Raw genomic sequence first — 64367 nt, forward strand, 5'->3', positions numbered from 1 at the left:
CCCACGAGATTCCAATCCTTCTTACTATACAAATCCTTGCAATGGTGCAAAGAAGTTCATCAAAAGTTATAAACAATAACACAAACACATATGACAAGATGAGATGAAAATATGAAATAAAATAAAATAAACAGTAAAGTAGCAAAGAGTGGTGAATAACCAGGAAGACTCACTTGAAAAGTTATAACCCTGATAAATTTGCACAGCTTTTTCAACTTTTTTTAATTTTTAACTGAAATAGTTTTTCAAATTTTAGAATGTTACATCTGTGCAAGAAAAAAGTATTCAGATATTGTGCTCGAAAATTTGCCAAAGAACTACACTACAAAGTGTAATGAAATTCATCACCAAATCTCGTTACAATGACATAAGTTACAATTATATCTAAGGTCAATTTTATTCCATCTATCAGTTTCGATGGGTAACTTATGGTCACCCGTTCGAAATCTACAATATGTTATTCTATCTTTATCACTTAAAATATTCAGTTATCCTCAAATTTAAAATTTTGTTTATACAATTTGTAGGCCAATCCTTTTGATGAACAGTCAATATCAGCTTTCCATTTCTGTTGAAACTTATCAAATAACATTTGTTTGAAACTAATACCCAACCATTTAGAATTAAAATTTCCTTGTGACAACCATTTATTGCTATATCAACATTTATCTAATGTATCTTTAACGTATTTCAACCAATCTGACCTTAATTGCTTGCCAGAATTCTTCAAGAACTGTTACATGTATTTGAATGTATAACATTTAAGCAATCTTGTTATCATCCCCATTTACTATTTTTGACCAGAAATTAACCATACGCAGCTGTTTATATAAAAACATTGGATAAATACAAAGTTCGCCATAAATCATCAAATTAGGTGTCGACTTCTTAAGGTTTAGTAAAAGCTTACACAATTCTAAGTCCACTTTTTTTATAATATCAGTATTACTGAAACCCCAAATCCCACACCCATACATGAGGATTGAGTTCACCATTTTATCAAATAGATCATATTGTGATTTCACTGACAAATTGTGCAACCTCCCCATTTTCAATACTTCATACATTGCTTTATTTCCTTTTCTAACTAAAATTTTCTTAGCACTCATAAAGCTACCTGTTCTTGGAAAAATTAACCCAAGGTATGTCAATTCGTTGAATACCTCCAATAGATTTCCATCATATATAAAGTTAATATTTTTGGGTAATATACCACCAGAAAAGAATATAATCTTAGTTTTACTTGTTTTAACTTTTAACTTCCAGATAGAAGATCTGTAGATCGGATGCATTATCCGAAAATAACACTGTATCATCTGCGAAAAATAACACAAACAGTTTTAAGTAGATATCAAACTCACTCTCTATTTCATCACTAATACAATTTAAACCACATACACTTTTTTCTTCATTAAACTGCCGAAGATCGTTTAAATACAATGAAAATAAAAAAGGAGACATATTTTTACCATGTCTTTCACCGATATTGCATGAAAAGTATTCTGACATTTCACCATTATACACAATACGAGATTTAATACCAGTGTACACATTAAAACATTTATACATTTTACCGTTAATATATCATTTACAAGTAATTTATGCCAGAGACCGACCCTTTCCCCAAACAGTATCAAAGGCTTTAGCAAAATCTACGAATGCACAGAGTAGTTTCTCTTTCTTATTTTTCATGATACTAATAAGGATGTAGATAAAAAATAAATTATCTGTAATAGAACAACATTCTCTGAAACCAGCTTGATTCTGACATAATAAACAAAAATCATCAGAAATTTATTCAAACGTGAATTCAAAATAGAAGCAAATAATTTCCCAAAGCAGCTTTTAACTGTTATAGGCCTAAAATTGCTAGGATCATGTTTGTTACCTTTATTCGTAAATAAAGGTATTATATTTCCAAAAACCCAAATATCAGGAATAATTCCACTGTCAAATATAATATTAAAAAGTTTCACAAACACCTGTGACATAACAAAAATGTTCAAAATTTTCCAGTATTCTTTCGGGTTAATCGATTTTAAGTTTTCTATCTTGTGTCTAATTTTCTTTCTATGTGTACGAATGCTCTTATCCATTGCTCGCTTATTTATAACACTTTTCTAGTTTCTTTGTTTCATTGACTTTGTCGTCAGTATGGTTTTCGCTTAAGTTTTCGTCTACTAGACCGAAACCATGGTTTTGATTTTTTTATATTTTGTGTACGCTTACGTCTTTTAGTAAATGTGCCGAATTTGGAATTTGCCGTATTTGTAAGGAAATGACATACATCCTCATCAACTTTATTAATAATTGAGTTTTCACTTGTATTTTCAACCATTTCCGTTAATTGAGCTAGTATTTCATTTACTTTAAGTCTATCAATATTATTAATAAAGGTGTCTTATTGTTCATTTTCCCATCTCTTAATCTTCTCCTCAGGCATGTCATCATCATGACTGACGTCGTTTTTCATAACAATTAATCTTCAACGACAACGGATTATGAATATCCGAAAATAAAACGCTAGAATTTAATACTCAGCGTAAGAAAATTTGGGGAAGCAATATTGTAATCAACTACACTGGTGTTTTTACATGTAAAACTACCCAGACCTTTGTATTCACACATTCTTCCATTTAGGATAAACATATTGTTATTCTTACAAAATTCAAGAAGCAAGTTTCCAAAATTATTTTTTTTTGTGATCCATACTTTTCCTTAATAAATTAATATTTAACTCATCTAAAGTACAAATACCCTCGTTTTCAATGTCTAACATTCCTGAAAATTCTTCACAATAATCGACGTCAAAGTATGACTCTTCTGCAGTTCGAGCATTAAAATCTCCAAAAAGACATGTAAACGATAATTCGTTAGTTTGATTAGCTAAAAACAATCGAGCGTCATTCAAAAACTAACCTGCATATCAAAATGAAATTTAACACATATTTTTTTGTGGTCTTACTAATAGCATAAAAAATGTGATAAGAAGAAATAATTTTTTCTTTTAGTAATTTGATAGGGTTGTAAAAGTGTTGATCGTGCACACATTTTTAGAAAGAAGCGCTTTAGTGCTTCATACAAAATGTGCTTCAGTCAACACTATTACACTTCAATAAAATTGAAAACAAGAATCATTCATTTCTTTGAGGGGGTATCCAACATTATACCCCAAAAAATTCCTGTCGTTTAATTTTTCTTATTTTTTTTTTCATTGATAAACTAGGCCAACTTAAACATCCTGTGAAAATTTTAAAAATCTGTAAAAGATTTGAACATTAGGTTTAAAAGATTTGGCAACTCAAATATGGCATCTTATACATACTAGTATCGGCCAAAATTGGAAGTTCTGAAATATGGGTATAGAGTTGAATTTGTAATTTTTTTTTAAAATTTAATCCTAAAATGACAATAGCATAGCTAATAATGATAGCTGAGGTGAATATTATTTAACTGATACCCCTTTCTTGCAAGTTTTTTTTATTCCTGATTAAAAATTTTGCCAGCACTTTAAAAGGGGGTATAAGAATCAGCCCTGAAAAGTGAATGCTGTGCTTCTAGTATTTGAAGAAGATTTTTTTTTTGTTTTTTAAAAATGTGTCGTCTAATTTTTTCATAAAACCAAGCATTTGGAGTGATATACTAGTCGGCTGTTCTTGCAAAAAATTTTAAAATTTAACCGTTAGATTTTTTGGTATTTAAATTTTTTGTAATTACGCCCCACCCTCAAATTCGTTCATTAAATAAGAGCAAAATCTATTCAAAAAGAACATAATGGCCATATTTATTTCGTCTTTTAAACTAGGCCTCAGCTATTTGGCATGTGGATGTAATATCACAGGGTTAAGTGTCTTGCATCATGATGACCTTTGTGTGACCTTCAAATGTGACCTCAAGGTCAACTTTATGTTGTTTTTTTCGTGAAAAATACAACCATGTAGGCCATAAATTTTTTGCCTTTTGACTTAGGCCTTACATCTTTGGCATGTGGATGTATCGTCATGAGGTGGTGTGCCTTCTTAAATTTTTTACTTTCATGTGACCTTGACCTGAAGGATGACGATTGTGTTTTTTTGGTAAGAAACACTTGTACGGGCCATGACTTTTATGTAGTTATGAATTCATATTTATTTTCAAAAAATCATATTACACAAGCTTTAATCGACCATACACCAATATATACACATTTTATGACATGTCAACCCATTCAATGCACACGGAATACATAATGGACATGTAGTCACATAAAATTGTTTGAAAAAGGAATCGTTTCTATTGAAGCGCAGTGTACGTACTTAACTACTCAACAGACAGCAAAGTGAAAACTTCATAAGTTTCAAACAGTAGGAGTTATGTCAAATAACTATATACCAATAATGGGACGGACGGAAGAACAGACGGACAGGGGTAAAACAATACCCCCACCCCCGACTTTCAGTTGCAGGGGCAAATTAAAAAAGGGATGTAAAAGAGGGACGAAAAATATCAAAGGGACAGTCAAACTCATAAATCTAAAACAAACTGACAACGCCATGGCTAAAAATAAAAAAGACAAACAAACAACAGCACACACGACACAACATAGAAAACTAAAGAATAAACAACATGTAACTGATTTTTGATTTGAGATGCGAGCTGTTGAAATTAAAAGAATGACACACCAAAAATACACATGATACACAGGGAAAAGGCGGCAGCTTTAAAGTTGGCAGATACTTTATATGATCTAGATTTTCAATTTATTGGTCTACAGATTCAAAAATATACAATTCCAAACTTAACTATAAAACCAGTGGTCATGGTGGTGCAAAGAACCACGGCTCATGAGAAATAAAATAGAGCTGACTGTGCAAAATCCTTATTCTGTGAAATCAAGTTCGTTAAACATAGCGTTTTTTTAGTATCAGTTACAAGTTTCACATTATTTTTGGGGCCCCTTATTATTATAAAGAATGATTACACTATTTAGTAATAATCTTGAATTGAGACTTGAGAAGAATTTTTTAACTTGTCACTTGCAATAACACCACACTTTCTTTTTTATATTTATTATAAAATTGCATTTTATCAAAAAATTCGGAAAGATACACAAACAGGACAAAAGCACATCAAAAAAAAATAACAAATTTTGCTATCCCTTCGAAATTTAAATTTGATAAAGCGAAAATAACATGCTCTATTTATATCATACATGTGTAGTTTCAGTTTCAACTATGATTCTAAATATAGACTTTACTTTCCCTAAAATTGTGGACGGAATAGAAGACACCCGTTAATTTTCTACACCTGTCAGGATGATACTAGAAAGATATAGTTTTTTTTATTCAGATGAATTAAGAAAGCAAAAGTATGTTTTTTGGACTGTACACTCGGACGTTTTTTTCTTCTTTGTCATTTAATTGTGTCTTTGATTTTGTTCCGTAACATGTAAATGATGCACTGGTGGTTGATTATCCCCCTCGGTATCTTCTAACTTTGTACCTGAATATAAATCATGCAATAAAATATTCAATTGGTTCTTAAAAAATATGACAGCAATTATAAAATTATAAAATTATTCGTAACCTTTTTTAGATAGCTACGTGTATTACTAAGGCCATAGTGTATTTCATTAAAAATAGTATTGTGGAGACAATTAAGTTTTGATTTAATCAATTTGATACGAAGATCTACGAAAAGAAGCAATGTGTAAATGTCCATGGATTCTTATTTATTTGGTAAAAAATTTATTGTCGGAGGTAGCTATCATTTGAGAGGGGGTAGGAGGGGTCTTGATCCCGAAATCCCGAATTTAAATAAATTTAAATCCCGAAATCCCAGAATTCGAAAAAAAGAATTATCGTATCCCTAAAGGGTCAATTCCTTAATCCTGAACTTAAAAACACCTTATCCCGGAGTCCCGATAAAGGTCCTATCCAGGATGAGTAATTTGGCATAACAAGCAGGATGACAATTTACGTAAACAATATCAGTAAACTAATGACAATTGCAGGTCCGTAAAGAATAAAAATAAAAAATGCAGGAATGCAGGACAAACTTTTAAATCCTAGCCCAACCCCCCCCCTCTAAAATCAAAAGGAAGGTTCCTTAGATTTTGAATTTTTGTACTTTATTTCATTTCATATATTAGACCTAGGCATTGCCAAGTAAAAAAGAAAACAGTTATGGTCCTTTCTCTTTCTGTTTCCCTCCTTTTCTAACGTCCTAGTTTTCTTTTGGTAAATTTATTTCACTTTGAAATTTCCCTATTATGTCTCATTGAAGATTCATTTATGGAAAATGAGTAACTTTAAATCAATTAAAAGATTAAATGAACAACAAAGGGTATACAGCTGGTCTTAGCAATAATGTAATTATTCTGATCATGATCTTTTAAAAGCTTGCATATTGCACATGATTTTAAAACGTAGCAATGAATCAGACTATGAGTAAGAGTTATGTTTTCTTAGGTGTTCTGTACCCCCTTAAACAAATAAAGTTAAATAATATCCACCATATTGTTATTTTTTATATCCATATTTTCTTTATTATTATTGCACTACTTTGTGTATATCATATTTTGAGTCGCCTTTTTATTTATCGTTTGTTTTTATTGAGGTAAAATAATTGCCTTTTGGTATCTAATTTTTTCGAAGGTTGGTGTTTTTTTTTCGGGAACCTCGGATTTTTCAACAAATAAAAACTGACCCGCCACGATGTAGCACTATAGTGCTGAAAATGGCGTTAAACACAAATCTATCAAAAAAATTGAAAAAGATTTTTTTTAAACTTTGTTTGGCATTTATTCATTACAATATGCTTACCTCCGCCTGCTTCCATATTTGCAACATATTGACGTGCTTTGTGTTTATTTTTTTTGCTAGCAGACAGTAATGTTTGCTGCCACAAATAATTGTCACCGTTGAACAGCATTATGTTGAAACGATCACCTTCGAAAAGATCTTTCAAAATGCTTTTCATAGCACTCTTTTGTTGTGCTATTTTAGTGCCCGACATAGATCCACTAACATCTAAGATGAATAAGACGTCTTTTGGTAAAGGATCCATACCTTCTGGTGCAAAGAAGTGCACAAAGTATCCGTCAACAACCTGTTAAAAAACGATTAAATGACGTGCTTGTTGTGTTGCATGTACGATGTGTTTTTAAAAAACCCATTTATCTAAAATATATGAAAATAATTTTGCAGATGTAGAAAGAAAACAAACACATAAGCAAAATCATCAAGTAAAATCAATAGATGAAACTTTACAAAACTTCCTTAAAAATTATTTAACTAAATGGTACAACAGTGTTTTTGGCAATTTGCATATACCATGTTTATTGAATCAGATGCGAAGTATATTGCAGTATTTCATGCAAGTCAATGGCTTGTTTATCAATAACTCCTATAGCGGTGGGTGCGGTTAGGCCTTTTAAAAGTAGCTCCCTTGGATTTGTAACTAGATAGTTGAAATGTTAAATATGAATATGTTAAAAACGCACGTAAATCTGATACGGTCACACTATTTTATGTTTGCTGAAAGCAACCGAGAACAAATTAGAATAATTTCCTTTACCATGACTTCACCAGCATCAAATTTTCTCTGGACATCATACTCGACAACAAACAACCCTGATATTCCCTGGTCAGACATCTGTTTCTGGTCATCGACTGTAGGGGCATAATGAATAGTGGCAGACTTTTGTGTTGGTTGCTCGATGATAGCCAAAGCGTTTTTTTCTTCTGTTAGAAATAAAACAAAAAATATATTAAAAACCTTTCTGAACAATTGAAGGTCTTTCCACCTCGATAATAAGAATGAAATTTAAAAAACATATATCTGTTGGTGCATTCGAAAAAGACCAGATTAGAGGTTGTACTATGTGAATGTTTGCCCATCAGTCTGAGCCGTATACTTAATTATGTAAAAACTTAAAAGCATCCGTTTTAGTGCCTGGCAACCGTTAACATTTTCTAAAAGTAAACCATTATACTCATTAGGTCAAATATGGTCAACAAAGAGCCTTGGCTCACACCGAACAGCAAGCGTTTAAGGACGAATAGTGATAAACCACTCAAACAGTCTAATCTATTTGAAAAACGAGAAACACTAAAAAAAAACCGACATGATTACTGACTTAGGACAGGTGCAAACAAATGCAGCGGGTTTAAACATTTAAATGTCGCCCTTATCCGTAACAATAGTGTAGTATCACAACATAATAAGACACACTATAAAACATAAATTGAAATGGCTTAACTTTATCAAAAGATATACTTACACATTAATTGAACATACACTGACCGAATAAATTTGACTCCGAATTAACTTTAGTACAATTTCATCATTAAAATTTCAATTTCTACAATTACCACTGACATGAATAATAATGTCTCTAACCAATTTTTCTATCATCCAACTGGTTACCTATAGTCCCCAAAATAATATCATTTCGCAACGGTGGCACTGAGACCTCAGTAATGTCTCTTGACTCCTGAATGTACACGTTAATCTTGAAATCCTCCACAATCTGGCCTGGGTCCACGTATATTATATGCTCATATTGTTCATAGACTCGCTCTAATAATTCTTGGTAAGTAAGATTAAAGGCAACTTTACTCTCGGCTGCTACGTTTACATCAACACTGAACCGGTTGGTGTGTCTTGGTCTGCAATGAAATGGAATGTTATTTGTAATAAAGGCTGGCGCAATGTGTCATTTACTGACATTTTTCAATGATTCTAGGCCGTTGTTCTTCTCCGAATATTACGTTAATATCTAACGTGATGGTACACAACGTTGCACTTATTTTGGTTAAATTATTCACGACAAAACTTTCCATTCTGTATTTAATTTGTAGATGTGTTTTTATTTAATTGATTGTTTCATCAATTGCTGGTGGACGTTTCGTTCCCGAGGGTATCACCAGCCCAGGAGTAAATAGTTATCAAAAGTACCAGGATTATGATTTTAAACGCCAGACGCGCGTTTCGTCTACATAAGACTCATCAGTGACGCTCAGATCAAAATAGTTAAAAAGCCAAACAAATACAAAGTTGAAGAGCATTGAGGACCCAAAATTCCAAAAAAGTTTTGCCAAATACGGCTAAGGTAATCTACTCCTGGGGTAAGAAAATCCTTAGTTTTTCGAAAAATTCAAAGTTTTATAAACAGAAAATTTATAATATGACCATATAATTGATATTCATGTCAACACCGAAGTGCTGACTACTGGGCTGGTGATACCCTCGGGGACGAAACGTCCACCAGCAGTGGCATCGACCCAGTGGTGTAAATAGTTATCAAAAGTACCAGGATTATAATTTTAAACGCCAGACGCGCGTTTCGTCTACATAAGACTCATCAGTGACGCTCAGATCAAAATAGTTAAAAAGCCAAACAAATACAAAGTTGAAGAGCATTGAGGACCCAAAATTCCAAAAAAGTTTTGCCAAATACGGCTAAGGTAATCTACTCCTGGGGTAAGAAAATCCTTAGTTTTTCGAAAAATTCAAAGTTTTATAAACAGAAAATTTATAATATGACCATATAATTGATATTCATGTCAACACCGAAGTGCTGTTGAGTAAACATTTCGGTCTTGACATGAATATCAATAATGTGGTCATACTTATAAATTTCCTGTTTACAAAACTTATAAATTTTTCGAAAAACTAAGGATTTTCTTATTCCAGGCATAATAGATTACCTAAGCCGTATTTGGAACAACCTTTTTTGAATTTTGAATCTTCAATGCTTTTCAACTTTATAATTGTTTGGCTTTATAAATATTTCGATAAGAGCGTCACTGATGAGTCTTATGTAAACGAAACGCGCCTCTGGCGTACTAAATTATAATCTGGTACCTTTGATAACTAATTAATTCTGAAAACCATATTGAATGAAAACATGGCCGATTCACAATTCTTTAACTTGATGAACGGAACCAAATTACGTTTATCCTTAAATTCTCATATCCTTAAATTAAATAACCGATATTTTGTTTTATTTCTTCAATTATCTAGAACAATTTGACAATTTATAGTCCATATTTTCTTCTATTTTAAGAAATTGATGCCAGTTACAAATTTTAATTGCTAATTTTCAAAACAAGGGTTTTTTTAGACGTCGCATATAAAAGTTTCCTTAGATTTTACTTTTGATAGTGATTATTTCTTCGTCGATATATACTGTGAACATTTGTGTATATTTTAATATATTTAGCTGATAAAAGACGATCACCCACCCACACTCATACATACAAACACGACAAAAACTGGACTTGCTTAGTCTCTAAGAAAACTTGTAAGATTTCCGCTGATATTTTTGCTAAATGGGTACAATTTTGGGTACTCGGTGCAATTTTGAAACTTTGACGTAAATTCGGTCATGCAATGTTGTGATTACCTATGATGATTGTTTGGTATGAATTAAATGATTTCATTTTTCAGCATAAAAATAACCTGCTAGCGACATAACAACTAATTAGTAACTGTTTAAAGTTTAAAAATCAGAATACCATTCTTTGAATAAATTCAATTATACCATCTAACAGGCCTTGCGGTCATAAAACTTTCGAGCACGAATTTGGTACTTCGACTCGAAAATCAACCAATTAAAAAACTGGATTTGTTGTTTCGAGCACTAATTTTGTACTCCAAGTTCTGAGTATAGTTTTATGACCGAGGACCCTGGTCTCTTTTACGTGAAACATCTAATAACTTATTGTGATCGTGTACTTACTTTTGTGCCACATGTCCTGCACTTTGACCCTTCTTCTTTGCTGTATCATATTTCTCTTTCGCTTTCACTTTCTCGTTGATTTCTCCGGGATACACCTGTCCATCAATTTCCCTGAAAAATTTACAACACCATCTATTAATATTCTAAAATAATTATAGATAATTTTAAGATGAGAAAAAAAGCAGTGTGACATTTTTTTTAAATTAATTTGATTTTTCTATTTTATTAATTAATTGTAGTTTACAAGAATTAAATATGCGCTCTTATGGATCGCTTATGCAACGTTATCATGAAACAGTTAAGGTTTTGTAGAAGATTGTTTAGTTCTACATCTATTTACTGCACCATTATATTGCTTGATTGTTTAGTTATACATCAACATCTATTTACTGCACCATTATATGCATATTTTTTTGGTCTAAAATGCAATAGAACCTAACACTTAATACTAAGTGAAAGAGCTGAAATGGGCCAAAAGTATATCAAAACTTTAAATTTTGTCTTTTGAATTTATGTCTCCCTTACTTTGTAGTAACATCAAAATTTAAAACTTACATAACAAATTCTGTAATAAATGCTGCATCTGGAAGAGTGACTTCAAAATGAGCTTCAACTGAAGCTTTTGCACTGTTAGCAACTTTGCTGGTAACTAAAGTTGTTGCAAATCGGAATTTCACATCAGAATTTATGTGCATATAATATATTCTAGGATTCTGAAAAACAAAATAATATACCATATGCATGAATATTCATTTTCCAAAGCGGTCTCTATGATTTTCGTCAACGAAACGGTCAAATGAATTAAAAGTACTGTCATACAAAACATCATACAAATAATAAGATATAGGAAGATGTGGTGTGAGTGCCAATGAGACAACTCTCCATCCAAATAACAATTTTAAAAAAGTGAACCATTATAGGTCAATGTACGGCCTTCAACACGGAGCCTTGGCTCACACCGAACAACAAGCTATAAAGGGCCCAAAAATTACTAGTGTAAAACCATTCAAACTGGAAAACCAACGGTCTAATCTGTATAAAATTTAAAAAACGAGAAACAAGAAACACGTATAAATTACATAAACAAACGACAACTACTGTATATCAGACATCAAATAAACACATAACTGAACGAAGAGAAATCAGACTTCTTATACGTTCAGGTATTTCACATCCAATTTTTATGGAAATATTCTTTATAAACACAAAGGTGTCAGTATTCACCTCAAAAACTAACAAAACCTTTGAATAGACTTATTAAGAAGGGATATAGTTACGATACTGTTGTCAGGTCATTAAAGATTGCATATTTTGACGTTAATATTGATTCACTTATAGGGTCTTTGCATCGGAACTAAACACATTTATTCAAAAACCAGTTGTTGGCATGGCACGGGTTATGTTCTTCTATGATGGTATGATACTAAACCCCTAACGGGAAGGATTGTGCCTGATGTTCATATGATGAAATCATAATATTTCAGTCAGTTTAATTGAAGTTTGGAGCTGGCATGTCAGTTAACTGCTAGTAGTCTGTTGTTATTTATGTATTATTGTCATTTTGTTTATTTTCTTTGGTTACATCTTCTGACATCAGACTCGGACTTCTCTTGGACTGAATTTTAATGTGCGTATTGTTATGCGTTTATTTTTCTACATTGGCTAGTGGTATAGGGGGAGGGTTGAGATCTCACAAACATGTTTAACCCCGCCGCATTTTTGCGCCTGTCCCAAGTCAGGAGCCTCTGGCCTTTGTTAGTCTTGTATTATTTTTAATTTTATTTTCTTGTGTACAATTTGGAAATTAGTATGGCGTTCATTATCACTGAACTAGTATATAATTGTTTAGGGGCCAGCTGAAGGACGCCTCCGGGTTCGGGAATTTCTCGCTACATTGAAGACCTGTTGGTGACCTTCTGCTGTTGTCTTTTCTATGGTCGGGTTGTTGTCTCTTTGGCACATTCCCCATTTCCATTCTCAATTTTATTGAGGTGTTTAGATTCTTTTTTTAGGAAGAGCAATTATAGTATTTATAACCTGAAGCGATCACTGTTGTCGAAGGCCAACAGACATGTCGTTATGTGCGTCCCCCTCCCCAAGTTATTTATATTGCATAGTAGTATCGAAACCAAAATGCTTTAAAATTAAAAGTTTGTACGAGATTGAATTTTGTCGGTCTGTCAGGCGAACATATAGTTCATATAATATGTCATAGCTGGTAAAGTAGAATCCGCTGAGTCCGAATATTTCATTTGATTTTATGGTTTTAAATATTGAAGAAGAAATTATCCTCGCATTCACGAAAAATGAATATAATTGATAAAATGAAAATAAACAAAAATTTGTATTTCCTACGTTGTTTACTTCAAGCATAGACTTTATTATCTATTATATCGTTAAAGACGTAACAGAAACTGCATTCCACGTCAAACCCATAAATACAAATAACTTGGAGTTATTTTCCAATGATAAAATGTTGCCGCCGAAACAGTAGCAAAAGCTTGAGAACGGACACTAGAAGGTTTAAGGACGTTGAATTTAAAACATTTGACACCTGTTTCGAGTTGTGTGTCGTACCAGTCATTGGTGATTCATTTGTAGTATCGGGGAGGAAACTATCTCTAAATGAAAAGTCACTTAATATGACATACAGCTGAAACAGAGGATAGGGAGGAGTGTTTTTTATTGAAAGGAACGAAGATAGCTTGATAGGAAAATATCGTCATACGTAACCAAGGGTAAAATATTTGGACATTTTGTTTCCAAAATGAAAGCATATGTATATGATACGTATACTTTATTGCAATACTTTACTTCTCTAAAAAGTAAAATAACACAAAAATACTGAACTCCGAGGGAAATTCAAAACGGAAAGTCTCTAATCGAATCGCGAAATGAAAAGCTCAAACACATCAAACGAACGGATAACAACTATCATTATCCTGACTTGTAGCCGGCATTTTCTTAAGGTCAAAATATTGGATTAAAGCTGGTTTTGTAACAAGCAAACCCTCTCACTAGTATGACAATCGCATAAAAATCCATTTTATTGACAACAATGTGTGAACAAAACAAAAATACATAACAGGTAAACAATGTCACAAAAAGGGGTGAAATAGTTAATACTGTGTTATACTAAATCACAATAAATACAAACAATGTCACAAAAAGGGGTGAAATAGTTAATACTGTGTTATACTAAATCACAATAAATACAAACAAATGTGTCACAAAGGAAACCCATAAAAAAATATAATCAAAACATATTTCTTTAGCAAAAATTAATGTCAAGGATTTAAAAATTTACCGTAGCACAACAACACTGAAACATTGACTTCTATAATATGTTTTTCTTGTCCTCAGATAAAATACGCATATTCCTAAGACAATTCAGACCAAGTAATGTATATTCTAGTATTAAGTTACGCAAAATATAGATTTCTAAATCAAGAAAGCATCAGCCACAATACGTATATATTTTTTTTTGCTTGACATTGATTTTTTGAAGCATGACCTTTCACCCGGACAAATAACGTTCTTACCTGTGTTTCTGAATGTGCAATTTGCGTATTCAAAAAAGAAATCACTATAAATGAATGAATAAATCATTGTCCCGTCCATCTTCAGTCACTGTTTCTTAACAAATTTATAATCACCTATAATACACGATTTATGTATCTGCAGGAAGCCAATGCCGACAACGTAATCAAAAACACAAAACACTTAATTCTCGGTTGAAATCTGAAGGACGTCTCAAAATAATATTTACCTGCAGTTTTTCCAAGTGTATTATTATCATACTTTAATCGTGTTAATAGCTCAAAGATAACCTTATATATCGAATAACGGAATTTGTTTACAAGTTACAACAAACGACAGTCAGTATTTTTAGGGTATTATACGCTTTGCGGCCAATTCGGAATATTATTGCCCAATAAAAATATTAATTATTCAATTTTTATCATGAACATAATTTTCATATGTTCTTTTTCCTGTAAAAAGGTAACTAACTTTTTACTTCCTCTTTTATAGATACTAAATAAGCGAATAACTATGAGAAAAACTTCAAATTTTAAGGTAAACATGTTTAAAAGACCAAAACTCAAAAAACAAGTGTTTGTACTTCAATTCAGTTAGAAACCTTTTTATGTGCCATAACTTCTTAGTAAGAAGAGACAGAATGCCGCTTTGTTTAGTACATTTTATTGTCGTAGTTTGAACATTTTGTTTTATATCTTTTTGTTAAAGTATCATATACAACTTATCTCAATTTGTCCGCATGTGTTTATCGAAACGAATGTACAAGTTTCAATAACATATGATTCGTGTTTGATTATCTAATGTTTCCCTAAGGTAATCCTTTGTTATTATACAACACTTAATTTGTTTGTAGTATTTACAGATTTATGTCTTTTGTTGAAGTTTATGCAGATAATAATCTACACAGAAGCTAAAGGTTACAAGAGCGCAATTATTCGTAATGCATTTTCCATAGGGTACCACTAGTGTTCCGGATTTTTTTTTTCGAAGACTACACAAACTAGGGAAAAACGGGTAGCAGTTCCTGTTACTAGAAATGCTAGTGTTGCATTACAACTAAAAAAAGGGTCATGCGGCTCAAATTGACTTAAGATGCAGTTGAAAAAGATCGTCCACTTTGTTCGCTTAATGAAAAAGGCATATTTTTAATTGGTCCGACGTACAGAAATTGACGATATTTTCTATACTTCATAAAATTTGATTATATATTATTAAATAAATGATTTTCGGCAATTTTTAAACCTAATTGGATAAGCTTTCGATTAAATGTAATTCCAATCCAGTATCAACCAATCAGAAACCGTATAGGATTCAATTATAAGTACCATCTTGGGGTAAAAAACTTGCTGGTAAAATGTAAACAAATAATTGCGCTCTTGTAACCATTACTCTTTACGTACATACATTTATTGCAATCAGGGGTGAATGCTATTTCAGCTTTTGTTAATTTTCCCCTGATACATTAAATGGAATTCCCACAACTGATTTGTAGACGAGTGCTACTTAATATTAAAGTATACTTGTACCTACGCTGAAGGTCAAACATTTCACTTTTCTGTATACGTGATGACAGTGATTCGAAATTATTGTTATTAATAAAACTTTTCTTCTAATGTAGCAGACATGCGTGTTCCCAAGTCTTTGAACAAAATAGTAAATGAAAGTTATACACTTTATGAGAAACCTTTCTTAATTATCTAACATTTATTGGAAAGTCATTTATAATGATCTCAACGTCGTCTGACGAACAGATGACACTGGTATTGGCCTTTTTGCATGCCCTTTACATCAAAGCACATGCTGAGAAATTAGAAACATTGGAAGCATTATAAATATAAAGACAGCATTTTCAACGAAAAATTAAAGGATCTGACAAGAAGATATATTAAGATATGTTAAACGATGAGCTGAATAAATAGAAAGACTGAGTGTTGGTTCGCATGGTAATTTTCATATTTTGGTATATGCCATATATATGTTCTTATTTCAGTGCATGGTTTAAAACTATTGGTGCTGCTTCAGGATTGTGAAATTTTACATGATATCCTTTAGCCAATTTAGTTAATTACTTTTCCTGCTTATTCCGTTTTTGTAATATCTATCTTGTACCAAGACAGGAATATGACAGTTGTTATCCATTTTTGTTTGATTTTGCAATTTGATTAGGGACTTTCCTTTTTTAATTTTCCTCGGAGTTCAGTATTTATTGCGATTCTACTTTTGACGTAGCTCCGTACCTATACATCCCGTCGTCGTGCTTTTGTGCTATGGTAAGTTTTTGTATTCTTGTCTTTCGGGTTTGCTTATGTGCTTTGTTTATATAATGTTAATTGCTTTTCTTTGTTAACCTATTTGTTTGATTTTATAGTGATTAAAATTATAACATAATGTTGACTGCTGTACCCCTGTGGTTTACAGTGTTACCTGTTATGTCTGTTAGTTTTGTTCACACATCGTTGTCAATATAATGGATATGTATGCGACTGTCATGCAAGTGAGAGGTTAAGCTTTCTATAAAACCTGATTTAATCTATCATTTTCTACATGTCTGTAACAAGTCATGAATAAGATATAAACATGGAAAAAGGTGTTGCAACACTTGATTTTTTAAACCTTGAAAAATCAGCCTCGTAAAATAATTTTGGATAACATATGATAAAATATTTGTAAAATAAAATTGAAACATAGTTAATGCCACATGTCGACTAATTTGTTGCTGAGGTAACCAAAACCATTCCTGATGAAGGTCATGTTTGAACTGTAGTGTCCTTTCGCGCACTTTACGCCCAATAGTGTTCCATATATGCTCGATATGGTTCAATTCCGGACTACGATCGGACCAAGGAAGATAAACCGAATTTTATTGGAACAATGGATCTTCCTCTGCGATGCTAATATCCAACTTTGACGAGCTCTGCATTACATTAGATACAGGCTATTGTATATCTGTTTATAAGCAAAGGTCGACCCCCAAATAGTCTTATCGCATGATAACCAGTAGTGATGAGTCGATATCGAACAGTTTTTGTTTAAAGTCTCCTGTATTATGGCAACCACTCTCTGTTTGTATTGTTTGCAATAGGTTTCCATCTGACCAACCTTCATTATGCTTGATTTTCCGTAGCAGATGTTATAGGGGGTCTTCTTGATCTCGGGAGGTCTTGCACATCGTTTGTTGCCTGATTTTTGTTCTCAAAACGATTTATAGTGGAATGGTGATGACCAATAATACGTACAATTGTCACAGCGACATACCTGCTTCTCTCATGCTGATAATCTGCCATCTCGCTGCAGTTAAGAGTTTTGGAGGACCCATTACAAGGTGTCAATTAAATTAACTTTATAAACTTGTTTTTTTTTTTTAAATGTTGAAAACAATGAGGATTATTAAACTCATCATAGATACCAGGACTAAATTTAGTATATACGCCAGACGCGCGTTTCGTCTACAAAAGACTCATCAGTGACGCTGGAATCCAAAAAAGTTAAAAAGGCCAAATAAAGTACGAAGTTGAAGAGCATTGAGAACCAAAATTCCTAAAAGTTTTGCCAAATACAGCTAAGGTGATCTATGCTTGAGGTAGAAAAGCCTTAGTAATTAAAAAAGTTCAAAAATTTGTAAACAGTAAATTTATAAATATAACCATATCAATGACAATTCATGTCAGCACAAAAAGTACTGACTACTTGGCTTGTGATACCCTCGGGGAAATAAATCTCCACCAGCAGTGGCATCGACCCGGTACTTCTGTTTTATTTTTTAAGGGTATAGTAGCTGCATGTGCAGATAAGAACTTATCAAGTCGATATTTATTGATTAAACTCAGGTCAGATTCAAATAATGTCTAACTAATTCTATTTTAACAATTTTTTTCACAAAAAAATAAAGACTGTTTAATTTGAATTTTAATTCGGTGTTGCAATATTTTTTTCCATGTGTATTGATGTTAATCATTCGTTTGATGTGTTTGAGCTTTAGATTTTGACATTTGATAAAACACATTCCGTATTTAATTTTCCTCGGATGTCGGTATTTTTGTTATTGTACTTTTTTCAAGAATGTTCTTTCCAGAGTCAAAAAGGAATCTGTTGATGGAGGTACTTTATTACAAGATTACGCCTATATGTGTTTTTTTTAGTGTAACTGGAGTATAAGTGATATTCCATGCTTGTCATTCTAAATATATTTGTAAATAATACATAGTTTCCGTTAAATAAAACAGCCTTTTACCGAACTCCTCTAAAGACTTTTACAAGATCTTTGAAAATCACGATTAAAGTTGCTTTTAAAATAAGAAGCGCACATCTATGGTATGTAAGACAAATACATAAAGTTATTGCGTTGATATCTATGTTCTGATGGAAATTGAATCCATGGAAGAGTCATTTTTCGGTCTTTGCGATGTTTTCATTGTCTCTCAGGGTTGCTTGATATGATGGTAAAAACGACATTTCTCGTTTATGTGGCCTTTTTAACTTTTTTGGATTCGAGCGTCACTGATGAGTATTTTGGTAGACGAAACGCGCGTCTGGCGTAAATACAAAATGTAATCTTGGCTGGTATCTATGTTGAGTTTATTTATTCACATGTTTTTTTTTAAAAAACACCATACACATATTTGTATATTTATCTTATCTATTCACAATTTTTTTCCAGCTTAACGATAGGGAACACAAAAATGAGAAGATAAAAAAAGTTGATGAATGAGAATATTAAATAGTAAAACCAGATAAAAGTCCATAGAAAATGGAGTGTAAGTACGTTAATTAATGGAGTTAGCAATAAATTTTAAAAATAAACAGCCATGGAAAAGCAAAATAAGAAAGAAATAATCCCTTGAAGGCAAACGTTTGCGACGTCAAATTGTGACATATGCCTTTTTCGACTTAATTTTATCGTACGGACTAATTCATCTTAAAACAAAGCGTAAAATGACAAAACTGCCGAACTACTTGGATAATTCTAAACGAAAAGTCCTTTAGAAAATGACAAATTCAAAAGCTCAAACACATCGAACGAATGGATAACAACTGGTATTCCTGACTTGATAACTATTTCCTCCATTTGTAGATTACGTCTTGCTGATATTTTTAGTCTATATAGGTTTCTATTTATCTGTAATAACTTTTCGGATATAAAGCAAAAACGACCAAAAAAAATCGTAAAAACTTTAGACCATATGAAACGTCAAATTAAAAAAAATGATGCATATGTTTTTTTTTATAACTGAATGGCTAGTTGTTAGTATAAAACTCAATATGTTCATATACTTTTTTCTCAATAAAATTCTATAATTTGTCCAAATTTATATGAAATGTAAACTTTTTAATTGTTTGCATACAGTAAACAATTCTCCGATATATTTTCCGTATGCAGGTGAACTCAGCGTGATCTTTCTCGTAAAAATCCGGTGATTGCAACACGCATGGATCTGTCATTTAAATAAACTATTATCGTATTGTACATGATATTGGCTAATAGTTTCTGCTATTTATTTGTGTTGTAGTCCTGTATTATTATGTTGTCATTTTAATGTTATATTTAACAATGCCATCAAAGTGCGAGGTTTGGCATGCAACAAAACCACAAAACCAGGTTCAACCCACCATTTTTTTCTTTAAAAATGTCCTGTACCAAGTCAGAAAAATGGCCATTGTTATATCATAGTTCGTTTCTGTGTGTGTAACATTTTTACGTTGTGTTTCCGTTGTGTCGTTTGTTTTCTCCTATTTTTGAGTGTGAATTCACATTACTATAAGACGTGTCACGGTACTTTTCTATCCCAAATTCATGTATTTGGTTTTGATGTTATATTGGTTATTCTCATCGGATGTTGTCTAATGCTTAGTCCGTTGCTGTGTGTGTTACATTTTAATGTTGTGTCGTTGTTCTCCTCTAATACTTAATGTGTCTCCCTCAGTTTTAGTTTGTTACCCCGATTTTGTTTTTTGTCCATAGATTTATGAGTTTTGAACAGCGGTATACTACTGTTGCCTTTATTTATACACGAGGTGAATATCCATGACTCTTTGTTGATTGTTTACTATAAATGTGACAATCTGTAACCTACGGCTTCAAAACACGAAAATTAATTAGCTGTCATATCTTTACATCATAACAGACCGAGAGAAAAAAAATACGATTATACGGAAAGATGCGTAAAAATGATAAATCGTGCACAGAAGACTAAATTGATGATATAAACATGCATTTGTTCAATAATTTGATAAACATTAACTCGTTTCATATTACTTGAATTATTTTATAAATACAAAGACTTGGTTTGCCAGTTTATTTGTAACTTTTACATTTATTGGCCAGCAAACAAAAATTGCATATCAGACTCTAGTTTGAAACAAAGATCGTCGATCTTTTGGCAAAATTCTATGTTTCAACCAGAAATATCAATAAATTTGAAGTTGTTTTACGATAAATGTCAATAAAATGTAATGTCTTACTTTAAACAAACGTAATGTTTACCTGGCCAGGCTTGTAGTAGGGTGCCCAGTATCGAAAAAGATGTCTAGTTAACGAGTTTAAGTTAACGGATAACACACGGCTACATTTATATGCAAACTATTGCAATATCATTATATTTTCCAATTATGAATGTCGTCGTAAACTCCCGTGGTCACGTTTTTCAAAATTTTGTGGTTTCTTATGGTACCCAAAGATACCTCATCGTACAGGCCATCTTCCACGAAAAATAAAATTATTGCTTTCTGTGTTACTTCTTTAATTGATACTTATCATTTAGCTTAAAAATTAAATTTATCATATAACAAAAACTGAGAAAATTTATATAATCTAAGTATAAGTATTTCATGATTTTAAAAGACTATTTTTTAGATGAAATTTACCACAATTTGAACGAATAAAGTATATTGGGTGTTACTTTCACGGGATGTCTACTCTGATTACACCAATAAGACATTGTTCATATGTGTGCCAAATATCTTACGCGTATTGTTAATTGTTGAGAAGAAAATAGCAATGTAAAACAAAAATTAAGTGATAATTCTGCCTTGATTAAAACACGCCTTTTCTTGTGCCGTTTTGTAGCCTACACTCTCAGGTTATTTACTAGGACAATTGTAACTAACTTCATTTCTCTGTTTTGCTTGTTGTATGGTCGATTTGTATGTTTTGAATAGTTCAGTTATTTTAAAGATCGTTGTTTTGTTTTAGGAAATATTTTTTTTGTTGGTTTTTATAGTTAGGTCTTTCCACTTTTCTGTGAAAAGACCTATTGTATTTGTTCTGATTATTATTATTTATTTTTTTTCCGCCAAATTTTGTCCATTGATTTACGATTTTTGAAAAGCGGTATACTACTGTTGCCTTTATTTGTTCTAGCGATAAATGTTTGTCTTAATTTTATAAGTTTTTAATGTTCCATTGGTTTCTAACGCCTTTTTGGTTTGCAATTGATTGTAAAATACATCGGTGCTGTACATAACCCTCTCCCTTGTTATATTTTTGGAATGCTTATAGCCAATTGTTGCTCATTGAGTCATTTGTATATGTAGGAGGGAAGTTTTACCAGTTTCTAATAGACGTTTCGTTTTCATTACTTTAGCCCCCTCCCCCCTTTTCTCCGTTTGCAGTATTTTTTTCTTCTGTAAAGCAAAGCTATACACAGAGCTTTATATTCACCCAAATTCGACCGTTAATTTCGAAACAAATCATTTATAAAATAATACTCTTTCACACCCAATAACAGAAATTTTATATTTACCTAGAACACCTTACTATCAAAAGACATGAAAAACACATTTTGTTTTCGACAAATGATTAAAGTTAAGATTTTAAAAACATCTTTAGATCTTACTTGTAACGAATTGAATACATAAATTTCAAATTTAGAAATTGAAATACGTCAAGGGTACTGTTGCTTAACAGATGTTTGAAAATTTCAAATGTGCACCCTATATGCAAAAAAGTCAATTTAAAGTCATTTTTGGCGATAAAAATATAAAATAAGTTCTAAATGTAGATGCAAATGATATTTTTCTATAAACTAGTTGTTTTTATTTTGCTCCAAAAGCATATATGTATGAGATACAGGCTATCTTAATGTGACTGTGCACTTTTCTTGAATTTATGCTTGACCTTTGACCCTGATTTTAAAAAAAATCGTGACCACGACAGACAACGACGACAACGGTATTTCGATGAGGCTTGTTTTCCTCTTTCTAATGATATAAAATATAGCCGTGTTTTATTCCGTTAAGGCAAATCGATCAAATTTGTTTATTGGGCACCCTACTATTGGTGCAACTGCCACAATTTTCACGAATCGAACATAAACTGAGGGTGTCGCAAGAAAATTTTTTGACAATAATTCGATATGAGGAATAAAATATTTCAAAAAAATACCATTAAAAATTCAATTTGTAACATTACTTAAAAATGTCAGAGAATTTCATGTAGTGCTAGTTTAACAAAATTTCTAATAACATGACTTATTTATACAAATAAACATTGTTTCCATTGGGGTATATGCCCATGCTTTTCTAGCATGAAAGAAATAAACACCATTTTTCAAAACTAGATTTAATACCTTACATATACAATACTGTGCTGTAATTTTATAATTTGTACATACAAAATTTAAAGAAGATACATGTAAATCATATATATATATATTATAAATTCAATATGAATTCCTGTCTTTCACGGAATGTAAATCTTGTCACCTAAGCTTCCAGATATCACCACTCTATTGAAAGAATATATGCTTTGGATCTTGATATTGGAGTAAAGCTAATTAATTATAAATCAATATTCGTTAAGACAGGACTTATACTTCGCGACGATCATTGTCACATTTATGGTTCTGAGAATTTTAACCATACTTTAAGCAACAAGATTTCACCTATTTGAAAAGATTTCACCAATTTTGATTGTTTGAATATATACAATGTATTCGCATTATTTAAAACTACCATGGTTTCAAAATTTTAACAAGTTTTCCTTTACATCTCGACAAGCAGTATCATAAAAAAAAATGGAGATTAATTGTTTTAAGGTAATAAGAAGCACACATTGATGTGTTATAAAAAAAACTTTCTATTGATTGTTCTATGGTGTATGAGGGGATAATGTAATATATGTATATTCATATCATATTTAAGATTGCTGTCTCGGTGATGTTGACTAAATCTCTCTCTGTATTCTTCTGTGTGCTTTTGAATAAAAACAAATGTTTCTCTAAATATGAGAACTTGCATTAGTAATGGCTACAAAAAGAAGTCAATACGTTGATAATAGGAACTGATGACGTAGTTCTAGCAGTCTTAACGCCATATTACATAGCATATTAATAACATTGCCATTGAACAATTCCAATACAATGAACTCATTTAACTCACTGAGATAAGGGTATTTCGAATAATAAACAATTTGATACTACATCCCTTGGATGGTGTAAACATCCCAAATAACGTGTATGGTGTAATGTTGTATGGCATATGGTGTAATGGTAGAAGGTGTGCGTTGCTATGGTGTGTGGTGTAAGGGGAATGGTGTAATGGTGTAATGGTGTAACGTGCGATCGGGAATGTGTGAATGAATAGCGTACGACGTTTGAAACTATGCAAAATATTGATAAGAACTGATTTTAATTTTATACTTAATTTACATATTGTGTTCAAATTCTTTTTCAAAAGAAAATAAATAATTTTGTAGTCGCATGCTTTTTTTAAAATTAAATTGCGTTATGGTGTAATGTGTAAGGTTTATAGTGCAAAGGTATAACGTGTATTGTGTAATGGCATATGGTGTATTACGTAATGGTGTATGATGAATGGTGTAATGGTGTATGGTGTTAATGGGAAGTTCACTCCATCCAAGGACTTATGCATAACCAATATCAGAAATGAAATAATCTTTCAAATCACCATCTAAAAGTCCTTCAGTTTTCTTGTAGACATTCCAACACCAGACCATTTTGCCAGTAATTATACCTGGCTTCTTGTGTAGAATGGCATTAAAATGAGTTTTAGTCATATTTTCAGTCTCTCTAAAGTGGCCATGCTCTCTTCCTTTTTTGTCCTGACCAATCTTAAATAGTGTTGTCTTTTTATGAACACACTGACCTGAAATATATAATACAAATGTTGATAAGCATGTCATCAACTATATTTACAATATAAAAACTAGGATGTGTCTTAGAGGAGAAGATACCTGAGTTCCAACTCAAAGATCAAAAATAACTTGACAACGCCATGACTAAAAAAGAAAAAGACAAACAGACAAACAATAGTACACGTGACACAACATAGAAAACTAAAGAATAAACAACACGAACCCCATCAAAAACTAGGGGTGATCTCAGGTGCTCCGGAAAAGTAAGCAGATACTGCTCCACATGCGGTACCCATTGTGTTTTACTGTGATTATTTTAAATGAACATGTAATAAACAAAAGTGTAATACAGTTACTGAATACATCCAGCATGTCCAGTCAAGTCAATATTTCTATATGAATACAAACCAGAAGTAACAAAAATATGGTCACTCATGCCCGTTCGACACAATATCAGTAAAATTTTGGCATGAAATCCTTGCAATACTGATAGACATTTTCACACTCACTCCATGCATGATCTATAAACTGGTATCTACTCGTTCATGAATTTGTAGGTTATCTTTTGCGTTACAGTAGAAGGTATAATGTTTTTCCACTTTGCATTCCAAATACAGTCATTTAAATCCAAAATAGACTGACTTGATTTTTTAATTCTTATGCTTATACAAATGCATCATTATATAAATAATTATATAGTTATTTTTTTTTCTTGCAATTCTGATATGGCATTCTTTAAATAGTCAATTGCAAAAGAGAAAAAAATGAATCCATGTGATTAAGTTTTAGCTATCGTAGATTAAATATACGACATGTTTGTATCCATTGCAAATACTTTAAAAATTCACGTTACCGATTTTATGACGTTGTTGATTTTATTTGCTACTATATTGTATGCCCTTAATACAAAACTGCCAAGAACTTTTTTTTTTTTTTTTTTTGGCTTTTCATTGTCCTTTTCGTACTTTTTTTTAGCTTCTTACAATACTACTTTTAAAAATAATTATTATGGCGAACCCATGCCTTTTGCAAAATAAAGCTTGGGTAGTCTTTTCCTGTGGTAAAAAATTCTATGTATTTCGAAAAATGAAATATTTTGTGAGATGTTAATCGATAAATATGATCATCTATATACTAGTAATAAAAGCAGTATGTACAAAAGTGCTGACTTCTAGATTGGTGATATCCGCAAGGTGGAAGCGGCCAGCAACCGTGGATTTGACATAGTGGTTGTAACAAAATCATTATCAAAGATACCAGGTTTATATATGTGTACGCCAGAAGCGCTCCGTCTACAAAAGACACCATCCTAGTGATGCTCAAATAAAATAATTCAAGGGCCAAGTAAAGTACAAAGTTGAAGATCATTGAGGGTATTAAGAGATTTTTTTTTTTAAATATTAATATTTGCATAATAATGCCTGTTTAGCAATGGCTTTAATTATGTCATCCTGTTTGTAGAATTGTCTTCAACAGAAAGGAAAATTCAAATCGGAAAGACTTGTATCAAATGGCAAAATCAAAATATCAAACACATCCAACAAATGGAAAATAACTGTCATATTCCTGACTAGTTACATGCATTTCCTTATGTAGAAAATTGTGACTTAAATCTCACTTGTTTGACAGGCGCATAAAATTCCATTATATTGAAAACTGTTTACAATGGGTGAACAAAACAAACGCACATAAAAGGTAAACAAAAAAGTCAAAAATAGGGGAATAACAGTCAACATTGTGTTATAGTCTTAATCATTATACAAACTTACAAATATGTCAACAAAGAAAAACAAAATGACATATAGACAAAGCACATAAGCAAAAACGAAAGACACGAATACAAAGAATGACCACAGCAGAACAACACATTGGCAGGGTGCATAGTTACCGAGCCGTGCAAAACGGATATTACACTAAACATGCTAAAGGTTAATAATTTTCAAAAACAAATAAAAGAATACTATAACACGTTTTTTAGATGATATACAAGGTCAGTACCTTGAATCTTTACTTAAAGACCATCATGTATTATTTTTGAAGTTATATGACATATTTATGAACACGGTCTTGAAACCTTCACATGAACTTTTTTTAGAAAAAGGACGAGCGTACGTTCTTTTAATCCTAGTTCATCAACTTTCTGCTCAGACACTGGTGACGTTTTATAAATTCTAAGTAGCAGCTGCAAGATCTTAAAGACCGAATGACTTAATAAACTGCCAGTCTATAAAAGGTTTGATAGACAATCAGGAAATTATCCATGTCTTCCTATGCCAATGATTTAAAATGCAATTGAATTATAGATATATGAATAGGTAACTTCTGCTTATCTGTAATTAAAATCTGATAAAATGTAACCTTACCTAAGATACCTCCGGCTATATTTGATATTCCCGTTTCTTTGTCAATGTACATGTTAAGGTGGTTAACAGCACGATCAGTCCCTTTCTTCATAAGTCGACGGATTTCAATAATGATGTCATTTCCAAAATCAATGTATACTGTTCAATCATGAAGTTCATTTCTGTTCACGTGTATTTTTATTCCTTCCATTTCAAAGACGCTTTCGTCATTCCAAGATAATGCAGCTCCATTAAATATAATGTCATCTGGTTTTATGTAAATGCGTGTTGCAGGGGCCAAGATGACAAGTTCTCCAACAAATGTTTTAAACTCTCCGTTATGTTTTTTAGCTGTTGATCCAATAATTCCAGCATTAATAGTTATACCTGTTTTAAGAAATGAATATAAAGATTATTAAAGAAACTGAAAAATATTACCTGGAAATGTCAAATTGGTATTCACGATAATTGTCAGGCTAAACTGTTAGCCTTTGTTTCGAGTTCATTGCGATTGCTGCAACGTATTTTATCAACAAACGTTGATCTTTTCAGGGAAAGGACCTCATCTTTATAGCGGTATGTTAAATTAAAGGAGTCTGCTAGATTTATTTACTTGAGAAGTTTCTGTATGAAGTCTGCCTCATATAGATATAGGCAAACATTAGCATGAAAAGAGGAACACAGAAATGCCGACTGTCAGTGGAGAATACATGAATCAAGGCATTTTATGGATCAGATATATATTCAATACAGTAAAAAAGTCATCTGATTGACACTCTCCAAAAATAGATAGATTTTCAGTTAATTTACAGCTTGATTTACACTGTTGATACAATAGTTATAGATACTTTAGAAAAATGTTTAATCTTTTATAAGTAATTTTGGGCTTTTGGGTACTTTCAAGATACTTGTAGTACAAGGTTTTTATTTCAGAATCAAATCAACAACATTTCAGTTTACGAATCTAAATATTTATGCAGATAAAAGATGCATACGTTGAAATAATTACACTGAAGAACTAGGAACACTAGAAACCCTTTTTCATGATCTAATGCGTTTCATTGCACATGTTCTAGCATCCATGTATCTATTGAATTAGCAAATGACAATGCGTACCTGCGATTGGATCTTTCAACATCCGGATGACATCTCCGTCACGTTCGTCGACATCAAAGCATATCGGGGATTCTATACCATTTATCCTCAGCATAAAATGTGGATCTCCTCCACCTGAAATAAAGAGTAAGATTAAAGAATAAAACACCAAGAATACATGGAAAATAAAAGATAAAGATTAATTTCAACATATGTTCTCAGATAAAATGTGATAGTTATCTACCAAGCGTATAGTTTAGAACGCCTGAAACTAGAGAATCATTGAGCCTCAACCGCAAATTTTATCACATTTTTAGCGTTTATATCATCCAAATTCAAACCAAATTATGATATCATAATCAATTAAACTAAGTTGAGCCAGTTAGTATTGGACCTGGATGCACTCTGCTAAGGAACGGCAATAAAATCTGAAACTTTTGTGGAAATATATAATATTTATAGATAGTTTGTTTTGTTCACGTACACGTTCCAAATACACCGTTAGATTGCGCAAATGAAAGAATTCCATATAATATTAAATTTTTGAGAAAATCAAACAAAGATTAATTTGGGAACCCCATTTTTGTCAACTTGAAAACTGTGCCTAAAATCGAAATTCTAAATACACGTTTAGAATATAAAGAATCCATAAAAATTTGATTGTTATAAAAATCCAAATCAGTTAAATTTTGTACCCTCTAAATCGCAATGTGAATAAACTTGAAAACCAGGTCCAAAAATTAAAAAAAGGTACACGGTTATAATCAGATTAAGAACGAACCAATTCAGTTTTTGTTGAAATCCAACAAAGTTTAATTTGGACCCTTTACACCTGAGTGAGGACAAATTTGAATCAGACCATTAAAATAAAAATCCAACTATACATGGTTATATTTGGCATATCAAAGAATCACCAATGTTGTTGAAATTAAACAAATATTTTTTTACACTTTGGATCTCAACGAGGATCAATTTAAAAACGGTACTCAATATCCAAAATCTAAATACACGGTTAAATTCAGCATCGAAGTACTAAAGATCACCAACAATTCCAAAATTTGAACCAAGTCTCATTATCACTGTTAAAGAAATATGACGTTACGCACGGTATTGGTGTCACTTAGCGTTACACGACGTTCCTAATAAAACGACGATTTTGACGTTGTTCCACGGAAAGTTTCAAACGTTGAGCAAAGCGCATACCACATAATCTGCTATAAAAGGTCCCGAAATGACAATATAAAACAATTCAGATGAGAAACTAACTGCCTAATTTATGTCACAAAATGAATGAAAAAGTCATTTGAAAAAGTTTTGTATATTTTTTTGGCATTTTTTATCTTCGAAATGTTTTAAAACTTTAAAACTTAGTTAGATACTATGAGTGAAACAAATGCAGGACAAATCTGAGGCTAACCTCTTTACTCTCAGACGAGCGTACTTACAACATATCACATTGGCTGTCTTTGCTTATAACCTTCGATGTCTTATTTTCTTCTCTTTTTTACTATTTGTGTATTACCAGTTTCTTCTATTTCTTAAAATTATGCAATGTTCTCTCTGCCAGAAGAAGTCTCCTATCTTTGCTAGTAAAATTGTAAATATTTCGTTTCTTGTTTCTGTCTCTTATCCCCAATTTCACGTTTATATATGTTTGTTGTAATTTGGTAAATTCGCTCCCTCAATTTACGTTAAAGTTCAAATGCTTCTTGAGTTGTCTTTGATTAAGTGAAAGATGTAGGTAGTATATCGCCAGCTATTTTCCTTTTCATTATCTTATTTTATCAACACTTTAATCCTGGGACTATTATACTAACGTTAATATAATAGTCCAAGAATTTGTTTTTTTTTTAATTTTTCTTAAACAGTGACTTATACTTACATTATAATTCATATTATTTATTTTAACGTATAAGTAAGTCAACAATCTTAACATCAATCCCGGTTTTATGGAAAATGTTAAAAATAGCATATTTTCAAAAAAGCAATTGATACATAGTATTACAAAGTATTGTGAAGGTCCTTTTTACCATACGTCTAGTGGCATCAACCCCAAAATCAATCCCACCATTCTATTTTTGGTATGAAACCTTGTGGTACAATTTCATAGATATTCATTGATTTATATTCAAGTTATAATTGTCAGTAAACGAGAAAAAAATGTTTTCAACACCCATTTCTAAACAGTTTGGGCCACAACTCCAAAAATAAATCCTCACCTTTTGTATGAGATATGGAACCTTTTGGTACAGTGTCATTAAGATCCGTACACTTATACGAAGGTTATTAAAACAAGAAAAAAATGATGTGTTGACCACTTTTTGGTCCCAAATTTCTATTTACAGTTCAGACAAAAACACCCAAAAGCAATTCAAACCTATTTTTGTGGTATGGAACCTTGTGTTTCAATTTTATAGTGATCCATACCCTAATAATCAAGTTACTGCCTGGACACCAATTTCTTCGGACAAGACGACTTCACTACGCTGACAATTTTATAGCATTAAAGGACCGCTCATTTTTGTTGTAAAAAAAGTATCCTCCTCTCAAAATCAAATTCTGGACTGCATAGTAGACATACGTACTTAGTATTTTTTTTCAAAGCAAAATTTGTCCCCCTTAATTTAAAAGCATTTTTTTAAAAGAGGGACAAAAGATACAAGAGTGACAAAAAATACCAGAGGGACAATCAAACTCATAGATTGAAAATAAACGGACAACGCCATGGCAAAGAATTAAACATAAAAAAAGACAAACAGACAAATAATAGTACAGAAGACACAACAAAGAACACTAATGACTAAGCAACATGAACCCCACCAAAACTGGAGTTTTTGAACGTTTTTTAAAACTGATGGAAAATGATTGACCCCTTAGTAAAAAGGGCGCAATACAAGCTGTTTTTTATTTTATTAAACTGTTCATGTGCAATTTGGTCAACATTTTAAGAATTATAATATATAACTCAGTTAACATTTTAGAACAACGTCAGATTAGCAACTTTATATAAAATTAAGAAGATGTGGTACGATTGCCAACGAGGTCTCTCTCTACCAGAAACCAATTGACATGGAAGTTAACAACTATCGGTCACCGTACAGTCTGCAACAAGGAGCAAAACCAATACCGCATAGTAAGCTATCAATTGCATATATACGTTTTACTGAACAGATTGTTATGTTATGAAATCAAACTCAACTTGCTCTTTCTGTCTCAAAACCAATGCAAAAGTATGACAATAAATAAACAAAGGGAAGTAATATTATTTGTACTCAATGTAAAAGGATTTTTTTATTACACCCCTTTTTACCACAATTTTTTTTCTATAAAATGTGTATAAAGGCTTTCAAATATTTCTTCTTGTTTTAAATGTACACACCTCCTCCTCCTCGACTGCCACCACCACCACCGCCACCACCTCCACCGCTTCCTCTTCTTTTACTATAAGCTATCCTACTCGTTGACGAAGAACCACCGGATGGTGTCCGACTAGATGTGCTACCTCCTGATGAATAACCTGCTGTTATCGGATCAGTTCTAGTATCAGCAAGGGCAACTGTGCAAAACAAAAATAATTTCAAAATGTAAATGTTAAGAATGAGATATAGACGTTTTCAAGTTATCTTTGATCGAAATGATTCAGAAACAATTGAGTTACCCATTCTTTGCAAATTATGCTCAGTATTAATGTCGTAACAGTAAAACATGTATCTAAAACGACCAATGTTTCCCATTTCAACGGTTCTTGTTAGTTTGTATCATGTATGCGTTGTTTAGTGGTTCAGTTTGGCGTTTTTATACTTTATCTCACCTCCTACACCGTTCTTGAAATATCATTGGCTAAAAGCAACCACGTAGAAAACGTGTATAACAAATATTATGTCATTTTGCGTATCTTATTAATACGTGATCAGTGGGAGTGGTATATTTTAATACACAGCTAATTAGAAGTAGAGTATGTATTATTGTCATTTTGTTTATTTTCTTTGGTTACATCTTCTGACATCAGACTCGGATTTCTCTTTAACTGAATTTTAATGTGCGTATTGTTATGCGTTTACTTTACTACATTGGTTAGAGGTATAGGGGGAGGGTTGAGATCTCACAAACATGTTTAACCCCGCCGCATTTTTGCGCCTGTCCCAAGTCAGGAGCCTCTGGCCTTTGTTAGTCTTGTATTATTTTAATTTTAGTTTCTTGTGTACAATTTGGAAATTAGTATGGCGTTCATTATCACTGGACTAGTATATATTTGTTTAGGGGCCAGCTGAAGGACGCCTCCGGGTGCGGGAATTTCTCGCTACATTGAAGACCTGTTGGTGACCCTCTGCTGTTGTTTTTTATTTGGTCGGGTTGTTGTCTCTTTGACACATTCCCCATTTCCATTCTCAATTTTACATTACTTATTAAATAAATCGGTGTTATTCTCAAATTAACATACTTTTATTTTCAACATATCTACAGGGCAATTTGGAGTTTGGCATAATTATGATGAAAAACACTCGTCCAAATGTTGAAGACCGCATGTTGACCACTGGATGTGTCTTTAATTTGTTGTCGGGGTCTCAATTGCGTATGATCCTTAATTCCTTTGTATGTAATCAAAGTTCATGAAAAATGTATTGTTTTTTTCTCAACATCGATTTTCTTTTTCACCATTCTTTTTTTTATGAATTTTGATTCGCAACAACCACTTGTTTGGGGTCACATCGTACAAATAAAATGTCTTTTCGACAAAAGATTTTTTTTTTCATTTGATATAGAGGTAAGAAGATGTGGTATAATTGCCAATGAGAAAACTCACCACCTGAGACCAGAGTATAGATATATAATCTTAATTAAAAGTAAACCAAATTGTTTAATGGTTGAATATAAAAATAAGGTTCAACATACGTCCTGCGTCTTCGTTTTCTTCATAAGCTCCGAGATCTCGTTCGTCTGGTTTTGTAACAACCATAGAGGTCAAAGGTGTAACAAACTTGTACTGAAAATGTAAACAGTTCATATGCAAATCAGAATAACAGAGAGTCTAAAGACACCAACGGGATATTTAAGCTTATAAACTGAAAAGAAATAATGACAATGCTACATGTAGGCGACAAAAAGGACAAATTAAAGTTTTAAAAAAACACAATTATTTTCTCTTACTATAAAAGTGGCTATGACTGAGCTCCATAAAACAGGTTAGATTGTCAGACAAGGGCAATAACTCCTTTTAGGTGTCAATTGCCAAATCCGTCATCTTGTTTTATTTGTAGATGTTATTTTGTTTAAAAATATTGCCTTTTCTATCTACTATAAAAAAAGTTATGAACTCAAAAGTAAGATATAACCTATAAGAAGTCGTCTGAAGATTCTGTGTAAAGTGGTGCTCCTAGATTAGTATGTTCAGTGTATTTGTGTCTACCCCCAGGTCAGGAGCTTAAAATTCAATAGTTGTCGATGGTTGCTGGCTGTCATTTGTGCTTTTAGTTTCAAGTTCGTGAACATATTTTAAGCTTATTGTTTTTCGTTTGAATTGTTTTCATGTTTTGTCATGTAGAGGTTTTTATAGCTAACTTAAGGGTGTGGGTTTTGGTCCTTGTTGAAGTCCTATAGTTTTTAAAATTCAATTCATTTGGAGTTCATTGGTGGATAGTTGTTTCATTGGCAATCATACAAAGTATCCTTTATATTTTATACAAAATGGTTGAATATCTAATAGAATAAAATTGTCTTTTAAGGGATGCTGCTATAATTTCTTTCATAAAAAATGTGAATTTCAGCATTATTGATTTATTTTGAGATATTGTCTTGATGGTCACCTTAGGTGACTACATTTGGTCTTAATCTATAATGGTTTTTATGACACGATCAAAATACCTGGAAATGGGAATTTAGAAGCATCAACAGCAAGGTATGCTAGCAAAACAATTTACTAAGAAGTGATGTAGTCTAAAACAAAGAAAGACGGCATGACTTTTTTGCTTTTTTTTAACTTCATTCAAATACTGAATTTAAATGTTCAGATACGTGTTACAGCTTTTCTGTAAAAGCATGCAAAATAAAACTTTGATCAACTTGCTTGATATGTTTGCAAACAATAGATAGCGGAGTTTCGGTCTGTTTTATATATACTTGGATTTGATTGGACAATAAAAATTGACATGAAATAAAGTTTATGTTTTTTATCTGATCAAATTCCAGTATATAGTAAAGTGACTGAAACAGACTACCTATCTGTTGTATACAAACATCCAAACAAACATACAAAGCAAGTTGATCAAAGGTTTGCTTTGCATGCTTTTATAGAAGAGCTGTTATAAGAAGAAAAAAATTAAGTAGGAGGGAAATTCGAGATACCTTTTTTGTATTATGTTTCCTAGTTTTCCACGAGTTATTAAATTAAATGCACTAAATTAATTACCTTCAATGACATTTCTAAAGCCTTGTCATTTAACTTTTTCTTTTCTGCTTCATTGTTTACACCTATCGCTTTTTCTAGAAGTTGTTTGATTGTTAAATATGCCCATATTCTTTCAGTGATTTTTTCAAGGTCACCAACTTTTGTCAATTCCGGTACTCGACTCTTTATATCTGATTCGAGTTCTAGTTCTACGTGACCATCCACCCCATTGCCAGTAACTATTAGATTCAACACTTGTACGTTGTCGTCTGATAATTTTCCAGCAATGACGATTTCTTTTCCGTTGAAAAACGTATCAAAGTTCATTTTAGTTGCATTTACAGTGACATCTGTACTTTTGTCAAGATATTTAAAAGAAACATTTTGTAAAGCTGATGATGAAATTTCATTGTAAAAGCCTTTTATCTGCAAAGATGCGTCAGAGTCTTCAAAAATCTTGCGAGCAACACCTTTTTTTTTTACTGCAACCTTTTTCACAAATTCATAATCTGCGTCGTTCCCAAAGGCAAGACTGAAAACAGGCAATCCTTTGATATTTTTCTTGTCGATATTGTTAAGAATATTATCTCTATTTTGTTCACCTTTTGATGCTTGACCGTCAGTTAAAAAAACAAGTAATTTCATACGATTTCCTGAAGTTCCTTCGCTTGTTATGGAATTCAGAAACTCGATTCCTCTTAACATGGCAGTGTTAATGTCCGTCCCTAAAAAGAAAAAAAGTCATCGGTTGGAGTATATTTGTTTTTTGTGCATACACGATTCAAGAATGTGTACTGTTTTTAAAAAAAAAGGTAGACCAGGTTTTTTTTCGGTAGATGAGTTCTTCGATGTACAATTAAAACCCCATCCCGCATAAGAGAAACATTGCAAAAAATAAAGACTATACCATACAAATCATTATACTGAATAAACCAAAACGAAGAGGTACATACAATCTTCAAATATGTGTTCAAACTGTACTGAAAACACGATTATTTTTAAAGAAGACTGCAAATCTGATAATTAGTGCATACATCATTTAAGTATAAGAAATTTTAAAAAGAACGATTTTTAGATACTTGTAACGAAGTTCAAGTCTTTTTTTTTCACCAATGAGATAATTCCGGGGCTTTTTTAAGGTTGTTCAGCTTATAAGTTACGTTTGTTGTACCAGAAAAATCAAGTCAAATTTAAACGATAAGAGTGTCTTTTCTTTCAAATTATGTTGATAAAGCTTCAGGGTGACATTTTGTCTCACTTGTTTTATTGTGTATTTAAAATATTTGCGGTTACTTTGATTCATCTCCTTATTTGGTATTAAAAAAAAAGGATTCGCTCTTTTATAAATGTTATACCATTTATACTATTTATTCTTTACATTAAACTTACATCCAGTCGCTTTCATTTTTCTTGCATAATCACGTGCTTTTTGTTTGTTCTCTGTGTTAGCTGACAATAATGTCTTCTGCCACAATTTTGCACGTGTACTGAACTCCATGATGTTGAATTGATCACCTTCGTGTAGGTCCTGCAATATGCTATCCATGGCATCTCTTTGTTGTTGGATTTTAGTGCCAGACATAGATGAACTTACATCTAAGATAAATAACACGTCTTTTGGTATAGGATCCATACCTTCTGGCGCAAAGAAATGTACAAAATACCCATCTACAACCTGTGAAAATATGATTTTCAATTGTGCGTTTTGTAAAACTTGTTGTAATAATTTAGAATTATTCATTTATTTTTATAACATTCTGTCAAATTAACTTCATGAATATCCCTATTAAATCACAAAGATGCAATTGAAATTAAAAAATTTTCAAATTGTTAAAGGTGAAAAGACTGAAAAAGTTTCAACAACAAAAAAAATCAACATAAATCAAGGTTTCATTCAAATAGCAACAACAAGAAGTAATAAGATAAGCCTACAACACGGACACGAAAAAAAAAACAGAATATTACTAAATCTGCAACAGTGAAACGCAAATTCAACAGAATTTTAATTAAATTGCAATTCAAATAGTTATTCTTTTTATCGTTTGCTTATCCAATTAATCGAAAATCATATAGAGCATTACTATGTATAATAATCATGGGGTCATACATAAAACAAGCATGTGTCCTAAGTACACGGATGCCCCACTCGCACTATCATTTTCAATGTTCAGTGGACCATGAAATTGGGGTAAAAACTCTAATTTGGCATTTGAATTAGAAAGATCATATCATAGGGAACATGTGTACTAAGTTTCAAGTTGATGGGACTTTCAAAAACTACCTCGACCAAAAACTTTAACCAAAACTTTAACCTGAAGCGGGACGAACGGACGGACGGACGGACGAACGGACCCACAGACCAGAAAACATAATGCTCCTTTACTATTATAGGTGGGGAATAAAAACTATAACTGGAGTCTTATATAACAACAATTCAAGTATTTACAGAACGCAATTGAATTGATTATAGTTTTACCATGACTTCACCAGCGTCAAATTTTCTCTGGACATCATACTCGACAACAAACAAGCCTGATATTCCCTGGTCAGACATCTGTTTCTGGTCATCGGCTGTAGGGGCATAATGAATAGTGGCAGACTTCGATGTTGGTCGGTCAATGACAGCCAAAGCGTTTTTCCCTTCTGTGTAAGTAAGAAAATGGATTGATTCGGTTAAAAAAGTAAAGACACATTTATAGTATTTAACTAGAACACACCCGTGATATCATGGGTCCGTGACTGAATTAAAGTATAGAATTGTGCAAGCCTTATTTTAGTATTAGTACTGTCATCTGATAAAGTCATGCCGATTATAAGATACACAATTTTCTCTGCTTTCAAATCTTTCTGTTTGAACCCGTCGAACTGGAACTTATCAATTATTGGTAATATTAATTATTTGGAAAACAAAAGGTCCTTGAATGGAGTATTTTTTAATCAACAGCATTGTCCTATATTAGTTATAAATAAAGTTGAATTCTTTGATTCGCTATTTTACGTCATGCCCGCTTACAAATTGAAACTTATTTTTAGTCCAGATTTTTAGTATTCGTATTGTTATCTTAGAAAGTCTTACGGATTAAAATACTACAATAGGTAACAATTTGACAATTTAGTAGTGTCAACCCTGTGATTATGACCCGTGTATATAGCATATTAATCCTGAATACACCGTTTGGTGGTGCGCCTGTCAGATGCAGAACGTACAGATAATGTAATAGGTAACAGGTGATAATACTATTGGTATCGGTATCGGACTCGACCCGGAACTTCCTAATTATTGGCAATATTAATTACGTGGAAAACAAAAGGGCCTGGAGTGGTGTAATTTTTAATCTACACCTTTGTACTATATTAGTTGTATATAAAGTTGAATTCTTTGATTCGACGTCGTTTGTACGTGATGACGGCTGACAAATTGGACCTCGTAATTTTAGTATTATAGATATAATTATTATATCCATCAAATTTATTTGCAATCTTGAATATTGCCTTAGAACAAATGTTAGAAACATTGGATGGTTGAAAGATAAAGGCCTATTTTCATGGTGGTCCTGCTAGTTTCTTTTGGCTTTTAATCGCTAAAGAGGGAAACAGAAAGATCTGACAAATCTACTTTTAACGTACAAACGAAATACATATGAATATACCAAATAACTATGGTACTTCAAAAAGGATATTGCTTTAGAGGTATAAATATGGCCTTCAACACTGTATAGGTGACTATGTCATATCTTAAGCTTTAAAATGTCCTTTGTCTTCAAAAAACGCGTTCAAAGCATTCTCTAAGAAATAAATATCATGATAGATCATTAAATTACTTTGGCACTCTTACTATTTATATAGTACATGTCAGTACTATGCAAATGTACGAAAAAGGGATATTTTGGGTATACGACAACAAAAAACCAAATGATTGACACAAAAACCAAACTACAAATGTATACATTTGTACTAAGTCTAATATTTTCCCTGTCAGAGCCTTAGAAACCGACTATACATTATGTCTTTTTCTCAATGTTGATGGCCGTTTGATTGTCTATAACTGCTTACATCCACTTCATTTAAACGGAAATGGATATATACTTGTCTCATTGGAAATCATACCACACCTCCTTGTTTGTATTTCCACTGGAAATCCAACATATTATCATGAGCGTAACAAATGTAATCTTAAATGTATGTAATTATATACTTCACGACTGATATCTTATGCTTTATAATTCTTTCCTATCTAAACCGTTGCGAAATATAATCTACCGACTTCCACCTTAAAGAAAAACTATTTACCATTGGCATCGGAAATAATATCATTTCGGAGTGGAGGCACTGAGATGTTAGTAATGTCTCTTGACTCCTGAAGATACACGTCAATTTGGAAATCCTCCACAATCTGCCCTGGGTCTACATATATTATATGCTCATATTCCTCATATACACGCTCTAATAATTCTTGGTAAGTAAGGTTAAAGGTCACTTTAATCTCGGCTGCTATGTTTACATCAACACTAAAACGGTTGGTATGTCTAGGTCTGCAATTGAATGAAATGCAAATAAATTAATAAACGAATGATATGTTAATACCAATTACACAAAAACATGTCTTTTGATATCTCAATCTGCCTCCTATACCTCTTGACAATTTAGAAAAACAAAGACACAATAAAACGCACAGTAAAACTCAGTTTAAGAGAAGTGCGAGTACGATGTCAGAATTGGTAACAAAAGCAACTGATCAAAATGACAATGATGCATAAATTAACAAAGGACTACTAGAAGTTGAACGCAAGTGTTTTGGGATCCAATGCATTAAAAAAAAATTAAAACTGATTTTTTTTTTAAAGAACTTTTCAAAATTAAATACTTTATTCAAGGCATAATATAATGATATCTACACAAAAGTGATATAAATAGTCATTTTAAGTGTGTACTTACTTCTGTGACACATGTCCAGCACTTTGACCCCTTTTCTTTGCTGTATCATATTTCTCTTTCGCTTTCGCTTTTTCGTTGATTTCTTCAGGATATGTCCGTCCATCGATTTCCCTGAAATTTAAGAGCAGTTTAATTTAAGAGCAGTTTAATTTAAGAAATTTAAGAGCAGTTTAATTTAAGAACTAAGAAAATCCTAGTAAAATTAAAATATAAATGTTGATAATTATGTTTTCCTTCAGACTGCGTAAAAAGCCAATCTTAATTCATGATTATAAACCTGTCAAGTTATTCTATATTGCAACATATTTTCGTTTTTTTTCAAAAATTAAAACTTTGGCTATACGTTAAGATTTTATATTTATTTTGACGAGTAGGAGGAATTGCTTTAACGCCGAGTCGCACTTATTACATACTGGTCAATGTGATATATATTTGGATTTCGTATTGCTAAGTATTTTTTCTTCTTCATTGTTTTTGTATATTGCTGTTATTCTTTTCTTTTGAGCCATAGCCTTGCCAGATTATTTTCGACATGAGTTTGAATGTTCCTTAAGTATCTTTCGCTTCTTCTCTCTGATCATTATAGCAGTTATAGTTGCCTTTTATTTCTTGTCTCTAACTGTAGGTATAATCTATAGTTCAAAAGGAAAACTTACATGATGAATTCTGTAATAAAAGCTGCATCGGGAAGGGTGACTTCAAAATGTGCTTCAATTGGAGTCTTCGCACTGTTAGCTACTTTGCTTGTTACTAAGGTTGTTGCAAATCGGAATTTTACATCAGATTTTATGTGCATATAATATATTCTAGGATTCTGAAGAAAAAATATTAATTACATAAATTCAAAAGCCATGCTTATCTGTTGTCAAAACACTTGATTCTATCAACATATAATAAAAAAAAAGAGCAAAAACAAAAAAAAGTATGAAAATTGAAGACAAAACCTAAATCAACTTAACTGATTGGTTCCATTTTTTTTTAAATGTTATTTAGTATAAATACAATCTAAATGTAGATACACATACACGTCCAGTTATCACGAACCCGAAAATATTAATAAAAATTGGTCACCATTTTTTAGCCCAAAAAATCAACAGCAAAAATTAATGTACAATCGAATAAATATTAGAAAATGTAAAATGACATTGAAAGTTTTTTTCCGTAACGTAATAGGTATCAACACATAATTCGATTGTTTAGTACTCTTTTTATTTTATTCCTTGGCTATAACTCAGATTTCTTTCCTTTTCTCAAAGTGTCAAGTTCAGGTATCAGTTCTGTCACTTATTTAAATAACGTGAGCAAATTGAGGAAGCTTTGCACAATAAGTAGGTTTAAAAATGCATTTACCTTTTATTGGTATTATTTGAATATTTTAGCCTATACAAAGACACTGACAGTAACATATTACAGGGTACTGAAAAAAATCTGCTCTAGGACTTCCTTAAACCAGGGACTTTCTACACTAGACTGTCCCTGCTCAAACTTTGCATGTGCCTGTAATATGTCCATGTAGTATGTACAAAGTAACCATATATTCTTCTATATGTACAAATACATGATTCAGTGCTTTTAAAATTACGTAGCTTCAATCGTATATTTTGGGGGAGGGGGTCAAATGTGACATCTCCAAATGTATTTTTTGGACATGTTCCTTTATTCGTGATTGAAGAACTACTTACATGGTATGTATCATATTACTAGAGCTGTGTACTTGTACACGCATGTAGTATAAATGACGATAAACATATTTGAAGTGCAGTACGTATTGACATTTTATAACAGTTATTATAGTCATTTTACCCAATTTCGTAAATCATAAACATAAAATTGTATTTATAATGAAAAGTTCATAGATATATTATACTTCATGGAGTTGTTTCACATTACTAAATATTTGTAGATGGTCAGTTTCCATGACAATAAAAACTTTTTTCAAATAATTTATTCGTCGTCACAACTATTGTTATACAATTATTTTCTTTAATGACGTTTTCACTCAAATGTCAAAAAACTCGTTAAAATGTGTGTATTAATAGTAGCATTTAGTTTTTGAGATATTATATATTGAAATTTCTAGTTTCAGGTTACACTAAAAGTTAAAGTTGAACAGAGAAGAGGTAATGAAAATATAATATTATGAAATGTAATTTAATACTCAGTTGTCATTTTCTGAAGAAAGCTTTTAAGGGAGCTACCATTTGATTTTTATGGGGGGGGCTAGGATGAAATTTGAAAAAAATAGGCAGGACAGGAGTTTTGAGTAAAAAAAAAGGCAGGATGAGACACTTTGCAAAAAAAAAAGGCAGGATGACAATTTAGGTAAAAAAAGTCAGGATGAATTAATAAAAAAAAAGGCAGGACCGAATAGAGTGAAAAATAAAAAGGCAGGACAGAGATTACAACTAAAAAAGAATGCAGGACAAAATTTTTCATCCTAGCCCCCCCCCCCCCCCCCCCCCCCCCCCCCCCATAAAAATCAAATGGTAGCTCCCTAAAACACATTGTTGTTATTATTTTAATTGAATAGTGTAGACCCCAAATCAAATGTCCATCCTGTTGCAGAACTGGTTTGTTTAACAGATAACCTTACATGTAAAGTATACTTATACTATCATGGCTCTCAGTCTAAAATAAGGCATTTTAAACCGAATTGTCTTGATAGTTTATTTTGGTGGGGTTTTTTTTAGCTAGGATTTCGCAGGACTTTTCATGATCATACATCAAAAAAGAGGTTCCTGAAAGCATTTTTTCCTTTATACGATTTATGTTATGTTTGTAAATATATGTTTACTGCATAAGCAGAAAGCATCCCGATTATTTTAATTAATAGCATGATATCTCCTTCAAATAATATCTTAATATTTTAAAAAACATAAAAAACATATTGAAATAAATGCGTTTATGTACAACTTTACAATCATGATAAACATGAAAACAAAAACTTTGTTTACATGTTTTTAAATAATATTTTTCTTATCTGAAAAGGTCTAAAGGTTACCTTTCTCTTCTCTATGCATGCTATGAGATACGTCGTTTTGAATTACTATATTTACCTGCAGTGTTTCTGAATACCCAATTTGCATTATAAAGAAAGGAATCACTAAAAGTAAGTTACGAATTCCTGTCCCGTCCATGTTTTGTTCACAAGTTATAAACAAATAGATTACAGCATCTGAATTGTCGTCTACGTACAAAAAAAATCCCAAACTAATAACACTTGTTTTTGGTTAAAATCTCTCAAGGACGTCGGTTTATAAATAGATCACTTATGAATATTGCACCTGTAGGTTTTCTTACTTAGTAGAGTATCGGATATTTATTTTTGAATTAAATTATCTCAGTAAATTATACTGTTTATATCAGTTTATATCTCTAACAAAGGGACATGATTTATTTTACATTGTCCTAGTTAAATCATACGACAGATGAATGTATTATTGTTAGCTAAAGCCGAATAATATGTCACAGTTTAAGATGAATAGCCTAACAAAACATAGTATACTGTAGTTTCTGCAGGACATGATTCTAACAGGTATTGCTTAGGGTTTTGGCCCTTATATACTATATTATTTAAATTTATTTTTTAGCTTGCATGGTCGAATTGCCATCTCTAAACGTCCGTCGTCGTCATGATCAATATATTGCAAAAAATCTTACTCTTTAAAAGTTTCGGTTAAAAGATTTTTATGCTTTCAATTTTGCAAATAAGTGACCGTCAGTTAAAAAAAAAAGAATATAACAGTGAAATGCAAGTACATGTAATTGTTTAATATGCATGCACGAATAAGAGAATAATCAAAATATATAAGTATACGAAAATGTTCGGTGTTTTTATTATCATGTGCCAACCATATACTTGTGTAAGTTGTAGAATAGGGACAATTAACAGCTTATCAAATTTCATAGATAATTCTATTTCTCAAAACAAGTGAATGTGCCTTCTTCCAAAACCTGAATAACAAATCACAAACAAAAAACTCTTGATATCAGTATGCTCAAACGGATTCGGAAACGATTTAAGAAAGAAAACCTATTGAATTTTGATATTAACAGGTCTTGAGAATTCATATGAAAGTGTTAATAACAATTTTAATAACTGATCCCTTTAGTCAAAACGTTTTTCAGTGCTACACACTGCTGTTGATGGCAGTTGCGACAGATACAATAATTTATGTATATTGCAAAAGCAAAATAACACGAAGGGAATAGAACACGAAGTAATTCGTTTCTGAAAAAATCGTAGCTTTTCTTCCAACAAAATCTAGGTGTTTTTTTTAAGAGTGACTGTTCTTACAAGTTGCTAAATCTGTCAAAATTTGGGGTTTTGAATGTAAATTTTGATTCAAAATTGAGTTTCAAAATATAGTTTCCTGTTTTTGAACGTAATTTGACGGTTTTCGTTGTTGCGAACACACAAAGATTGTCCCGACAAATAAAAAAATACGCATAATTTATGATTAACGGTTTTTGTTGTTGCAAAATACAAAGATTGTCCCTACAAAGAAAAATACACATCAGATGAATGGTCGGTGCTTAACCAAATATTTCCCCAAAACATACATGTAAGTACCAAAATGACATTTTTGTGCCCATTTATAAATTGCCCATTGCCTATATGATGCAGTAATTAAAAATTCTTTAAAATAGAATAAGATTATTAACTCATGCAGTTTTATGTAATATGTGTAGCTTACAGTATGTGCCTATTCAGCGCACAGGTTGAAAGTTCATTAACCTATTTATATATGTAAGATGCAAGCAATTATTATAACACTAGTTGGATTTCCCTTGAAACAGTAAATAACATGGAATTCCCACAATCACAACTGCAATGCAGACAAGTGCTACTTCAAACAAAAATTACATGAAGGTCAGGAAGTATCTTTACTGTATACGTACGTTACGTACTACTAACCTCACTTACACTGATAGCTGGGACATTGAAAATATATAGAGTGACATTATACCAGACAGCTTCAGCCTCATTTGCTTTATTGGATGAAGAGGGTTTTCCAGTTTGATTGAGTGGACATGGTGGTACCGCTAGAATCTCCAACAAGTCAAAAACATTTAAAGATAGTCGGTTGTTTGTCCAGTATTTAAAAGCAGTACATTTGTTAGTCCGAGATTACTCTGTCGTCCAACGGCTGTTTTCCCAAACACGGCCCAGTTTGTCTTGCAAAACAGCCGTTAAACGTTAGAGTAATCTCGGACTATATATTTGTTTGCACGCATATTGAATATTTAGAGAGTAAACCAACTTTATATGGCAAAAAAATAAAGTGTTTCATATGAACAGTTTTCATGGTTATTATTATATCCGAATTTATTAATCTCGATTCCCTCCTTCTCTATATGTACCCTGAACCTTACATGTAACCGTGTCTTCGACATGTTTGCTTTGAGACATCACTTGCCTTTCTCACTTCTAATATTTTCTAACGTTGGACCGAGAAGCTTGCTCAACCAATTAAGATGTATTATGGGAAAACATCTTAAAGTTGTATCAAAGAAGAAAAACTCGGAAGTGGTCTCTGAAGAGACAGACTTGATACGTAAATAATTACTATTTAATAAATAATAGGATAAAATTGAGAATGGAAATGGGGAATGTGTCAAAGAGACAACAACCCGACCAAAATAAAAAAAAACACAACAGCAGAAGGTCACCAACAGGTCTTCAATGTAGCGAGAAATTCCCGCACCCGGAGGCGTCCTTCAGCTGGCCCCTAAACAAATATATACTAGTTCAGTGATAATGAACGCCATACTAATTTCCAAATTGTACACAAGAAACTAAAATTTAAATAATACAAGACTAACAAAGGCCAGAGGCTCCTGACTTGGGACAGGCGCAAAAAATGCGGCGGGGTTAAACATGTTTGTGAGATCTCAACCCTCCCCCTATACCTCTAACCAGTGTAGGAAAGTAAAAGCATAACAATACGCACATTAAAATTCAGTTCAAGAGAAGTCCGAGTCTGATGTAAGAAGATGTAACCAAAGAAAATAAACAAAATGACAATAATACATAAATAACAACAGACTACTAGCAGTTAACTGACATGCCAGCTCCAGACTTCAATTAAACTGACTGAAAGATTATGATTTCATCATATGAACATCAGGCACAATCCTTCCCGTAAGGGGTTTAGTATCATACCATCATAACATATATGAGAAGAACATAACCCGTGTCATGCCAACAACTGTTTTTAGAATAAATGTGTTTAGTTCCGACGCAAAGACCTTATCAGTGACTCAATATTAACGCCAAAATATGCAATCTTTAATGACTTGACAACAGTATCGTAATTATATCCCTTCTTAATAAGTCTATTCAAAGGTTTTGTAAGTTTATGAGGTGAATACTGACACCTTTGTGCTTTATAAAGAATATTTCCATAAAAAATTGGATGTGAAATACCTGAACGTATAAAAAGTCTGCATGTTGAGCTATATTTACGAATGATGTCTTTATACCGATGATAAAATTTAGTAAATGTTTTGACTAGTTTGTGATATCGAAAACCCTGGTGTAATAATTTTTCAGTAATACATAAATTTCTCTCGTTAAAATCTAAAACATTGTTACATACACGAGCGAATCGTACAAGTTGAGATATATAAACACCGTAAGATGGTGACAATGGAACGTCACCATCTAAAAACGGATAATTAACGATAGGAAATGAAAAATCATCCCTTTTATCATAAATTTTAGTATTCAGCTTTCCGTTAGTGATATAGATATCAAGATCGAGGAAAGGGCAGTGGTCATTGTTAGTATTAGCTTTATTTAAAGTAAGTTCACCAGGATAAATTTCATTAATATACATACTGAAGTCGTCATTATTGAGAGCCAAAATATCATCCAAATATCTAAAAGTATTATTAAATTTGTTTATCAGATGTTGTTTTGATGGGTCTTTGCTTATTTTTGTCATAAATTGTAACTCGTAACAATACAAAAAGAGGTCCGCAATAAGTGGTGCACAGTTAGTCCCCATTGGAATTCCGATAATCTGACGATATACGGAATCCCCAAAGCGAACAAAAATGTTATCTAGTAAAAATTCAAGGGCATATATAGTATCAAAGCATGTCCAATTAACATAGTTTTTTTGTTTATTGCTACTAAAAAATGACCTAAAAGAGTTTGAACATATATATTCACATTCTGATTTTTTGAATGCCCATTTAATTAGGTGTGTGAATTTTTTCTTAATGAGAATGTGAGGCAATGTGGTATACAGGGTAGAAAAATCAAAACTTTGAACAGATTCAAAATCACCAATATAAGCATGCAATTTATCAAGTACTTCCAACGAGTTCTTGACACTCCAAAAGTAATTTATTCCACTATTTTCGAAGGCCTTATTTGAACAATTTATTATAAGGTTTTTAATTGTACCAAGTGTGCTGGTAAGAATAATAGACAATTTAGTAGTTGAACAATGGCTTGAAGACGAAATAAATCTATATTTGTAAGGGGTTTTGTGTAGCTTCGGAAGCCAATACATAGTTGGGACTTTCATTGTATTTGGCTCTGCTTGTAAAGCGATGGCTAAAAGTTTATGTTTGTTACAGATTTCGTTTTCTGAAAATGGAGTCAGTTGGAATGTTGGTGAATTGGTGATTTCCTTTTTCAGAACCTCAATGTAAAATTTACGTCAAACAATAATAATATTATTAGCAGCTTTATCGGCCGGGACAAAAACAAATTCCTTGGCTAGTTCTTTTAGTTTATGTTTGATACGAGAAATAAGTTTATTGTGGTTATTGTTAATAGTAAAATGTTCTTTAAAATGTTGAATACGTATATCAACTATCTTCATTACTGAATTAAAAAAAGAGTCCAAAGATTTTTTGTCAGCTTTTTCCCGTTTTATCCATTTCATACAGTAAGTATGGAGTGAGTCGTGGATGATATTACGACACTCATTCCAATTAATAATTGACGGGGGACGATATTTAGGTCCTTTACTGAGAAATGATTTTAACTCTCGGTCTTGAACGATGTTAAGATCTCCTGTTATAACATGGGAAATGGGTCCATAAATATATTCGGAATTACTGCAATTACATGAAGTAGGTGTATTTTCACTGATATTAACATCTTTACACAATTGACTATAATTAAACACAAATTTCCGGGTAGATTTCTTGTAAATATAACAAATAAGAGGTAGCTCAGTATTGTCAAAATATCCAGGAATTTGTTCTCTAACAGAATGGTCGTTAAATATACCGGCAATATTTACGAAATCAAAGCCTTTATTGACATACTTAATTTTAATAAAATGTTTTTTATGATCTTCAGGGCGTTCAATTTTGGGAAATAATTTAGAATAACAATATGCCATAATAATTTGAACAATTTCATACTTAGGACTGCTATATGAAATTGTGTTGCAATCCTCCAAAATTTTATTTAACTTATTAACCGGTAACGAACAGAGTTTTGTTAACAGATAATGTCTGCCGTTGTTTTTTGAAATAGAAATTAGGTCCGAAATATTGGTATGATTGGCCCGAAATTTTCGTTGATTGCGATTTGTTCTACAACCGTGAGAACGGTTTTTACGAACAGTTTTAGAAACAATATCCAAAATGTTAACGGAATTGGTTCTAGATATATTACCAATTCCCATGATATTATCATTTAGACCGAGAGGGTAAACTGTTTGTAATTTTTTAATCCAATTTAATTCAATTATTTTCCGTGATCGTACAAACTTTGAATGCGATTCACCAGGCTGATTATTTACTACTTCTAAAGGTTGAACTGCTAAATATTTAAAAGGATGGTTGTGCTTCTTAAGGTGTTGGTAAATGATACTTTTGAATTTATTAGGTCTTTTAAAACGGTACAGATGTTCTTGAGTGCGTTTTGATAAATATCTTCCAGTTTCTCCTACGTACTGAATACCACATCCCGGTTTGTTTCATGTGAGTAAATAAATAATACTGTTTGTTTTTCAAGTAATATCAGTTTCAAAATTTAAAGAAAATGTGCGACCATTAAACGTGGACCTTACCGTATTGTTGGTGGAAAGACGGGGACATGTAAGTCATTTTTTGGCATGACACTTGTCGATAGAAGGGTAACCACGATTTTTATTGTTAAAAATGGTAGCGATGGTAGTATTTTTAGATAACCGATTTTGAAGATTGAGACGTGTAGATACCCTTTGAACAAGTTGAGTATTTAGTATTTTTCCGTTTCTTAGCTTCATAATTGTTTTGTTAGAGAATTACATAATAAAGGAGCAAAGATTGGCGTCCAGAATATGAACCAGCATACAATAATTAAGTTAAGTAAAAGTGATAAATTGTTCGGCTGAAAATGTCAAACGCTATCAGTATTAATTACCCGAAAAAGATAGTGTATATCAGGGTAGGACTGATGGCTGACCAATTAGTAGAATGGGGCTGAATATTGAAATACTACTTTTTGATAAACATTCCTAAAGTAATGCACTAGAGCAGTTCTCGCTCGGACACACACTCCATAATCTAGTATATTATAAGAGCATAAACCTGAAGCACGGGGAGGCACTCTACTGCCTCCACACGGCACTAAAGACAAACTCTGTAAAAAATAAAATTGAGAATGGAAATGGGGAATGTGTCAAAGAGACAACAACCCGACCAAAATAAAAAAAAAAACACAACAGCAGAAGGTCACCAACAGGTCTTCAATGTAGCGAGAAATTCCCGCACCCGGAGGCGTCCTTCAGCTGGCCCCTAAACAAATATATACTAGTTCAGTGATAATGAACGCCATACTAATTTCCAAATTGTACACAAGAAACTAAAATTTAAATAATACAAGACTAACAAAGGCCAGAGGCTCCTGACTTGGGACAGGCGCAAAAAATGCGGCGGGGTTAAACATATTTGTGAGATCTCAACCCTCCCCCTATACCTCTAACCAGTGTAGGAAAGTAAAAGCATAACAATACGCACATTAAAATTCAGTTCAAGAGAAGTCCGAGTCTGATGTAAGAAGATGTAACCAAAGAAAATAAACAAAATGACAATAATACATAAATAACAACAGACTACTAGCAGTTAACTGACATGCCAGCTCCAGACTTCAATTAAACTGACTGAAAGATTATGATTTCATCATATGAACATCAGGCACAATCCTTCCCGTAAGGGGTTTAGTATCATACCATCATAACATATATGAGAAGAACATAACCCGTGTCATGCCAACAACTGTTTTTAGAATAAATGTGTTTAGTTCCGACGCAAAGACCTTATCAGTGACTCAATATTAACGCCAAAATATGCAATCTTTAATGACTTGACAACAGTATCGTAATTATATCCCTTCTTAATAAGTCTATTCAAAGGTTTTGTAAGTTTATGAGGTGAATACTGACACCTTTGTGCTTTATAAAGAATATTTCCATAAAAAATTGGATGTGAAATACCTGAACGTATAAAAAGTCTGCATGTTGAGCTATATTTACGAATGATGTCTTTATACCGATGATAAAATTTAGTAAATGTTTTGACTAGTTTGTGATATCGAAAACCCTGGTGTAATAATTTTTCAGTAATACATAAATTTCTCTCGTTAAAATCTAAAACATTGTTACATACACGAGCGAATCGTACAAGTTGAGATATATAAACACCGTAAGATGGTGACAATGGAACGTCACCATCTAAAAACGGATAATTAACGATAGGAAATGAAAAATCATCCCTTTTATCATAAATTTTAGTATTCAGCTTTCCGTTAGTGATATAGATATCAAGATCGAGGAAAGGGCAGTGGTCATTGTTAGTATTAGCTTTATTTAAAGTAAGTTCACCAGGATAAATTTCATTAATATACATACTGAAGTCGTCATTATTGAGAGCCAAAATATCATCCAAATATCTAAAAGTATTATTAAATTTGTTTATCAGATGTTGTTTTGATGGGTCTTTGCTTATTTTTGTAATTTTTGTAAACCTAATTTGTACACTTTAAAGATGATAATCACATGAATGACACGGAAGGCAAGTGTCATCTTAAAATTACGAGGTTTTAAGAGTTACTGTAAGTGCTTATCATCAGATGACCAATATAACACACATATTCACGACAATCACAAAGTTACTGCACAAGTCGTCGAAATAATTTACTTTGAGCCATCACGGAAATTTTTGTGTGCTAGTGCAATCGTCGTATAATCAAATATAAATTAAAATTTCCATTGATGCAAATGGTTAATATAAACCTTTAATCTGGATTAAAAAAAATTAAAATGAGGGGTGCAGGTGAAAAAAAAAAGCTTTTAATACTGATGAAAAGAAAGGCGTCTATATATTTTTCAGCAGATATATTGTCTGCTTATATGTATCTAACTATCTATAATCCCATTTTACCCGTTTAACGAGGTTTATATATCCTTTTTAACAGTATTTTTGCACTATATTTGCAATTGCGTATTTTTTCTCTGTTTTTTTTTTTTTTTGTGTCATTTGTCATTTCAAGACGATCCGATACTGTTAAGTTGTGATTAAGATCAGCTGATAACAAAATTGTTTTTCTCCTTGATTTTTCTTCAATCACACCTTGATTTAAAAAGAACTGCATCTGTATATTTCCGAATGTATGAATCATTCGAGTATAACTGAAACATTAGCCACAGTGACTTGGAACAGATTTGATATATTAACGTATGTTGTTGTCTCAGTCATCTGTAAGAGTTGGATCGCATTTCCCCACACCTATTTGGTACCCATTAGACTTTTGCAATTAACGGGAAATAAAAAAAAATCAGGTCAATATGGCAATACAATCATTTCATATGGACCTTACAAATAAATAGTCTTTAAAAAGGAGACCGTATGAGATATCTGCGGTTGTCCAAACTGTTTCGTAATTGCTGTTGCTTCCAGGCGGTAATTACAGAGAACAGCTATCTGTAGATACATTAGAACTTGCACTTACCATGAGTACATTGATATCGCGAGGAATCATGAAAAGCAGGTATTTCTAAGACGCAACAAGTTTGATTACACTGTCTTAACAACTATGATGATGGTTGATGTAGTTCTTGATAAAAACGTGAATAACCGAATTCTATGACATTGGAAAACCTGTTTGTAAGAAAATTTATAGGAAAAACCCCAACTGCAATTTCTTTGATGTTGTTGACCTGCTGAGTAAATAATTTATTTCTGAAGATGTAAAAATAAATTAAAGAAGTGTTTGTGTACCGATAACATTTGTCGCGGCATGCATGTAATTGATGCTGTCATGAATAAACCAAACTTCTTATGTGTAATTTTGTAAGAATAAAAAAATGCTGGGATATACATAAATGTATCATTTCATATAGTTTTTAATTCAGACACGATTTTTTTGTTCCTAAATAATTACATTAGATGTATGGTTCATTGATTGGCTTACAGCAATTTCGCGTCCTTCTGAAATTAATATTCATTACACAATGAAGATGACAGGAGGTCCCACAATAAAGTGCACAGGTAAAATAAAGATAAACTTGATAAAAATCGTGTTTTTATGATACTAGCTAAAATAAAATGTGATTATAAATATTGAATGCTTATTTTTGTAACTTCATAGGGGTGTAAAAGCGTTGACCGTGCGCACATTTTTAGAATGAGGCGCTTCCGCGCTTCATACAAAATGTACTTCGATTAACACTTTTACAACCCAATGAAGTTACAAAAAGAAGCATTCAATTCTTAAATAAATACACTCCAAACTTGATAATTCTAACAATTATTAAACAAGAACAAATACAAATTAATAACACATTATACAAAGCTGAAGATCGTATGAGGGCTTCTAGGGTCCCTTTTAATGAGTGACAAAGTGTAAAACAATTCAAATGAGAAAAACCCCAGCTGTCTTCTTTTATAAGCAGAATTTTATTCCAAAGATATTTACAAAATTATCTTACCAATTGTTCGGCGAATACTTTAGAGTGTAGAATGATACAACTCGTAACTGTCCAAAACACTAAAGTCCCGATCATCGCAAAGATTTATGAAAATATCACTAATGATGAAAACTTCGAAGTTGGATAATTTTGATGGTGTTTATATATTTCACAATGTATATATAGTCTATATTCGTGATAAATTGTGACCACGATCAGCCTTTATGTGTCATGGTAATTAGTAGATGTGATTTATCCATTGTCATGATTTTAAATGTTAAGATTATTATCATGCGTTTTAATCAATTACAATAAATATTTAAATGACACCTTTAAAGCTTATTAGTTTTGAACCGGGTGCCCTGTGCACCCAGCAAATATTATTTGTCAATTATTCGATGAGGAATCTATACTATTAAACGAGAAGACCTCATTTTGGGTGTCGCTTCTCTTCTTTCCACAATAAATTAATCAACACGCCTCTGTGTCCTATAGGTACAGTGCATAGTCGCATTTGTCATCCATTCATATAATTATTCAGATTGAGTTATTTTGGGAGAAAAACGAGAAAAAAAGGCATCCGGATATTGTCCCGTCATTGGACGAAATTTTAAGTCAGATTAGACTTCCGGTTTGCGTTTTTCTGTATAATTTGAACATACATGTACATATACAAAGAATAAAGTGTATTTTCAGAATTCTATCTGCTATCATTTTCAAGCTTACTATCTACGGCGGTCACAGAGTTTATTAAATAGAGAGAGTCTGTATACCATATCAATGACCACCATGGATCGATTAGTAAACTTAGAATTTACTATCTACGGCGGTCACATAGTTTATTAAATAGAGAGAGTCTGTATACTCACGTGTGTATACTATACCATTGACCACCATGAATCGATTAGTAAACTCAGTAGAATTGAAAGTAAATACACTATATTTATATAGTTACTGTAATGAATGTTCATTATATACAGATAATCGCTAAAAATATTCATGTGAACTTTTGATACCTTTTCTAAAATTCTCCAGTCATTAAATCTTTTACAAAATTCACTGATTACAAAAAAAAGAAGATGTGGTATGATTGCCATGTTGAGACAACTCTAGATAAGCGCTAAAAATATTCATGTGAAATTTTGATACCTTTTCTAAAATTCTCCAGTCTTTAAATCTTTTACAAAATTCATTGATTACAAAAAAAAAGAAGATGTGGTATGATTGCCATGTTGAGACAACTCTGCACAAGAGACCAATATGACACAGAAATTAACAACTATAGTTCACCGTATGACCTTCAACAACGAGCAAAGCCCATACCCCATACTCAGCTTTAAAAGGCCCCGAACTGACAATGTAAAACAATTCAAACCAGAAAACTAGCGGCCTTATTTATGCACAAAAAATGAACGAAAAACGAATATGTAACACATAAACAAACGACAACCACTGAATTACAGGCTCCTTACTTAAATGTTCATAACATACTAAATGTATGTTCATATTGAAATTGATAGAAAACCAAGAATTGGGAATTTTGGAAATAATGACCTATGACTTATGATACTTTTGCTGAAATTCTCCATCATTCAATATTTAACAAAATTCTTCCAACAACACTTTACATACTTTAAACTACGCTCTGAATGACCGCGATTTCGCGGGTGTGTTCTAGTCTAAATAAACATTCAATTTAATGTTTTCCGCATCGAATAATTTTCAACGAATGTATCTTTTACACGGCCGACACTCGACTAACCGAGAGATTGGTCGGTTAATCTATATTGAGTATGAGGCTATATCGGCGGTTGATCTGTTAATCGGGTTGGCTAAAGTCTGTAAATCAGGCTTGAGTTCAATATCGTAGGAGCTACGTAGCTCCTACGATATTGAACTATGTAGCTGCTATCAACATCTATGTAGTAGCTAGTCTATAGCTTCACGTTCAATAGTCAAAATCTACGTAGCACTACGTAGCAGCTACGATATTGAAGGCAGCCCAGGTGTTATCGAGAAAATCATTGAAAGTTCAGCATGTTTCATTGTATAACTTTTTAAATATATTTTTATCATAAAAATGATTCACTGTCTAACAAAACAGTTCAATGTACTGAATTCAGTGGTGTAATTATTTTTGTTCTCGCTTCGATGTACGATCTATAAAATGAAAAGGCGGGTTACTCAGCAATAAATTTATTCACATTTTACACACACAAAATGTACACAAAATGACACGTTGGTTGAATTTACTTGCATGCAATATTTTGAACATTGAAAAAAGACAGGCATTATGTTTGTTAATCATATTGATATCATTGTGTGAAAAATCTACACGAAAATTTGTATTTTGGTGACATTAAGGTGGTACCTCAAGAAGATAACTCAGTAAAATCAGCTAAACGTTTTAATTACGTTGTGTTGTAAAAGGAATATTAAGCTTCTCAATGATCAAAATTGGTGTTTGTCAAATTGCTATATAACCAGTGTAATTTTTCTGACAAAACGGTTGGTTCAAAATTTTTAATTTTTTTATATTTTTGTCAAAGAGTCAAAGTAAATACTCTGTCAAAATTTTATGAAAATTAAACGAGCCAGATTAATTTTAGTGAAAGTGTTGGGTACCACCTTAATCAATCTTTATTTAATACCTGGTCTGTTAATGGGTCGGTTGTATAAAACCCGCTCTGGTATTTGGTCTGTTAAGAGTTATGAATGGCAATAACAGTATAATTTTATTGCTATATGGGGTGTTATCGGATCAAATGGGTAGGTTCAAGACGAGCGGCTAAAATATACGGAAACAACACATGAACAATGAAACATAAAATATACGGAAACAACACATGTACAATGAACAATTTAGGTAGCACTCCACAGTTAGAAAAAACAATTTAAAAATGAGCTACAAAATGTTTTATCATCTCCTATTCCTGGATTTCTAAAACATTAACCTAACTGTTTGTGTTGTACATGTGCATATATATGTAATCAGTATCTTCCATAGATTTGATTTTCAAAAGTAAAAAGGGTGAAAAATAATTTTATGTGTATCCATGGCAACATTCTGCATTTATTTACCATAAAATATTGCAAAAAGGGGGGTGAACATGTCACATATTCCCCCGAAATTTGGATCAAACTATAATTTCAATGCCTTTGAGTGATACCTTTTTAGAAACTGTTTACAATAATCTTCCTATTGATCAAATAAAAAATGGGTGTCTTCCGCCTAATATTTTCATAAAGTCTAATCACAAAGTTCGTGCGACAAAAAGTTGGGAAAAAAGCATAACAATAATTGCCGGACCAATGTATGGTATGGACATACAAATATGGACTGTCATACAGAAAACAGCCTATATTACATACATTACATAATTTTGATGTTCATATACACCCAATACGATATTCAGCTATCCAAAAATGAATTTTATTGCACACTAGCTTTTATCTTAACTACACACCGAACTGTAGAGTGCTACCTTAGACAATGGAAATTGAAAATTGATAAAAATGGTTTCAAAAAGTGTAATATTAATAAAAGTAATATTAATTTCATCCAAGAATGCGAGTCGCATATATCATATGGATTCTGGTTAATTGTCATGAATGACACCAATTTGTCATTTACATTGGTAACCAGTATATAAATCAGAGATAAACGTCGTTATGTAACTAAACATCAGTAAGAAAAAAATATATTGGGATGCTAAAATATAAAGAATAGAGAAAGAATGATGAGTAAGATAAATAAAATGTAGAAAAAAGTGATACAACAATTTAAAGAATACAAAAATAAACAACACCCCAAATCCGGCCCCTCATGGTATAAACGAGAATCTGGATGGAGACGCAGAATATAGAATAATAGATAAGGACAGTAGAGAGTGATGCATTGCTAAAAAAAAAGAGAAAAAATAATCATTGTTTAAGAATACAGACATGAAACACCCCTGAATGTTGTAACAGTAACGGATTGCGATGTACTAATATTGGTGACAAATGCTAGAGGTTATCATGCGGACCAATGCTGTTCTCCTCTTCACTTATGTAGAAAGGAACTTAACGGAATAAAATGAACTATAACTTAAGATAACCATGATGTAGCTGCATTCGCTCCTTTCCATTTTGTAAACAACATAAATTATGATTTAGTAATAGAAGAAAAGAACCAATTGGATGATGCTGAAGAATAAGGGTTTAACGTCTAGTGACAGATATCATGTAAATATGAGAACGACAACACGTTATATATACATGTACCATGTGTTGTATTAGAAAGACACTTTCAGTCGGATTTGAGAACGTGCTTCTTTGAACAGACACAAAAATTAAGGCTGATTGAAAACGTTAATAATAAATTCATGAATTTTCCAGCGGCCAATCCATATCACGCTATATTGAGGTGAACCCTTCAATAAAATGCAAAGAAAGTCAAAATAAAAATGCCCTTACTAGAAGGATAATGTTGCACCGTATTGTCATTTTTTATTTACTCAAGAACATCTCATTCTTAACTTTTTCAAGGGGAAAATATAAAGGTAGCAAAACTATTGTCGTGGCTAAATAACTCTTAACTGACACAATTTCAATTGTCCAACCCATTAACACACTTAATTCCCATGATTTTCACTAAAACGTGGTATTATTCACGTTATATTACAATTATTAAATATTAACTAATGTCAATTTATTTTTTAGAACCCTTTAAATGATATCTAAAATTGTTTGTTTCGCCTTTTATTAAAAAAAATTGGTATGCGTATAGGCACAAATACTACATACTTGCGCGACGCCTTTTAGTTTTACTGAAAACTGCGCAGACTATGAAATGTTTTTACAGATGGAAAATGTTCTATGATAGATATCATTTTGTCAGACACTTTTCTTTTTTGGATTTGGTTCTTATAATGTGCCTAAATTCTGTATATTTAATAGAATTTAACATTAAATTGTGCGTTTTACTCTTAACAGAGTAACAGACCAATCGCCCATATAGCCGCATACTAAATATAGACTAACCTACCAATCTCTCGGTTAGCCGAGTTTCCGCTGTGTTTTAGTCTAAGTAAATAGTACATTGCCCACGCCATTTTACGATTGTATTTATAAATGTTTTGGAATAGTGATAAAAATTATGATTCTTTCGCTTACCAAAAAATTTTGTTTGTTTTTATTTTCGTTGCCAGGCGGAAAATTTATTTTCATAGATATAAGAAGATGTGGTATGCGTGCCAATTAGACAACTCTCAATCCTAGTTCATCCATACAAATGTTGCCTGCATTTTGTCTTTCTGAACACTCATTTTCACCTTGTCTTGTGAAAAAAATAAAGACAACAGTAGTATACCGGTGTTTAAAAGTCACCAATCGATCGAGAGAAAACAAATCCGGCTTACAAACCAAAACTGAGAGAAACACATCAAATGTAAGAGAGAAACAAAGATCAACAGGAACACTGAAGTACAAAAAAAAAACATTCTGCTACAAGCATGAAATTTGGCACAGACCTTCCTTAACTATTACTCTTTTAATTCAGTTAGGGAGGCATTTCAAAACAAATGCTCACTTCCGGTAAAATCCAAAATGGCGGACATCATACTTACATCAGCCCAATATCAAAGGCTAGTATGTGAAAAGGTGTTATTATCATGCTACTATCATAATATTTGGGACAAACCTTTGTTATGGTTATGTACTACTTCTTGATATATTATATAGAATAGATTTCTTCAAAAACCCTACTTCCGGTAAAATCCATATGGTGGACATTGTACTAAAATAAGCGTATTTTTAGGTAGGGTAATTGAAATGTGTTTTAACGTATTGCTACTATCATTGTATTGTGCAGGAACTTTTCTCTTTGATGCGTCTTATGGATGCAATATATAGGACATATGTCTTAAAAACCCCTACTTCCCGTAATATTCAATATGGCGGACATAGAAATATCATTTTTTTATTCTAATATTCAACTTATTTTTACAAAATGTAAAAAAATGTTTTATGTGTTGATCATTAAACTTATGGCTTTAAGTAATCCTCAAAACCACTACTTCTCTAATATATTTTAATGTTTTTGATACAAAGTTAAGCCTGACTTCCGGAAAAAAACATATGGCGTAAATTATAGAGATGAGTCCTCAATCTATATCCTCTATGAAGATATTTGAATAGATTGATTATTAAAGCAATATAAAGTAACTTAAGTACTAAAACATCTTTATAATTACTAATATATGGTTGCAAATAATGTTTATTCATAATCACCACCACAAGCACACAAAAAAAGTGACTGGGAGACCTGATTCTCCACATTTACAAAGCTGGTGAAAACCTTTCTTACATCCATAATGTACAAGCTCCTGACAGGATGAAGAGGCCTCACAAAGAGTTGTCCAAAGGGGTTCCCATGGATCATGTTTGTCCCTTCGCCATTCATAAGTGTCTGGACTAGTTAGAATAGAATCCAATTTAAAACAATGTTACTCATGTCTTTAAACAATGTATTAATATAGTGTGATTTGTATTAGATTCGTATATAGAATTCAAACAGGCAGACATCACTTATTTACTAAAGAGGTTTGGACAAACTCTTAAACTATTTCATCTACGGGGTAAAAATCTCTCGTTAATAAAACCCAGTTAGTTTGCATAGGAACGTCTTGTGTTACTAATATCTGTAAAATATTAATGTTATCAATGTATGCCTAACTATATATTGCAGTTGAACACAACAAATTGGTGAATTTTAGTGGTTTTTGTAATATGTTACATCAAATAATACTCATAATTCATTGGTTGTAATTGAAAGTGTGTACGTTTGTTTTTATTAAGACTATCGTTGTATGTTAAATGTACGAAAAAGATAATAGAATCTTGACAAATTCTTCAAATTGCAGTTATGCCAAATCTAAATGCATTAAGATTTTTAATTTGTTATAGATTTCATATAAAGATGTAGAATTGTAACAGCTATTAAGAGACAATTTGGAAAACGATTAAGTTGTCCTGAACATATTTTTGTCGCCAATTCCTATCAAAGGCGATATTAAATTACATGTGTCCTGTAATTGACTCTTCTCCTATACAGTTATCTTGGAGCGATACAGTACACGTGTATAGTATTGAATCTCCTGGTAAATTCTATCCAGCCTCTATTGTGAGCGACCGGTTATATTCAAATAACTGATCACTTCACAGTTCAATTTCAAGTCCTCGTTGCTTTTAACCTTAAGTCTTTTGAAAGTTATGTTCCTCAATATTCTTCAACTTCGTAATTTATTTGGCCTGAACATTTTTAAATCAAGCGTCACTGATGGGTCTCCAGTTGACGAAACGCTCGTATGGCGTACACAATTTTAAACCTGGTATTTATGATAAGTTAATTTTAATATGAAATTATATAAAATGCGATTTCTCAGTTTTCCCTCTGTTTCTAAAGCTCATAGAAATTAATTTTATATTTTCCTGCAATGTACGAATATTGTCTTTATACGTATAAAAAATGCAATTTCGATTCAACCCAAATTACGGAGCCGACGCTTCCAGTATACACAAACGAGTATGTTTGTATGGACACCTTGATCAAAACACATATAACAAACAATTACATAATGATTCTTATTTAGTAAATTCTAACATGAAACATTTAACACCACCATTTACACTATGTTATTATCGAATGGAAGCCCATTGAAGCCCTCCAATGGAGATATCACATTTGTAAAATTGTAGATTGCCGATGAAAATAGTAGCAAAATGTTCTTTTGTAGTGTACACCAAGGAAACAAATATTAGCGGACCAGTCAATCAAAGTAGTAGCAGAATGGTCTATTGAATTGTAAGCCAACATTACAAGATAAAAAGACACCTTAAAATATCAATTTAAATAGCTTAACTGGAACAAAAAAAAAACATTTAGAACAAAAACAAATTATAGCGGACCAATCACGTTCACATATTTGTATATATGCAAATCATAAAGAAAAGGAATGCATGGGTTTTCGTGCTCGGCATATTATACAACAATCGCGAACAGAGAATAAAGTGTCGGACAACAAAGTGTTTAGACGTTAGAACTGGTCACTGTTGAGTTGTGACCATAAAAAGATAACCATAGCTGTATTCGACAAAACCTTTCGGAATTTTGGGTCCTCAATTGACATGAACATCGTACTTTATTTGACCTTTTTCACTCTTTTGATTCGAGCGTTACTGATGAGTTTCTGTAGACAAAACTCTTGTCTGGCGTACAAAATAATTTAAATATAAATAGGAAGATGTGGTATGAGTGACCTTTCCACATTCAAGTCGTAATGTATAAAAATTAACAATTATAGGTTAGAGTACAGCATTAATGCAACACGCAGCCTTAGGACACACCAAACAGCAATATTTAGAACAAAAACAAGTAGCCATACAGTGCACGAATAAGTTGAAACAATATAAATACGATATTTATGAATAACAGATTAAGGGAAAGTGTCAAATAGACAACTCTAACCTGGAACAAAATGGCGTACACAGGTTATTTTAAATATAATAATTGTGTTTTAAGGGGATACGGAAGTAAACATTTTTTGCAAAATTAATAAATGTATTGTCAATAGGTCAAAGGTACCAGACTTATAAATTGCTACGACAGAAACGCGTTTCGTGTACGTAAGACTCCTCATTAAAGCTAAGATTAAACTAAAGGCTCTAAAGAGCCTGTGTCGCTCACGTTGGTATATGTGCATATTAAACAAAGGATACAGATGGATTCATGACAAAATTGTGTTTTGGTGATGGTGATGTGTTTGTAGATATTACTTTACCGAACAATCTTGCTATTAACAATATATCTATCTATAATGCACTTTGCCCAGTAGTTAGAGAGAAAAACATTTTGTAAAATTTTACGGTGCAGAGCTATGAGTTTCAGTCGACATACACGCCATCTTGAAATATTTACTTATCACATATAGATTCTGATTGGTTGCTTTATGAAGTGGCAGAGCATGCAGGCGCATATTTAGTATTTATTCTATTTTACCATGCCTATGAACCTTCTCTGTTGGCCTCATATACTATTATTTCATTGAGCGTTTATACAAACCTATTCGGCAAAGAAACACATCATATAGTATATTGAGTCAACAGGAAAATGTCCTAGTAGGCATTGTGAAATAAAATCCACACTAAATTGACACACGATCTAAAAACTAAAGGTATCGACAATCATATTATAATTGCTTGTGACCAAGTGTATTTAGTCAATTTTCGAAATGATGCCTACGGTAACATTCGGCAATCCTCGGTAAATTCCGCTACTCTCCTTCTACCTTAGATGAGGGTACGGAATCGGCCGAGTTGAGACGAATGCTACGTTAAGTTTTCTGATGATAACGATCCTAGCCATTTGGATTTATGAGAAGATCTATGATGAGAGGTGTCCAATTTGGGTATATTACAAATAATTATGGTGAACAACTATCCAACATGAAATGTAGACACTAGTGTGTTACAAGTGTAAAAGCATTTACACTAATTCATGATCATTCATAAACCATTAGGGACATATGCATTTCTCGATAAAAACAAAGTTTAAAAATATAGCACAGAACAACAAACGTAAAAACTTTGTAGACCAACATGAAGATTTTAGAATATGTATCTTATAAATGATTCACCATGTGAACGATTAACCAATGCATGATGGCGTTCATTCAACTTTCGAATTGATTACTTTTCTTTTACCATTTTAAACTTTTGTTTCAATAGCACACACGAAAACACCAGCATTCAATCAAGAAATCATGGTAGGTTAATTAGTTATCAAAGGTACCAGGATTGTAATTTTTGTACGCCAGACGCGCGTTTCGTCTATATAAGACTCATCAGTGACGTTCATATCAAAACATTTATATAGCCAAACAAGTACAAAGTTGAAGAGCATTGAGGATCCAAAATTCCAAAAAGTTTTGCCAAATACGGCTAAGGTAATCTATGCCCGGGATAAGAAAATCCTTAGTTTTTAGAAAAATTCAAAGTTTTGTAAACTGGAAATTTATAAAAAAAAATTACAACATTATTGATATTCATGTCAACACCGAAGTGTTAACCAAGTTAAGAATCTGTGAGATATATACTTTATAATATTGGTTTTTGTACATGTATTAATATAATGAATAAGCTTGATGAGGATTAAGATGTAGATATACTTGTCAATGTTAGATGCAAGAAAGCTGTCACATAAAAAAAAAATCATAAATCATTATGGTAATTAAACTGAATTAATCTCTCAGCCAGTGTACTCCATCTATAATGTTCTAGATTGTTTTATTATCTGATTACACAGTAAAATCACAAAAATTCTGAATTCAGAGGGAAATTTCTCTCAATAGCCTGAATCGCTTACCTGTTATTTTTCTTGCTTAAATCTTTTATCAATGATTATTCTTGCTTTTCATATTATAATGAGTGGCTTAAAAATGCCATTTAAATGCTTTTTGTATCTGTAATATATTCTTCAAAAGCAAATTAATGCATTTTAACCATCTGTTCCATTTTAGCCATAGTGTCAATGTTTCTGTGTTTCTGTTTATCTGTTTGTCCTTTTCATTTTTAGCCTTGGCGTTGTCAGTTTATTTTCGATTTATGAGTTTGACTGTCTCTCTGGTATCTTTCGTCCCTCTTTTCTTGACGTACAAGGAAATTAAATACAAAATTTATACTAGATTCATTTATGAAGATTTTTAAAGTTAAAAAAAAAACATAAACAACTTGTGTAAAATTGTCCTTAAAGGGCAATAACTCATAAAGGGGTCAATTGACAATTTCGGTCATTACAGTTTATCTTTATCTTCAATATTCAAGATAATAACCAAAAAAGGCAAACTTTCCTTAAAATAACCAATTTAGTCTCAGCAACCCAACAATGGGTTGTTGGTTTGTTTCATATTTCAGGGCTGATAGATCGTGATCTTTTCAACATTTTTACCCCATGTCAGATTTGCTATAAATGCTTTAGTTTCTGAGATATAAGCAGGATCTGCATTTGACCCCTATGTTCTATATTTAGCCATGGCGGTCATGTTGTTGATGGATAAAAAAATCGGATAGAATTCATAAACAAGATTCCTAAAGGAACATGCAATTAAGGTTAAAAAGTATAAGGCACAATAGTTTCAGAGGAGAAAAGTTTTATATGTTAGCAAACTGGATGAACAAAGTGTGTCCAATTGTCTTTAAAGGGCAATAACTCATTACGGGGTCAATTGACAATTTTGGTCATTTATCTTTTTTGTAGATCTTACTTTGCTGAACATTATTGCTGTTTACAGTTTATATTTATCTATAATTATATTCAAGATAATAACAACAAAATGCAAAATTTTCTTAAAACTACCAATTTAGTGGCAGCAATCGAACAATGGGTTGTACGATTCGTCTAAAAATTTCAGAGCTGATAGATCTTGACCAATTGAACAATTTTACCCATATCAGATTTGCTCTAAAAGCTTTAGTTTTTGAGAAATAAGCCAAAAACTGCATTTAACCCCTATGTTCTATTTTTAGTCATGGCGGCCATGTTTGTCTATGGATAAAAAATTTGGATACAATTTATAAACTAAATACCCTAAGGAATATGTAGTTGCAGTTTGAAGGTTTTTGGCACAGTAGTTTCAGAGGAGAATATTTTTGAAATATTTTACGACGACGACAGACGACGATAGACGACGACAGACAATGGACGACAGACGACAACGGACGAAGACGGACGCCAAATGATGACATCAGCTCACATGGGGCCCTTCGGGCCCCGGCGAGCAAAAAAGGAAAGTCCATAATTAAATGGTAAAATCAAAAGCTCAAACACATCAAACGAATTAATAACGACTGTCATATTCCATTTTTTTGTACATAAATTAAGCAGTTAGTTTTCTCGTTTGAATAGTTTTATATTTGTCATTTCGCGGCCTTTTATAGCTGACTATGCAGTATGGGCTTCGCTCATTGTTGATAGCCATACGGTGACCTATAGTTGTTAATTTATGTGTCATTTGGTCTCTTGTGGAGAGTTTTCTCATAGGCAATCATACCACATCTTCTTTTTTGTACATAACAGGTAATGATGTCAACAAGGGGTACAGCATAAAATTGAGAATGGAAATTGGGATATGTCAAAGAAACAACGACCCGATCAAAGAGCAGACTAAAGCCAAAGTTCACCAATGAGAAAATCCCGCACCCGGAAGTGGTCCTCAGCTTGCCCCTCAATAAAATTGTGTAATAGTTCAATGGAAATGGACGTCACACTTTATTCAAAAACATATAAATGAAC

At 32.1% G+C, this 64367-nt stretch overlaps 2 protein-coding genes across 3 annotated transcripts in view; both read right to left on the reverse strand.

Moving 5' to 3' along the window:
* The window catches only part of LOC143076170 (inter-alpha-trypsin inhibitor heavy chain H3-like), a 22383-nt gene extending 7910 nt beyond the window's left edge, over positions 1-14473 (reverse strand). Inside the window, 6 exon segments of the mRNA XM_076251865.1 lie at positions 6804-7089; positions 7558-7724; positions 8410-8651; positions 10727-10837; positions 11282-11439; positions 14269-14473. Coding sequence (XP_076107980.1) covers positions 6804-7089; positions 7558-7724; positions 8410-8651; positions 10727-10837; positions 11282-11421 — 946 coding nt within the window. The 5' untranslated portion in view covers positions 11422-11439; positions 14269-14473.
* An 8334-nt stretch (positions 14474-22807) lies between these two features.
* On the reverse strand, positions 22808-52198 carry LOC143076056 (inter-alpha-trypsin inhibitor heavy chain H3-like). Of its 2 annotated transcripts, none has more exons than XM_076251688.1 (12): positions 52058-52198; positions 39770-39927; positions 39114-39224; positions 38469-38710; positions 36655-36821; positions 35568-35853; positions 34200-34903; positions 32687-32777; positions 31173-31349; positions 27815-27928; positions 26720-27085; positions 22808-24367 (listed from the first exon to the last, which is right to left on the reverse strand). In XM_076251688.1, the coding sequence occupies exons 1-11, from the start codon at positions 52130-52132 to the stop codon at positions 26862-26864; spliced, it is 2349 nt and encodes a 782-aa protein (XP_076107803.1). In that variant the 5' UTR covers positions 52133-52198; the 3' UTR covers positions 22808-24367; positions 26720-26861. The 2 variants fall into 2 exon arrangements, with proteins under 2 accessions (XP_076107803.1, XP_076107811.1); XM_076251696.1 differs by lacking the exon at positions 52058-52198 and adding an exon at positions 42170-42248.
* Between the last annotated feature and the right edge of the window lie 12169 nt (positions 52199-64367).

The sequence above is a fragment of the Mytilus galloprovincialis genome, chromosome 1, assembly GCF_965363235.1.
Source record: "Mytilus galloprovincialis chromosome 1, xbMytGall1.hap1.1, whole genome shotgun sequence".
Classification (NCBI taxonomy): domain Eukaryota; kingdom Metazoa; phylum Mollusca; class Bivalvia; order Mytilida; family Mytilidae; genus Mytilus; species Mytilus galloprovincialis.

Coding starts and splice junctions, on each gene's coding strand:
- LOC143076056 (XM_076251688.1), bottom strand. CDS start 52,132: ATGATCGGGACTTTAGTGTTTTGGACAGTTACGAGTTGTATCATTCTA. Junction 38,711..39,113: donor GCTGGACATGTGTCACAGAA/GTAAGTACACAC, acceptor ATTCAATTGCAG/ACCTAGACATACCAACCGTT. Junction 32,778..34,199: donor CTTTAGAAATGTCATTGAAG/GTAATTAATTTA, acceptor TTACATTTTCAG/TACAAGTTTGTTACACCTTT.